Source organism: Aristolochia californica, unplaced genomic scaffold (genome assembly GCF_029961685.1).
Source record: "Aristolochia californica isolate CCGP_79_NKW_82.1479 unplaced genomic scaffold, dmAriCali1.0.hap1 SCAF_16, whole genome shotgun sequence".
Classification (NCBI taxonomy): domain Eukaryota; kingdom Viridiplantae; phylum Streptophyta; class Magnoliopsida; order Piperales; family Aristolochiaceae; genus Aristolochia; species Aristolochia californica.
The window spans coordinates 19,607,676-19,675,730 of NW_027181837.1; the positions used below are offsets into that span (position 1 = coordinate 19,607,676).

General features: G+C 38.7%; 9 protein-coding genes across 19 annotated transcripts in view; 5 read left to right on the forward strand and 4 right to left on the reverse strand.

Moving 5' to 3' along the window:
- Window positions 1–1,109: 1,109 nt before the first annotated feature.
- On the reverse strand, window positions 1,110–3,668 carry LOC137953595 (uncharacterized). The gene is made up of 6 exons (XM_068801032.1): window positions 3,339–3,668; window positions 2,790–2,969; window positions 2,423–2,504; window positions 2,234–2,341; window positions 1,999–2,157; window positions 1,110–1,433 (listed from the first exon to the last, which is right to left on the reverse strand). Exons 1-6 carry the CDS (start codon window positions 3,588–3,590, stop codon window positions 1,237–1,239), a joined length of 978 nt encoding a protein of 325 aa, XP_068657133.1. The 5' UTR covers window positions 3,591–3,668; the 3' UTR covers window positions 1,110–1,236.
- A 1,311-nt stretch (window positions 3,669–4,979) lies between these two features.
- On the forward strand, window positions 4,980–11,352 carry LOC137953986 (pentatricopeptide repeat-containing protein At1g09900-like). Its single transcript, XM_068801566.1, has 4 exons — window positions 4,980–5,627; window positions 5,838–7,914; window positions 10,956–11,057; window positions 11,274–11,352. The coding sequence occupies exon 2, from the start codon at window positions 6,037–6,039 to the stop codon at window positions 7,426–7,428; it is 1,392 nt and encodes a 463-aa protein (XP_068657667.1). The 5' UTR covers window positions 4,980–5,627; window positions 5,838–6,036; the 3' UTR covers window positions 7,429–7,914; window positions 10,956–11,057; window positions 11,274–11,352.
- On the reverse strand, window positions 11,330–26,459 carry LOC137953985 (uncharacterized). Of its 5 annotated transcripts, XM_068801561.1 has the most exons (9): window positions 26,371–26,459; window positions 25,725–25,834; window positions 24,317–25,609; window positions 21,105–21,245; window positions 16,847–17,567; window positions 13,970–16,748; window positions 12,984–13,047; window positions 12,436–12,676; window positions 11,330–11,676 (listed from the first exon to the last, which is right to left on the reverse strand). In XM_068801561.1, exons 3-7 carry the CDS (start codon window positions 25,575–25,577, stop codon window positions 13,018–13,020), a joined length of 4,932 nt encoding a protein of 1,643 aa, XP_068657662.1. In that variant the 5' UTR covers window positions 25,578–25,609; window positions 25,725–25,834; window positions 26,371–26,459; the 3' UTR covers window positions 11,330–11,676; window positions 12,436–12,676; window positions 12,984–13,017. The 5 variants fall into 5 exon arrangements, with proteins under 5 accessions (XP_068657662.1, XP_068657663.1, XP_068657665.1 ...); XM_068801562.1 differs by having other exon boundaries at window positions 24,317–25,763; XM_068801564.1 differs by having other exon boundaries at window positions 12,601–12,676; window positions 24,317–25,834.
- A 335-nt stretch (window positions 26,460–26,794) lies between these two features.
- LOC137953863 (uncharacterized) lies at window positions 26,795–32,085 on the forward strand. Of its 4 annotated transcripts, XM_068801399.1 has the most exons (6): window positions 26,795–26,983; window positions 27,991–28,055; window positions 28,137–28,208; window positions 29,283–29,595; window positions 30,867–31,023; window positions 31,637–32,085. In XM_068801399.1, the coding sequence occupies exons 4-6, from the start codon at window positions 29,422–29,424 to the stop codon at window positions 31,771–31,773; spliced, it is 468 nt and encodes a 155-aa protein (XP_068657500.1). In that variant the 5' UTR covers window positions 26,795–26,983; window positions 27,991–28,055; window positions 28,137–28,208; window positions 29,283–29,421; the 3' UTR covers window positions 31,774–32,085. The 4 variants fall into 4 exon arrangements, with proteins under 4 accessions (XP_068657500.1, XP_068657499.1, XP_068657501.1 ...); XM_068801398.1 differs by lacking the exon at window positions 27,991–28,055; XM_068801400.1 differs by lacking the exon at window positions 27,991–28,055 and having other exon boundaries at window positions 28,137–28,180.
- Window positions 32,086–35,634: 3,549 nt separating this feature from the next.
- Window positions 35,635–41,242, forward strand: LOC137953205 (nuclear transport factor 2-like). 3 transcript variants are annotated; one of them, XM_068800481.1, is made up of 10 exons: window positions 35,635–35,767; window positions 37,097–37,178; window positions 37,480–37,617; window positions 37,765–38,068; window positions 38,199–38,428; window positions 38,898–39,171; window positions 39,370–39,491; window positions 39,632–39,697; window positions 40,312–40,378; window positions 40,462–41,242. In XM_068800481.1, the coding sequence occupies exons 2-10, from the start codon at window positions 37,131–37,133 to the stop codon at window positions 40,722–40,724; spliced, it is 1,512 nt and encodes a 503-aa protein (XP_068656582.1). In that variant the 5' UTR covers window positions 35,635–35,767; window positions 37,097–37,130; the 3' UTR covers window positions 40,725–41,242. The 3 variants fall into 3 exon arrangements, with proteins under 3 accessions (XP_068656582.1, XP_068656583.1, XP_068656584.1); XM_068800482.1 differs by having other exon boundaries at window positions 35,635–35,760; XM_068800483.1 differs by having other exon boundaries at window positions 39,635–39,697; window positions 40,462–41,194.
- A 6,843-nt stretch (window positions 41,243–48,085) lies between these two features.
- LOC137953086 (ninja-family protein AFP3-like) lies at window positions 48,086–52,294 on the forward strand. The gene is made up of 3 exons (XM_068800298.1): window positions 48,086–49,685; window positions 50,700–51,738; window positions 52,211–52,294. The coding sequence occupies exons 1-2, from the start codon at window positions 48,953–48,955 to the stop codon at window positions 51,125–51,127; spliced, it is 1,161 nt and encodes a 386-aa protein (XP_068656399.1). The 5' UTR covers window positions 48,086–48,952; the 3' UTR covers window positions 51,128–51,738; window positions 52,211–52,294.
- LOC137953085 (glycerophosphodiester phosphodiesterase GDPD6-like) lies at window positions 52,233–60,888 on the forward strand. The gene is made up of 8 exons (XM_068800297.1): window positions 52,233–52,315; window positions 52,812–52,990; window positions 58,778–58,961; window positions 59,254–59,328; window positions 59,437–59,546; window positions 59,759–59,977; window positions 60,254–60,409; window positions 60,542–60,888. Exons 1-8 carry the CDS (start codon window positions 52,303–52,305, stop codon window positions 60,776–60,778), a joined length of 1,173 nt encoding a protein of 390 aa, XP_068656398.1. The 5' UTR covers window positions 52,233–52,302; the 3' UTR covers window positions 60,779–60,888.
- Window positions 60,889–61,199: 311 nt separating this feature from the next.
- LOC137953083 (LRR receptor-like serine/threonine-protein kinase RPK2) lies at window positions 61,200–65,366 on the reverse strand. The gene has a single exon (XM_068800294.1). It carries the CDS (start codon window positions 64,967–64,969, stop codon window positions 61,577–61,579), a length of 3,393 nt encoding a protein of 1,130 aa, XP_068656395.1. The 5' UTR covers window positions 64,970–65,366; the 3' UTR covers window positions 61,200–61,576.
- A 965-nt stretch (window positions 65,367–66,331) lies between these two features.
- Window positions 66,332–68,055, reverse strand: part of LOC137953084 (replication protein A 70 kDa DNA-binding subunit B-like) — a 5,138-nt gene continuing 3,414 nt past the window's right edge. For both annotated transcript variants that reach the window (XM_068800295.1, XM_068800296.1), the window contains exons 6-12: window positions 68,049–68,055; window positions 67,779–67,903; window positions 67,614–67,692; window positions 67,394–67,538; window positions 67,087–67,247; window positions 66,889–67,009; window positions 66,332–66,798 (exon numbers count right to left, since the gene is read on the reverse strand). The exon at window positions 68,049–68,055 is cut by the window's right edge and continues 96 nt beyond it. In XM_068800295.1, coding sequence (XP_068656396.1) covers window positions 66,601–66,798; window positions 66,889–67,009; window positions 67,087–67,247; window positions 67,394–67,538; window positions 67,614–67,692; window positions 67,779–67,903; window positions 68,049–68,055 — 836 coding nt within the window. In that variant the 3' untranslated portion in view covers window positions 66,332–66,600. The remainder of the gene's footprint in view (window positions 66,799–66,888; window positions 67,010–67,086; window positions 67,248–67,393; window positions 67,539–67,613; window positions 67,693–67,778; window positions 67,904–68,048) is intronic.

Genomic DNA, 68,055 nt, shown 5'->3' on the forward strand with positions numbered 1-68,055 from the left:
ACACATGATTTTGTTTTGAGATATCTTCAAAACCTGGGTATTTTGTAGTATATACTTCTTCTATTATACCATTAACGTGGTACCAGAAAAGCTCTGGAAGGCCTTGGGTGTGTCTATACATTTGTAGGTTTGAACACATGATTTTATTTTTTAAGTTGTGGAGCCTAATTAACGATTTTGCGGTAAAGTCGTCATGAGGGTTGGAAGGAGGGCAGGGTGCTCCCACCAAGTTCATGATATATTAACCGTTGTTTCATTAAGGATAGTTTGGAGATTTCATACTTGTATTACGGTTGCCCTAATTTTCTTTTTATATTTGGGGGCACCGTTGTTAGTGTCATCATTGAGCGAAGAATCATCAATTGTAGCTTAGAGAGGTTAGAGAAAAAAACACTTGAGTGTGTGTGATTTCTCTTATAAGCTATTTCATCTTCATAGTGAATTACTACAACGGTGGAAAACAGGACGTAATCTCACTTCGAGGCGAACCTGTATAAATCTTGTGTTTTTCCGTGTTTGTTTTTTTTTCTTGTGCGATTATTATAGCTTTCGTTAGTTTTGAATTAGGGCGTCTGATTCATAACATTATTAATGTTATAATCAATTAATAATAATATAAATTTTACAAAAACTTGATATTTTCTCCATGGACCCTAACTTATTATGGTTATTCTCATTATTAATTGTTATTCTAATAACTTAGGAAGAGGTACGATGCCACATTTTCTTTCCTAGTTTTCATTTTAGGAACTGTATACTCCAACAAAATAGTGACACAAATGTCATGAGACACTCATGGTCTTGTTTGTTGCACACATGGTGTTGCTTGAGGCACTCATGGTTCCCCCTTGCTCCACCCATTGTGTCACTTAAGTCCCTTGTGGTGCTACCTATAGAACATGTGGTGCCATGGCAGCTCATATGGTGCTGCCAATTGCACTCTTTGCATTGTAGTGGCTCATGTGGTGCTGGTGAAATAAGGTTTCACTCAAATGGTTCTTACTTTTTTCATGTGACTTTTCATCTGTTCAAAGGACTTGTTAGAGTTCCGGCCCTGTTAGTGCATAGGGAAAGTGGAGCTTGAAGGTGCTTTCACTAGTCAAAGTGACTTGAAACCCGTTTATGAGCAAGGAAAGTTAAGGGTGAAGGTGAATTATGTAGTAGATTCACTTTTGCTTTCACTCGTTTCTTCTTTTAATACACGGCATTATTTCTTCATAGATCCTAGATACGAAGTCATGGAATAAGTAGAATCTTGCCGATATGCTTGCTCGTCTCCATGAGCTTGTGTGCTTCTCCAGCCTCTGAGAATGGGAAAGATTTATATACAACAGGCTTTACCTTACCCGCTGCAATAGCCGGCCAGACATTTTTCTCCACCTCATTCACTATCTCTGCCTTGTTCTCGAGGCTTCGTGTCCGCAGGCCAGCAGCTTCATACACAGATAAGATTAGCATTTAGTAAGTTTACAGAAGTGTCAGAAACAGGTCATGTGCTTGCTCGTAACAAAATGACTCTTTTTCCTAAGAAAAGAAAGCATAAGGTGACTGGACATCGAAGAAGGTAATGACCACCTCTTTCATTGGTGAGGATACTGAACATGCTTCTTACACTTCTCTCACTAGATATAATGCATTTTACAGCTTCAGTGCCCTTCACTTGTTATGTCTAAACCCTCAATGGTTAATTAGCTGTTTAACTTCCCTCAGATAGGAATTTAGGTAGCTGTTGACAGAATTCACTTGGAGGTGGATTCTATCTCACTGAGAGTAGTGTCCAAAATCAATAAGCTATGGAGAAATATGTTTTTTTAATGAGTTGAAATATTGTCGAATGTATGCTCTAGATTGAAATAATAAGATGCTTAAACTGTAGCAGAAAATGAGGATGAGCAAACTAAACAAGTGATTTGTTGGTTCATAGAGGTAGATACTACAAAGCACCTGTTTGGGTGCTTTGCCACAGTTTCTATCACATGTTTCTGCTATACGTGATACCTTGCACAGTGAGCCGCTTTGCAAGTAGAGGAGCAAGGTTAACTTCTGCAGTTGATCCACCCTGGAAGCCAATGATAAAGAGCCTTCCCCCAACAATTAAACTGTCAAGGTTCCGCTGGAAATAGGGTCCACCAATGTTGTCCAGAATAACGTCAACACCTGTGATTAGCGAAGTAAAGAATCACCTGCTAATGACATGAGTGTGTGTGAAAGAGAGACAGAGAGACAGAGAAACCTTTCCCTCCTGTTTCCTCCTTAACCCGTGCAACAAAGTCTTCAGTATTATAATTTATGCAGATGTCTGCACCAAGATGTTTGCAAAAAGCCAGCTTCTCTTCACTTCCTGTTACGCAGATGGATTTAGACTATAAATAATTAAACGGACCATTACATAGAGGATGAGAATAATGTTAAGCTGACAGACCTGCAGTTACAAATACCCGAACTCCTAGATGCCTAGCAATCTGAATTGCAAAAGTCCCTATGCCGCTTGATCCACCATGAACCTGCAATTTAAAGGGTACAGCTCAAACCCAGTAACACTTAAGTTGGAACAAATTTGACAAAGTTTTCAGTCAGACACAAGTGTTAATATGTTAAGATGGCAATATTTTTGGCAAATAAATGTACAGCAATGGGAAACCCTTTGCAAAAGCTGCACTACTGCTACTAGCCATAATATAAACCTTAGACATAACAAGTAGATGTTTCTCTTTACATTGCAGAACTATTTGTCCAGTATAAGTTTCCGTTGATTATAGATACTAAAGGGCAGCTGGTAGGATTATTACCAAGAAAGTTTCTCCTCCAGATAGCTTGCTCATCATAAAGACCGTCGACCACACTGTCCAAGCTACCTCTGGAAAACTTGCAGCATCAACCAGAGATAAACCATCTGGAACAGGAAGGACTTGTCCAGCTGGAACAGCTACTTTTTCAGCATATCCACCGCCACCAAGAAGAGCACACACCTGTAGAAGACAAATCAGTCATCCACTGTGAACTGAACTATACTATCGGCTATCGTCAGCACAACTCTTACGCTCCCCCCGTATATCACAAAGAAATAAACAGAAAGTACAGAAACAACAACAGGAATATTACATCCTTATGATAAATTTGTATAATTTCTATCAAATTAAACATTGACGCAAACGCATATGTTAGGATCACATTTCCAAGGAGACGTGGGATAAAATTTCTTCATAAGAAAGATCCAGGACTTAAAAATTTATGTCAATAATATTACATAAGCACAAAGAAAAACCTTTTGAAATCATCCCTACGTTACGGCAAAGGAACTTTGGAAAAATTAGTTTCAGGAATTCTCAAGCCAGTACCTGGTCGCCCACTTTCCAGCGATGGACATCTTTCCCAACCATTTCGACTGTGCCGGAGCATTCCAGTCCAGGATAAGTGCTAGCTCCCTTGGGAGGCGGATATAATCCCTTCCTCTGCAATGTATCAGCTCGATTTAACGCCGTGGCCGCAATCTTTATCAGCACTTCGTCATCTCCGATTACAGGGTCTTCAACTTCTCGGACCTGAAGAACTTCCGGCCCGCCAGGGCTCGTAATCACGACGGCTTTCATTGGATCAGGCGGAGCTTCTCAAAGAAGATTTTGATGAAAATGTTTCAGCTACGGGATTTCAGAGGGGGCCGTAAGCCAAGAAGGAGAGAACTCTACGCGACAAGCGGTCCTGCCTCCGGAGCGGAGAGGGAGCGAAGTCAAGAGGCCCATATGAAATCTGGACTGATCTTTATGGGCCTCTTTTTTGTCCTGTTTTTACATACAATGACTCTTGGGCTTTATTCTTTTAATGGGTTGATATCATAATTACGGCCCATGGTTAATCAGGTAGGAACAGGGCTCTCCCGAGTCGCCCCCCACCCCCCTTTTAAAAATAATTTTATAAAATGTAAATAAATACAAGTTAGATTTTTTAATTTTTTTCTTTATCCGATTCATAAAAATAAATAAATAAATTTAAACACATGAATATTTTAAATATTATTAGTTTTTTTCTGTTTAATAAATAAGAAAAAGGAAAATAGATATATTTTTTAAAAAAATATTTATGAAATTAAATAACTCACAAACTTAATTTTAAAAATACAGATACATGTCAAAGTAGTTTCGTCTACTCTTGTAGGCGGTAATTTTCCACACCTAACATATCGGTTTTTTGGGTGTATTAGCTAGTAACTGTCATCGTATCAGAGTTGGGCACACCACCTGAGACGCAGTCAAGAATAGGCAAAATGGGTGTTACTCTTTGGCTAGCAGCTGTAAATATGCCTGTAACTCGAAATAAACTATAAGGTAGAAAAAGGGCGGTGAAACCTAGTGTCGACGATACGAGCAACCCTGCTTCGTAGAACTTATTTTCTTATTTATATCATATTTTTTATTTGGGGACACTAATACTGGAATCTGTTTTTCAATGCATTTGAACTTGTCTACACTAACACCCAAAGATGAGTTGAAGTTGAATCAATTCATTTAAAATGAATTAAAAATCTTCACTTCATTTCAAGTTCATACTGGACTAACCCCGTGGACTAGTTCAAGTGCAATAAAAATAGTTTATAATGATAGTGCTCCAAAATGAAAAATATAATATAAACAAGAGAAAATTCATAACGAAAATGATTATTATTTTATTTTCTAACGAATCAAAAGCTTATTAATAGGAAGAATTTGTACTGAGATATGTGAGATAATTGTGCAACCACCTCCTATTGAAATAAGATCATTCTTAACATACAGCAAACCATTTCTGTTTAGCTCACAATTAGCCAACAATGTTGAAGTTAATGATGACAAGCATTAAAATAAAATTGGAGTACCCTAAACCCTAAATACCATAAACCATTTACCCAAAACCCTAAATACCATAAACCATTTACCCAAAACCCTAAATACCATTAACCAGGCTCCTTTTTATAAAGTTGAAGGGTAAAGAGAACATGAGAAAATCAGGCTCCTTGTTCTCGCTAAGCCCAGGCCTTTGCACCCAAAACCTCTACATTCGAAGTCTGCCGTCGTCCTCCTCCTTTGTGAGTAAGATTCTCTCTTTGTTTCAACTGTTTCCATACACCGCCGGAGGAAAGTCTGTCGGGGGGTTTCTCGTCCCCTGGCTCCATTTCTGTTATACAGAAGGTTTCTTCACAAAAATGACTCCCCCTAAACTTTCCCGGTCTTCTCTCTGGGCAGGGCTTCCCCACCTCTCCCTTTCTTGTCTTTAACTAAATGGAACTCTGGGAACAGAGGGAGTAAGAAACAACTTGTTTGCTATTTTTATCAGTTTGTTGTGTAACTTATCTTTCCGAACTTTCATAAATGTTTCAGAATAGAGACTGAAAATTGTTGGAATGTTTAAGTACCCTTGTGTTTGGTCACAAGGATTTTGTATTCTCTTGCCAACAGGGGGGGAGGAAAGTAGAATCGCCTCCCTCTGTTTTATTTGCTTTGCTGAGAGGAGGCTCCTCTTGTTTGTACGAGCAGCTCTGTCCCCTCTTTTTCTGACGCCGGGTAGAGAGAAGGGAGGGAGGGGGGAAAGGTGAGCCCTCACATTTACATACCAAATGATGTCTCCAAGTCAAAGAGCACGTCTCATCTGGATAGGTCAAACTCTTCTTGCATCATAAGTTTCTTTTTAAAAGTATTCTGAAAATGGTTCATTTCTTTGTCACTTGTGACTTTTTTTCTTTTTTTCTTGTTCCCATACATATTGTCATTATTTATTGTTGAGTAATCTGCAAGAATCCTTTCTGAGCAAACCTGAGGAGCTCCTTTATCTTGACTTGTATCTACATTTTTTTTTGTGGTTTGCAGGCTTAAGGAAGATTTATTCAATATCAAAAGTCTTCAACCATGATTGCTGTGGGTTTTCCTCTCACTAGTTGGAGGGTGAATTTGAATTTTTGTGGAAAGAAAAGGAATCTGCTTAAAGATTACATTTGGAGACTTATAAGTTATGAGGATAATCAAATAACAAGGACAACTGTTGAGCATTTCATATTGGCAAAATTCCATGTCTGTGTCCGTAAGTTTTGGAAAATGTATTTCTGCTAGAATTTGCAGGAAAGAACAGTTTTTCTGTCCAATATTGAGCTTCTCTGCCTTATCCACAGAAAGGATAGATGATTCTGAAGAATCATTCGTCTTTGATGGAAGTCGAAATTCATCCCAAAGTGATCATCTTTGCAACTCCACTCTACTGCATGATACAAGGAAAGTTGCAGCTTCTGACTTCCTCCGAACAGCCGTGAGTACACTGAATCTGGTCGGTGATATATTTGGCAAACCTACGATCTATGACTATAATGCAATCCTCTATAACTATTTGAATTCAAAAGATGCCTGTGCTGGGGAGGCACTTAAACTTTTTGATGACATGAAGAATTTTGGAATATGCCCAAATGCTTTGACATTCAACATTCTTCTGAATGGATTACTGAAGTTAGACAAATTGGAAGACACTCTATTTTTTGCAGAAGCTATGTGCAGAAGTGGGTTTCGGCCATCTTTTAGTTCTCTGATGAAACTCTTCAAAAAGTCACTGGGATCAAGTACTTTATTACATTCCTTCAATGTGATGGAATTCATGTTGAGATTGGATTACGTTCCGACCGAAAGGTCTTCAAATCTGTTAATATCTGATCTTTGTGGAGTAGGGAAGGTCTCTGAGGCGTATTTTGTGTTTTCAATTCTCACAGATAAGGGTTTCTTCCCTACTGTGTACACGTACAATCCAATTCTGTTGGGACTCTGCAAGGCTGGACAAAGCTTTGTGGCTTTGGCCGTTTTGACATCCTTGAAAAAGAAGGGTTTCCCTCTCAATGTCTATTCATTCACAGCTCTAGTGTATGGGTTCAGTAGAGAAGGTTTGTATGATGAAGCTTATCGAATTTTAAATCAAATGCAGGCTGAAGCTTGTAAACCTAATGTTGTCACTTTTACTACTGTTATTAAGTTTCTTTGTGATGACGGGAAAGTGGAAGAGGCTTTGTGTGTTTTAGATATGATGGAAGGAGGAGAATGTCATGCAGACTTGATCACATATAATATAGTTCTTCATGCGCTTTTTAGTGAATGCAACATTTTAAAAGCCTGTGACATTGTAGGAATTATGGATAAAAAGGGGTTTTCTCCTGACTGTTTCACTTTTAGTGCTGTGGTGGGTGGTCTACTAAAATCGGGTTATACTGGACCTGCCAATCGCTTTTCACTTGAGTACCTTGCGCAAGGCTATGGAATGGATGTTGTAGCTTGGAATGTTTTCATTCATGCTCTGTGTCGTGGTATAGGGTCAAGCAATGCTTTGTGCATTTTGAAGAAATTGATGAAAGAGGGCTTTGTTCCGACTAATGTGACATATAACACAATATTGAATGGTTTTTGCAAGGAGACGATACCAGGATGAAGCAACTTCAATTGACCATGCTGATGGGATTCCAAGCATGCATGATTTTATTTTTTTTCAATCTGTTGACTGAAATGGCTTTTGCTGCAGTTGTTGTCAAGTTGAGATGAATCATTTCATGTGGGAGCTTCAAAAGTGTTGGAAGATCTTATCTAATCATGTTAGCCTTCAAGAAGCATTCATGTAGGGATTTGGGAAGTGGAGGCATGTGTAACCCAGTTTTTGACAGTATTGAGCCAACTTGTTGGATTTGACCTTGCTAACAATGAGCAGAAATTTGAAAGGAGATTAGTGCCAGGCATAAACCTCCAAGTTTAGAGGAAACTAGCAAACACAAAATATTATGACCCTTCTATAATTAAGCTGAAGGGAGAAGCAGGCGTTTCTATTTAAGGCGAATGGAAAAGCACATGCTTTTGGAGAAAGGATAAGCATGCCTTTTGAGAAGTGCACGTAATTCAGTAATTCCAGAGCTGAATTCCACAGGTACAACCACATTGATTATATTGTTTTTGACTTTGTATTTCCTTGATGTGTTGGGTTCTTCTATCCCCTTATTTTTCCCTGTGCACCCTTAAATGTTGCTACTTAATCTGTGTTGAGTTCAGTTCAAAACAAATTCGGTATTGGAAATCTTGCAAATTATTATTGAAATTTTTTGACACACATTCATTCCTACAACATTTATACTTCTCAGAATGCCTAGTTAGTATTTACAAAGGCTCTTTTGGTTTTATTGTACCTTTGAGATATTATTGAACTCATTTTTTCATGTGGACTACTAGGACTAAGGTTTCAAAGATGAAAACAAACTGTTCTTATTACTGGATACATGTCATTTCTGTGTGATTCATTATTGGGATTTTGATTTAGCTCTTTTTCAAGAAGAATATTTTGAGATAAGTGAGAACAAAAAGTCTCATATTGGTTTGTCAAATCATTATTCTAAAAAAAAAAAAGTGTGTCAAGTGGATGATTCTGTCAAATATTTTGATATTTGCATGGCCCATTCTGAATTATACAATTATTGTCTTTTCATTGTCTGTTATTGTTAGAAAATCCATTGAAGGGCAATATCGTCATTTTGCACTATCTGTAATGTCCAGCTGCTGCGTTATCTAATTCTGTATTTAGTTTTGTCTCTATTCCTATTTTCATGTAATTTGAACAAATATGTAGGGAGAAGTGATTTTTACGTGATAGGGGCAGTTCTGTAATTTGTAAGATTTATTATAAAATGGGCTGGGGGTCAAGCTCGACCCCAAGGAAAATTTTTCCAGAACTCGTTGCCCACTCCTCTTTCTCCTATTTTCTCCTTCTCAGTTTCTCTCTCTAAACTCATAAAATTTAACACTTTTTCAGTTATTTTTATTTACTTTTTTCTTGCGGACCATATGTGGAGCTATGGTGACAAATATTTCAAGGCTTAGTCTACAAATTGACACATATACTTGGAGACTTTCTGGTAAGTATCATAGTAGTAGTTTTTATGCTACTTTACAACGGGGAGAACATGACCATGGATGAAGAAGCTTCCATCGATTAGTGAAACATAAGATTTGTCCTGAGTTTTCTCTTTGCTAAACAGAGTTCTCTTTGATGGGTGGGCTCCATATAGGTCAGTCAACAGGTTCAGATTTTTTATTTTTTTTAGGGAAATGTGTTAATTTAATTCTAAAGAAGAGGAAGAAGATACAACTTAGCGCGGCGGCCCATCCTCCACAATGCGAGGTATTGGAGGGAAGAGCCCCTTTTAGCATGAAAGTCCGCCAAATGATCGGTGGATCTGGGCATGTGAGCCCATATACAATTTGAGATGATACCAATCCAAATTGATGAGAAGTGGATCTGTTTCTCAATTGATCATGTTTCCGTTTAATCCCATGGGTTGGTGGATATCCATGTGAATTATCTCTAAACTCTCGTTCCACCAAAATAATCCATAGACAGGCATTTAATTGCTTTCCACCTCCTGTCTCCATGCTTCCCTCAGCCTTAATCCACTGTGGCTCCTAGCTTCAGACTGCAAAGAAACTCTTCTAGCTTCAAATTGTGATGGATAATTGGGGAATCAAGTTGTTATCTACTAGGGTTTGTCCAATGCTTTGGGATAGTAGAAAAAGGCGACTAATAGTTCTTTGGTTTCTCTTTCTATTTTTCTTTTTAGGTTTGATCTCTCTTTCTATTTTTCTTTTTAGGTTTGATCTCTCTTTCTCTTCTAGGTTATATATCTCTTTTCTCCCTGATTTCTACTTCTATTACATTCGTTCCTGCTGTTTGAGTTTTGAGTTTTAAGTAACCCTTTCTATCAAATCTGTGGCTTCTAGACTTGATACTCTGTAGCTTAACTTTGCTCTTCTTTGGCATCTGTCTAATCTGATTCCTGTTGTATATGGAGTTCTTTTAAAGTTTTTTTGGGTGGGGAAAATATATTTTAAGTTCTTATTCTGATTTTAAAGAACTACTCACAGAAAGGGCTGATTTATTCCTTTCCTTTTCTTTTCTTTTTTTTGTCTTCTTTGTTTTTTTTTTTTTTTATGTTTTGTAATTGCTAGTAGTGAAGTTCTAAATTGCAGGTCGTTTTATGTATTTTTTTATTATTGTTATTCTTTTGTGCTATTCAGGGTAACTTTATTTTCTAAACTTTAAAAGATCCTCTAGTCGAGCAATTTGTCCATGTCATCATTTTTTTTTTTTTTGGTTGATTGACAAACCAAGACATTTAATAATAAGTTCATAGTTTCTTCCTTGGCAGACACTTAGGCTAAGTAGGGTGTTTCACTTCAACACCTTGTTGTAGAGGAAGGTCCGCTTAGTTAGGTTTGTATATTTTTCTCCCTCTTTTATATAAGTTTTTACATCCTTCAAAAAAAAAATAATAATAATAATAATAATAAGTTCGAAGTTTCTTCCTTTGATCCTTTTTCCTGTTAATAACACATGTAGATGACAAACCATATGGAACTATTTGGCGTGCAGAATCACTCTGTTTTGGTAGTTTTGTTGCTGTGTTTCATATGCCTTCAAAAAACCTCTTTAGCATCATTTCAAATGAAAAAAGAGAACTCTTTACTATTCTAACTCTGGGGGAGGGGAGACTCAGCTTGTAATCTTCTTCTTGCAATTCCAGTTCATTAATATTCATAATGGTTATTTATGTGAATGTTTATTCACTTTCAGGTGAGGAAAGTGAAGTTTTCTCACAATCTTTTCAAGGGTTTGTGGATATCAAGTATTGGGCTGATATCCTTCCCTCTGGTCCTTCAGTAGCCAATATAAGCTACTGACTTAGTTTTACATGTTAAGCAGTAGTTATACACAGCAAATTTCACTGTATGAGCAAAGAATCTTTTAGAAATGGGATAGATAGAAAATGCCTCTTATTTCAAGTGTATTGTCAATTATTTGTTGAAGTCGTCTCTTTTGTATTGGCTCTGTTTTTGCTTTCATTTTGCTTTATAAATTGATTTTTTACCAGACTGAAAATAGACCGACGATTTTTGTGTTTTTGTGGATTTTACAAACAGGAAGTGGAAATGATGTTTATGTTCCAATTTACTTTGTTGTCGGAGGTAAGAGCATAACTCCATCAGAGGGAAGGGAAAATTTAGAGGATGATCCCATAGAAGGTAAATTATTATTAGGAGATTTTTTTATTTTTTTTTGTTTCCTGGCTCTAATAAGAACTGAATAATTGTGTTTGTCCCAATTAAATTATTTCAGTTATACCTCTTATACTAGGCATTTCCTTCTAGTTAAAAAGTTGATATGCGTTTGGTTTTTCATCGGAAGACTTCATCAGACATGGTGGGTCATTGATTCTTTATTGCTATATTTAATTCCAGGTGCTTGAAAAGCTGCAAGAGAAATACCACTGGTTCAGAAGCATTTGTATCCAGCAATGTTTTCCATTATTTTTTGTGGAATAACTCTTGAGTTCTGCTGTGATAAGATATTCCAATTGATGGTCATATGGTTCGGAGGTTAAGCTTTCTGTGGTTAGGCAATGGTGTAGCCCTGTTTATTGGATATGACATAAAACTGCTTTACACAAATATTGTTGAATTGTGGCGCCACTTCATATACTCTTGGTAGCAAGATAATTTATCTTTATTTTTTCTCTCTTATTTGAACTCTTCTCCATCAGCAGCCTCGTTTCTAATGAATCATGAAATCTGTTCGTCAAGCCTTGGCCTCAACTACTCTCCATATCCTCAAATCTTGCAACAGATCATTCTTGCTCATGCACTGCAGTCAACAGATGAGGTCTGTTATCAGTATCGAGGACCATGAATCACTTGCATCTATCAACATTCAACAACACCTTTATAAATAAAATTTTGGTAGCAAAGAAAAAGTTTATCATTAGAATTACATTGCAAGAGTCAAAATAAGAAAAAGTTCAAATTGTTCTTACAAAAGTACAAAAACTCATTTTGATATAAACAATAGTACAATAGGTTAGTCTGATGCAATGCTGGTAAGTAGGTAAAACAAGATCCACAAGCTCAATAGTAAGACAGCCAGTAAAATTTGGCGAGATTTTAAAGGCCTTCGACTCTTTCCACTTATTTTTACAGTCAATAAAGAAACTCGAGATTAGACTGAATAACTCGCAAATATACAGAGATTTTTCTTATTTGTTACAATTGTTAGCGGGAAATCACTGCAAGGAACGGTAAAAGCTTATTTTCCTGACTTGAGTTAGAGAAAGAGTAGACAGGATCCAGCAGGTACATGAGAGGTCCACTCAAGACTTGAGATTATGCTGTCACCTAATATGCCCAAAACCGCGTGAAATGTTGCTTCACAAGTAGCCAAATCTAGGAATAGTGATATGACCAGGTATTGTCAAAAAATGATTATTAGAGCTTTACAAAAATAGGTGAACTGCGATCTTGACCAGAAAAAAAAACAGACTGCAGAGTTACAAAAGGAACTGAAAACTACTACTAGAATATGTTTTTTCTTATGAAAAGATTGCACAATGGGAGTAGAACGATGTACCTGCCAAAGATGAATCCATTTCAGCAAAGATGGTAGAGAACCAAGCAGAAAACCCAATTTTACAAATGGTACATTTCCCATTATGCAGAAATAGAAGTGTATATGGTTACATATATATGATCAAACTCCATAATATCAACAAGAACAGCATTGTCAGATAATCACCCAGAGAGCTCATCATCCAAGTCCTCATCTGCATAACCTTGTTTCTTGAGAAACTCCTCCCCTCAAAACCTTCCATCTGCAGGCAAAAATGGGTGAGCAAAATAGAGAAATAATATTAAGAATGAATAAAGAATAGGGAGGTGAGCTACTCAGCAATGATTTAGTCACTAGGTTATTATGCATTTTAACTGAATGTAACTAACAAAAAAATGGAGTCAAAGCCATCCCAAAGAGTTTTGCACCTCCGCTAAATTTAGCAGAGAGAAAACTGAGGACAGATATATGTTTTATGGATAGGGGGAAAATTCTGCTCCACATGGATATTCTTCCCCCTTCCTAAAGTAGTATTGAATCTAGATACATAACACATGATATTGTCGTACCAAAATCTCTAGGCAAATGTCACAATCTGTAGTCTTAAACCTTGACATACTTGTCGACATAACCCTGCAAAAGGTCAATGGCACAAATTGAAAAAAAAAAAAAAAAGATTAGAAACAATAAGAAGACTAACAATATAATCCAGCATGGATCAAGCTAATAATTGGACACAAGTATCAAAGTGACCAAATATTTTTTTTTCCACATATACTTTGGCAAACAAATAAACCACTTTGTGCTCCTACTCTCCTTGAAATCTCTCTGACAAGGAATCTCAAGCACAAAAAGAACACATCCAATAAATCAACCAGTTTGCTTTTGTCTCAAACACCATGGTCATACAAGCCCATTGGAAAAAAAAAAAGTATTAAAATAAGGCAGAATAATGCCAAAAAATCCAAAGAGATAACATAGAGATCAAAGTCACAGTATATGAACATGTATAGAAAAACATAAGGAGATAAAGGTCCCAAAAAATAAAGGAAATATAAAGTCAAAATAACTAATATAATCAACATTGTTCTATTTATGAAAGTCAGCTTTTGAATTATCAAGTAACAAGCAGCTTGTCTTCCCAAATTTCACATCTTTCACTCGCTTAAAATGAAACAGACAAGAAGAACAATTTCAGAAAAAAATAAAATAAAAAAACAAAGTACTAACATTATCTTACATTTAATATTTGAAAAGCAGTTTATTCTTCCATAACCCATCAGAAATTCGTATGACAGTTTGGTCTCCCATATAACAATGAGAAAGAGATTTTATTAAAAGGGAAACTGATATAAACCTATCAAAGAAGAGAATAAAGATATAGCTGATGCAAAGAACAAAAAGGTAAAGGATAATGAAATAGGAAAAGGCAGTTGATAAAATATTTCAAAACAAGGCATTAAGTTGCCGTTGAATTTAATTCGGGAAATATGTCAGTGAGAATACACAAAAAGCAAACAATTGCACATAATAAGCACATATACAAAGTGCGTACCATAATTAGCTTGGTGAGCTTCCGTTGTGAAGATTCTACATACTGATCAATCTTTGCTTGTGTTTTTGGTATACGCCGACCTTGCATTGCTCCAGATACCTTATCTACAGTTTTCTTAACAATGGTCTTGAAAGCCTCCTTACTCATGTTCCCCTGCCGCCATGATGGTTTAAGAACCTCCTTCACAAAATTTGCAAGAGCTACCTTGAAGAGCTTCATTGACCTCGAGTCTTTGCTCTTCTTTTTATTCTTCTCAGGGGGAAACTGAACCTGATCGATCTCAATCTCACCACCATTATCAACAGGATTTCCAGTGCTCATATTATCCAGATCACCTACCTCCTCAGTATCTGTTTCATCAAAAGCTTCCTTTTCTGAAGGATTAATTATAGCTGGGCCATCATCTTTCTGCTTGTTTGTTTCCTCCACATCGGGAGGTCTATGCCTAGCACTCAATCTCCTTTTGGGTTTTGGGTCATCATGAACCGATGTTGAACCCAATTTCTTCAGTGAGTTTGAAGATGGCTCAATACTGTCAAAAATTGGGTCATACTGATCTCCAGTTTCCAAATCCCTAGACTGTTTCTGTGCTGAAGACTCCCGCACATAGGCACGATCTTCTAACTCTCTCAAAGCTCCCACAGGAAATGATTCACCAGATTTTGCTAACAACTTTTCCCCCAGCCTGCTGGAATCTGATGTTGCAGTTGTGGATCTCGATACTAGCCCAACAGTCTTTTCCTGTTCAGTCACTGAGACATGGCTCAGATTGAAAGGAGAGTCATACTTCCCACTGAAGTTTAAATCAGTTTCCCACCGGAAAATACTAGAACCGAACTTTGAGCTTGTAGGTGTTTGCTCAAAAGTGGATGCAAATGGATTGTAGTGCGCTGAAGTAGAACGTTTTGGAGCCAAATTCTCCAGTAAACTGGATGAGAACATAAAAGAAGATGATTCAGAAGTGCCAGGATCTCCTATATGTGAAGAATAAGAGAAACCCCTGGAAGGAATTTCTCTTGAAAACGACCTGTGAGATAAATTGTCTCCTGAAAAAGAGTGCACCTGAGAAGATTCTCTGGAAAAATGGGGAATTAAGGCATTGGAAGGAGTAACTTGTGGATCTGGAAGCTGTGGATGGAATGAATGATATTCTTGAGCTTCAAATGAATGTGTGAATTGCTCCCCCTTTTTAAAACTTTGTACGCCATATGGTGGCCCCCTCAGGTTATCAAAAGGTGCAAATTTAGGCCTGAAAGCTTCCACATGAACAGGATGAAGTTCACTGGTTTGAGAATGCATAAGCTCCTCAGGTGGGTGTACCCTGATCAGAGGCTGAGTGAAAGTGTCACCTCTTGGTGGTAGAGGTGGCGGAGGGGGTAGATTGGTCCACATTGGCTTAGGTGGAACATGATGATAATGGTAGTCTGGAAGCTGAGGCGGATAAGAAGCAACTCTCCCAGATGGGAAAGGTTGGGGCTGAGAGTGTTCAGCTGAAGACTGCAAGTGGGCTTCTCTTGGTGGTGACTGAGATTGAAATTCTCCTGGGGGCCGAGAGGGCAGCTGAGAAGACTGAAAAAGAGGTGGTGCAGCAGAAAAACTGGATGTCTGGAACTCTGTCAGCGGGAAAGGTTGAGTTCTGAGACTCTCTGAATGATATGCGGAGTTAAAAGGTAACTGATTTGGAAATGGTAAAATTGTAGGTGCAGGGACTGGATTTGGTGGGGATGAAAATGTCTGAACAGGCAATGGATGACATATTGATGAGCTAACAGGCAATGGGTGAGATGCTGATGGACTAATAGGCAATGGGTGAGATGCTGATGAACTAATAGGCAATGGGTGAGATGCTGGCGAGCTGACAGGCAATGGGTGAGATGCTGGCGAGCTGACAGGAAATGGGTGAATTGCTGGCGAGCTGACAGGCAATGAGTGAGTTGCTGGTGAGCTGACAGGCAAATGGTGAGATGCTGACGAGCTAACTGGTAATGGATGAGAAGCTAGCGAGCGAACAGGCAATGGATGAGACACTGGCGAGCTAACAGGCAATGGGTGAGACACTGGCGAGCTAACAGGCAATGGATGAGACACTGACGAGCTAAATGGCAATGAAGGTGACACTGACAAGCTTCGCACAGGGAAAACATTGGGTTCTTGGGGACAGAGAGCATCTGAAATTTCTTGAGGAGAACATAGAGTGGTCTCAGTGTGCAGCTTTTGGAATTCACAAACAGGTATAGATGTGGATGAAGTAATGACTGGCGCATGAGGAACCTGCAATTGCTCATTTCCCTCTACTTCTTGCAGTTGATCAGCTGCCACCTGGGAAGAGACAAGCACATCACTCATAGTAGTGTGTTTCAATTCATCTCTTGCGAGCGTTACATCTGTTTTCTCATCCATATGTTTGACAGAAAAATCCTCTCTGGTCCGCATTGATGAGCCTTTTTCTCCCTCTTCTGAAAGATAGTGCTCCTCAATTACCATTCTTTCTGATATTCTCTTTGACCTCTTACATGCACCCATAGTGTCTTGACTAGCAGAATTCCCATAATCTTGTTGGCTCCTCTGAAACTGCTTTTCCCTGCTGTTGTAGTGCCAAGTGGCATCCTCCGTGGAGTGAACAGAGTGCAAAAATCGGCAGGAGGACCCACGATAGCACCTCCCCTTAAGAAAGTTAAAACATTCCTGACTCTGACCCCTAATATCTCGCCTTGCTTTCTTGCCACCAAACTCAACCATGGACTTCAAGTCCGGAGATTTGTTTCTTCTTGGGGACCAGCTGAAACATAAAAAAGTGGCGAACTTTTAAAACTTCAAAAAGTTGCACACATTCTTAAGAAAGAGATGGACCCCAGAAAGAAAAGACAGGAGATGTACCTGCGAGATTGGCTCCTTCTGTCCCTTCTTCTCCGTGGACTGGGGCTTCTCCTCCGTGGACTGGGGCTTCTCCTCCGTGAACTGGGGCTTCTCCTCCGTGGGCTGAGACTCCTCCTTCTCCATCTACTTCTTTTGGGTGATCGACTTCGGGTTCCCTTCCTGCCTCCTTTTCTATGCCTTTCTCGACTGTAGTAAGAAATATCATCTGGGTCACTGTCAGTTGCATCTTCTCTTAATAATCTCCCAAATTCATCCACCTTTGGCTCCACAGATGCATGATTTCCACCCTCTTCCTGCTTGAACTTCCCAAACTCACTACGGACTTCATCTTCATTGGTACTATAAAGATCACCATTTCCTGTAATTGCCTCCGAAGGACAAGATTTTGGCAGATCTGCTGCATCTCCCCCATCTGAATGTTGAACCACAACTTCAACCTCAGCAGCCAACATTGAGGATCCTTTTTTATCAACTAGGACATTAGTGGCATCTAAATTTGAATTTGAGATGCCTGTATCCTCAAGTGGATAAGATGAGGGTGAAACCCATGCAGGGGCATCATCATTAGATGCCTTCTCCTCTGAACTGTCATCAGAAGCATAACCTTGTATATGTCTTAAAGGACTTCCAACTTGTACACTGGGCCCCCCATCTTCTGGAGAACTCCTGGAAGGGCTGTGACCATCAGCATTTGGCCACATGGATATATGGTCATTGTCTTCTGAAAAGTGTTATCTAGTGTTAGAATTTTATCATTTAGAACAAGTTGTAAAAGGTATTTCAGCTAGGGAACAAAAATTCATTACAAAATGTCAATGGGAAAAAGTAGAAGTCCTCACAAAAAGAAATGTGCATCATTAGTAAAGTAACAAGAAAGTAATTTCAACCAAATCTTAGACAATACAGAATAAAGAGTGGTTGAGACAGCACCGACAAGACCATAAGATTCAAGACTACTCGAAACCAAAGGCAATGAGAACTGCAGGAAAGGGAATTAATAGCTGCTCCTTACAAACAGACTCACCATTTGAAAAAATAAGAAAAAAATAAAGATTTTATAGTAGGTAATCTTTGAGAAAAATGTTCTAGCCTTAATTGGCCATTTATTTGCTATTAGTAGATCGGCCTTTTGTCCACATAGGGGGTTTCTTAATGTAAGATTTTGGGTTCAAATCTCACTCTTTTTCTTTTTCTTGTTCTTTTTGTTGATGTGAGAGAGGGGGAAGCTAATCTGCATTTTGAATGTGATGCAAAATCTGGCAAAATATAAAGAAAACTAAAATAATTTTATAAAATAAAAAGATTGCATGAAAAAAGCATTTCAACAATGTATTGACGAACCATTTAATGCTATATTTCTAATAAAAAAAAGAAGTCGGCAATGAGGCTTTTGGTATCAGAGTTGAATCAGGAACAACAAAGGCCAATCCAGAAGACAGATCATGCCATAACAGCACCAAGTGGCTTGTGAAAAGGTCACCAAACATCAAAATAACAGGAATAGTATTGCAGAAGGTTATGAAAGAATCTTAAGTCAATATACAACAGTTTTTGTACCCATCCCTATGCACATAGCAATAAACTTGGATGACCTCAAAAACCTTAATTTGCAGTTCTCCGTTTTGATGCCACAGATATATGCAAGATCCTCAGCACTGTTGTTTGAAACCAAATGTTGCAAGAGTACAGACACTAGGTCTCTAATCAGCATAATGCACTAATAAAAGCAGACATCTACCAAGACAGAAAAACACAGGCAAAAAAATTAAAATAGCAGGACAGGTGTTTTCATAGACTTGAAATATCCCTCTGCTTTAGTAAGCAGAAACAAAATGATTCCTACTTGAGAAAGTTCATACTTTAAAGAGAGAGAAGTACTCACAACTGCACCTGGAGATAGAGGAGTACCTGCACCTAGTTCAAGGGATTATAACTTACAATGAACTGAATAATTAGGAAATGAAACCTCAGTCACTTTACAAAAAACAGCTGAATACAGTAATACTTCATTTCTCAAAAGAAAATTGCAACGAAATGGACATATCATGTCCTGACTCTCCTCAACTTTATTCACAGGGACCATAAGCTTCAGTCATCTACAATCTCGTACTGCTTCACGTCATCTTCATGAAACTATTTCAGACTTTGTATGCAAAGACTCCTTGTCCGAACTACTCGCAGAAAAATATACAACATAAAAGAGGTCCATTTTTATGAAGCATCAACAAGGTGCTTAAAAAAAATTATCAAATATCTCTTCTCAAATTGTGTTTTGACTTAATCCCAAGCAATTACTTAGATTGGGATCATAGCTGTGGGTTCGGCTGGTGGACTTTATATGGCTTGGAATGAGAATCTTTTTTCAATCTTCGATATTAAGTACTCTCTCAGCTTAAAGATTACTACTTCTACCCAGAATGATCCCTCTGCTTTCTGTGGTGCATATGGCCCAACCAGATACCTGTTTCAAGCTGATTTTTGGGAAGAGCTAGCCTCTGTAATTGATTTGTGGGATGGTCCATGGCTTGTTGGAGGTGACTTTAAATGTGATTCATTTGTCATGAAAAGCAGCCTTCTGCCCAGTCTACTCTTCTTCTACAATGGGTATTGCTGATTTTATCGATAGATGCAGCTTAATGGAAATTCCCTCCCCCAACCCATTTTACCGAAAAATAATCAATCTCCCCCAGCTCTCCCAAAGTTGGATCAAGTGGTAGCAGGTCCAGCCATTTCCACAAGGTCACTTGTAATGCCCTCCCCTGTCCAATCTCTGACCATATTCACTCTTGTTGTTGACTGCAATGACCTCAAATGGGGCCTATGCCCCTTTAGATTTGAAGTGGTGTGGCTTCTTGATAAATCTTTCAAGCTCCTCAAAGTTTGGTGGAAGGGAACCCATCCAGAGTTTTTGATAAAAAATTGAAAACTTTAAAGGATAAGATCAAGGACTAGGCTAAGCAGAATTTCGGGCAGATCAGTATCAGGCAGAACAAACTCCTTGATTGCTCTTTTGTATCAAGGCTAGGCAAATCTCTGTGAAACATTGTTGGTGCGGCTGTAATTTGCAGCATTTGACAGGAGAGAAATGAACAAGTATTCTCTAATCACTCCCTTTCCATATATTGGGTTGTCATTGAAAAATTTATCCACCTCACTGTCCCGTGGGCCCAATTATCTAAGCACTTTCATGAATACTCTGGTGTTAGCATCAGTCAGAATTGGAAGATCATAGCCAGCAGTTGCCCCGCTCGTCCTATCTGCTTGGAAGAATGAATCCTGCCCCCAACCCTTGTGGCTCCCTAAAGCTGAATTGTGATGGGAGCTCAAGAGCCAAACTGGGGGAGGGAGGTATTGGTGGAGGTATTAGATATCATGTAGGGCAGATTATCCTTTCTTTTCCAGGCCCTATTGGCAAATTGGATTCACGATGGCTAAAGTGAGGGCTGCTCTCAAAGGTATTCAACTTTATGAAGTTTACTTCTCTCTTCCATTGATTGCTGAAGGTGACTCCTCGTCAATGGTTTCTTCCGGTAGGGGCTCTTCAGATCCCCCTTGGGGGTTTAACCAGTACTTCATCCAGATTTTTTACCTGAACTCTTCATTAGATACTTCTTGGGTGCACATTCCTAGATTGGTCAATGTGCTAGCTGATTCTCTTGCAAAGGAGGGTATATCTCATCAACACCTTGTTGTAACTCAGAGCTCTCCTTCCTTAGTTCTTTTATTTTTCTCTTTGGCTTTTTGCTGTCTTGATCCTTTCCTGCCTGAGGGCTATTCTTGTACTGTTGCTCTTCTTGTCCTCTTTTAATAAATTGTAAGCTATACAAAAAATAATAATAATTTTTTTTTTAAATGTCACAATTTTCTTTGCCAAAAAACAATAATAAATCAAGAGTGTAACTGAGGTGACCAAGTGAAACATTATTTTCCAATCAAAATTAAATGCCAAAAACAAGAGAAAAATAAATATTAAAGATAAAACATCAAGATTCATGTTTCTCTCTGCCAAAAATATGCCCTAAACCTGGATACTTCACAACATTGCAAAACAGGAATCGCATATAAAAGACATGAGTAATACTCTCAGAGTAGATTCAAACAGAAATTTAATGGCTTCATCATCAACGTCTATAATAGGATTTATGCAATAGAAATGGTTACTTGTTCCAGGGTGAGAGCAAATCAATTCCAAGCTGGCAAATGTAAAACCAATACATTGACAACTGGAAACAATAACATAGAAAAAGTAATCTGAAACCTTCTCTTGGATCAGGAAGCATAGTTGCAGGTGATTGCTCATTCGATCTGAAACAATTCTCGAATGATGAAGGTGACTCCTTGTTTAAATCTTCATTTGAAGGAGGAGCAACCTTGTCTTGTTCGGCCTGGTTGAAATCATCTAATCCATAAATGAACAAAAACATCAATTTCAATATATGGGACACATGCAATGTGCATTTTTTATCAGAAAATTTCAAAGTTCAGATCACTAAGACTGAGAGGTTAAGAAGAAATGGATAGAATGAAGATTTCTGAGAGTTGGTGCCAAAAGGAAGAAAGGAAGATCGGCGTCCAACCCTCACTCTTGTACTTCACTAACTTTAAAAAACAAAAAGTCCTGTGTGGGCATATTTATCCCTCACTTCCTCAGTACATAAAATAAGGTATTAAAAAGACTAAAATACCCCTACAACTACCAGCACACACCATTTTAATAGACATGGAGTGCTAAAAATGACAGTAAATAAACCAAAATGTTCATGCTTAAATATCTAATTCAACACTAGTAATGTCCGAACATGATTTTTTGTTTTCTAGAAGCTGGAATGACATATTATCAGTATGTAACACAATTAAAAACAGTCCACTCAGTTTCCTACTCTAAAAAAAATAATGACATTCACACTTTGAAGCAAACTGGAAGTAGAGGAGTTATTTTTCAAAGAAGAGCATGATCATCATAAAATCAATGAGTTTGAAGGTGACATCAAACTTTTAGGTAGAAACCAGAAGCTTTAAGAAGCGTTTTATTTGAGAACCAACTCAAACACATCTCTCAAGCCATCAGTGCAATCTTTTCATATTTCATGAATGTGGTTGCCTCAAACTTTTGATATGCTCACGCATACAAATCCTATTTACTGCAACAGGCCTGTTGATGTGTAATAGATGTTAGCCACTCCAACCCTATACAAACTCCTGTTTTCACTGTTTTCTTTAACAACAGGTCCACCACATTTCACTGTTTGTTCAGCTAAAACTAATATGCCAAGCTTTCAGTGATGGGTCGCATGAAAAAAAAACTAGTGAAACTGATCAGGCTGTTAAGGGGGGACCCTCCTAGATCTTTTGGTTAATAATGGCATAGTATAAGCTGTCATGTGGAAAAAATAATTAAAGCAGATAGGTGAAGTAGCTAATGTGTAAATGCAGAGTAATGCTCCTCAGAGTTTTATAAATAAATAGATAAAATATACACACAAATATACATATTTATTCTGTTTAATAATGAGAAATTTTATAAGAGTAAAAGAATATAAAGAGAGAGGATGAGGTTAATAATAGCCATTCTAGATAGATAGATAGATATAGATAAATATATACACAAATGTACATTGTTTTATAATGAAAAGTTTTATTCGAGGGGGAAAAAAGAGAGAAGATGAGGTCCAGACTCAAGCCTCAGGTGACAAGAGGAGAGACTGGCCCATGGCCAAACACAGCTGGAAGACTCCCTCTTCCACCTAAATATCAGTAATAAAATTGGTACTTCAACTATTGTGCTGCCAGAAGATGGAAAAAGAGCTAAAAAAGTTAAGAATCTCTTCATACACATGCTCCAGACTCAAGGGTGAGCAGTGCCCATTCATCCAACTGATTGACAATGGAGAAGTTCCTTCACTAAATAAAGAGGAAAAGAAAAGCAGCAAATACACCTTCACTCCACTGAGAATGCTCAGTTTTCCGTTTCAGCAGAAACACACCAACCAGCAGGACTGAAAAAATAGACTAACACTTCTCCATCAATGTCCCTAGTAACACTGCCTTATTCTAACAGGCCCAAGATACCGCATGGAACTACTGTAGAAGTTTAACTTCAGCCAGCAATTAGGAGAAGTCCAAGAGCAGAGAGGAGGACGAGATGCTAAGAATTAGCAATTTGCCTCCAATGCAAGAAGACAGGACTGGCAAAAGGAGGAAGCCATTATAAGTGCTAGCCCACTAAAGGGAGTGGAAATTGATTTCTGTAAGGCCCCAAGGGAGCTGGAAGATCTATTGAAGTTTTTTGTTCTTTTTTCTTTCCCGCTTGTTCATTCATTAGTGTTCTTTCAAAAGCTACAGGTGTCATAGCCATTTGCCAAAGTGTTCTTCTCAATTTAAGCAAAGGCCAGGAATCACACTGAATAACCAGGGAATGAAGCTGGGAAGCATAATTTTATTCCAAATTTTCTGAAATAAGACCCAAAAAGAGAAGCTTAAGGTGCAGAGCAGGAAAAGATGATTGATCCTCTCTCCCTCCAAATTACAGAATTTGTACAAGGGGTAATCCACCTGAAATCTTCGTTACCAAGCAGTTCACAAGTGAACTTGTCCCTATAAGTACCATGATTGAAGTGAAGAACCTCACGAGGTACAAGGAGCTTCCACGACAAGGCAGCCAAGGTGCTATCATTGCTCTTGATACTTCCCACAGGAGAGAGCAAAAGAAGTAACAGAATACTAACCAGAGAATTCTACACCCAAAAGTATTTTACCATCCCTCAAAACCTGTGATATAAAAAGGTTCAAGTGCAGTAAGCCAGTCGGTAACCTCAGCCTCTTCACTATCTAAGATGGCTGTTATCAATTGACATGAAAGGGCCAGCTCACGTCACAAATTCCACAGGTAAAGTTTTTGGAATGCTTGTTCACTTATTTCGTAACTGCCATGATGCAGATCACTTTACCTTGTTACTCATGGCACCAGAGCCCACTTGCCCAATCATCCTCGGCAGAAAAAAGTAAAGTATGCTGAAGAGGGTTCATTTGGGTGAGTTGAAGCTAAGAATATAAATTGCCTCTGGAGGATGGGTAAGAAAAAGTCATAGCTCATCCACATGCATGCAGGTTCCGCATACACACGCAAAGGTTTGGTCACGTGACCTGTCCTCACTGATTGGAGCGAATTGCATGAGAAAGACAAGCCTTCCTGAGATCAATAGCCAATTACATATGCAGAATTCATACAACCAACAATATGTGAAAATTTGTAAACATTAAGCAACTCAAAACTGTCCACAGCATAAAACACATAAATAGTAAATATTGGATGTGAATAGTTCTGTTCTGGAAAATATTATTTAATTTTTTAATGGATTGTGTAAGAATAAAAAATCCAAAATCTGCAACAAAAAAGAAAATCCAGCATATATACGTACATACGTGTAGAGATATGTCTAGAGACAGAGTTACACTGCTAATTGCACTAACCTTCCATATCCATGTCTGACGACACTACAGGTGACCTGGTTGCACCTTTATCCACTGAACCAACATTGTGCAAAGAAGATTCCAACTCTAAATGCATCAATGTTTGATCGGTTTTCCCTGAATTGCTGAGAGATTTTAACTCCAAGTGACATTTTCTCTTCATCCACTGGAAATATTCATGTCCAATTGCAGCTGTACTCCCAGGATCACCACCAAACAAGAATGCAAACTTCGGATTCCCAGCTTCCCTGCTGCGAGCTAAGTCCTCAAAATCAGGCCCCACCTTAGCAATAAATTGGCACAAAACCGCAATATTCCGTACTACTTCTTCATCCACAGGCTTCACTGGTGGTGGAGAAAGACTCTTCAGATTTTCTACCTTTGATGAAACCCCATCTTCCTCAGTTGTATCCAGATCACAGTCATGTGCGGTATCAGTAGTAGACAGAGACAGGTTCTGCACCTTGTTGATGTTATCTGTATTTGTTTCCGCCAATTCCGAAGGTTTTCCAGAAGGATCTGATGCATTGTCATGTGAAGGAAGAAGCAGGACAGGAGATGGAGGGGATGGTGGAAGGGGCGGAGGAGAAGATGGTGGAGGTGGAGGTGGTGGTGGAGGGGGAGGAGGTGGTGGGGGTGGTGCAAAAGGTGGATATGTACCACCAACAGAAACAGTTGCAAATGACGGAGAAGGGGTTGCTGCTGAAGGGTCAAAACCAACAAGAGGTGGGGGTGGCAATGTGTGGCAATGACCAAGACTCTGCATACCATGAGACTGGGACGGTCGAGGTGGCGCCCTATACAGCATTTGTGATTGTGAAGGCGGTGGTGGTGGTATTACTCTTGGTGGAAGAGGCAAAGGTAGACCCACCTGATTAAGGTTTTGAGTAGCTACAGGGAGAGAGTATGAGGGATTGTGTTGAATGGTCGCATATGAAGGAATCCTTGGGGCACTTCCATGAGAGGGGTAAGCTTGGCCTACCACTCGAGGTGGCTGAACATGAACCGTCTGAGTTGGAACTGTGCAGACAGGTAGAGTTGAAGGTAAAGAAGTGGATTGGCCATGTGGAAGAGTGGAGGCTGGGGCAGAAAGCCCTTGCTGGATAACAAGAGGAGGAGGTATTGGACCTTGTTGGTAAATGGCTGGAGGGCCTCGCTGGTATTGCAGGGGTGGTGGGGGATGACCTGTTTGGTAAGGAGGAGTTGGCGGGGCAGGAGGACCTTGACAGTGTTGAGGTGCAAAGTTCCCTTGATTGTACATTCTCTGCAATGCAACTTACAGAGCTACACTTCCTAAAACGCAGTACACAAAAAAGTAATTCTTGATTCAAGATCTCTCTTCCAGCAACGCACTCTAAATTAACTATCAGAACTCGCCTTCATACTTTACATACTACAATGTCCGTACCTCAAGCTTTGCAGACAGTATAAGATCAGATCACTGCACCTGTTAAATTTAACATTTCGTCACTTGCATACTGAAGCTTTGAAGACAGAAATCAGGTCCCCCATAATTTCCTACAAATCAAGTTTTTTTTATTATTCAACTTTTCTTGACCAAGGTTAGCAACAAAGGCGCAAATATGTTTACCAGTTTAAAAAGACATTGCCGTTTATAATTTCTGCTAGTGTTAATAACTATGAAGCCACTTTACGACCCTCCTGACGTTCAAAAAAGAATTACGACCTTTCTCAAAAACATGATGAAAAAAAAAAAACTTTCAAAATCATTTAAGGAACAAAAAGGAATAAAATCGCCCTCTAATACATAACTAGAGACATAATAACCCCCAAGAGATTCCTCTAAAGTATAAAAACTTAACAAATGGAAAAGACATTCCACAAACCCTGCCGCCGTACAAAATGAAATTTGATTTCAAAAGCACGAGGTGCAAACATAAAACCGCGAAAGAAAATACCAGCTGTCTGGAATCGAAATAAGAAAGTAATCGGAGATGAAAACAAAATTGAAAAATAAGAAAGCTCATCATTAATACATTTTGCGAATTGAATAATAGAAGCGATATGAGAACAATTACCAATTGTATATTTACCTTTCTTGGGATAAACCCTAGAGCTCTTCTTCGAGTCGGAGATAGCGATTGAGGTGCTCTCGACGACTGTGACGCAGAGTGTGTCCCGTTTCGTGGTTTTGTTTCCTGATTCGAGAGTGGGATAATCGGAAGCCTAAAAGAACGAAAACACGAGGCGAGTCTTGACGGATGGACCACAAGTAAAAAACGACCTGGTAACCGACCCGGAGTGACCAGGCCCGGTTCAACTCGATTCAACTTGGATTCTGAAGTACACCGGGTCGGTTTCTGACTAGAAGACGGGTCGGCCTGATTTTGGGTCGAAAAAGCCCTGGAATAATTTCTTTTTGTTTTTAATTTTTATATCGCCGTTTTTGCTGGGACCAAGGAAGAATAAGTTAATGAGGCAACAACTCCCGCTTTCCTCACTAATTACAAAGTTACCACTACGGAGAAAAAAACGATCCGTCTCGCTAATCCAGTTGACTACTTTCTCTCCGATTCGGACGTGTTCCTCGATTGGTCATCTTCTTGTCTATTGTCCGGATTCCAGACGATTTTCTCCAGTTGATTTCTGATTGTAGGGGTGAATTACTAGAAGAAATCAAAGTTTCTCAGACGGATTATTCGCACCGTAAGTTTTTTTTTTTTGGCTTTTGAGGACCTGATTTTTTTGTTTGGGAATTATCTTTGAACGAGATAACTGACAGTGGCCGCATCAGTAATTCATTTCTGGATGTATATGGATGCTTAGGACCGTTGCCTATATTCATGTTCTTTGTTGGATTTTCGATATGAGTCGTCCGTTTTCGTTCTCTGAAGATACCCAATGGAAGATGATTTTTGTAGAGAGCTGTATTTATTTCCAATTTTTCCTTTCAGATGTTGTTTTTCTCTTACAGGTCTTTCATTGGAATGGTTAAAAGGTTTGCCGTCATGGAAGGCTGTAAACCTTTTTTCTAATTGATTACTTAGATCTTTTATAAGAGGTGGAAGCTTTTCACTTATTTTGATGTTGTGGAGACAGTTGTATATTTATCTTAGTACCTAAGCATCAAGTAATTAAGTATTGGGTCGTGGAGAGCATCTATCAGACATGCTGTTTCACTACAATCAAGTTTCTTTACCAATTTGTTTGTCATGCTTTTCTTTTCCTATGCTTCTAACATAACCTGCAACATGTTTTGCTTGTGAATTCAACTTGTAGTATCATATATTATGAAGTAGAGGACATTCCTTTGAAAGAATTGGAAGGACATATACTGTTATTTTCAAGGGTGATTGTCTTTGATATCTTTTCAATCTCTGAAAGAGAGTAATGAAATGTTGAGCAATGAAATTGGTATAAGTAATTTTATGATTGTTCTCCAATTTGGTTTATTCAAGGTTTCCTTCTCAAATGAAACACTTATAGTGGTTCCTTAGCTTGGAGATTGAAGGTAGGGATGATATTCAGAACATCGTTCTGTCTGTTTGCATGCTAACTGTTTAGGGATGACTTTGGGTAGCAGATGTTTATGCTCCTAGAAGATTGAAGTTTTTCTTCTCAAGTGAAACATTTTTTAGTGGTTTCTTAGCTTGTACATTGATGGTGAGTATAGTATTCTGGAAATTCAATTTAATTTTCTGTATCTTGACTAGTTGGAGCTGATCTCGGACAGCTGATATTTTTGCTACTAGTAGCTTGAAGTTTTCTTCCTTCAGTGGTAATGCATCTCCGATTTGTACTGTTAGGAAGCTTTACAAATATTCTTAGTTTTATTTGATGTTCCTTTTCTATTTTCTAGGGGATTAGGAACTGGACGTGGACCTCATATGGGCTGAGCTGAAGGTGTACTGTATCTAACTTTCTGATTGGAGTAAGAGTTCAAATATTAGATGCTGCTGTTACTCTCTTGATCAATCTACATGCCACTTACCTCTACATGTAGCAGAACACTAGTCTTGCTTTGTGTCGTAACAGATAGGGGAATGTCACCTTTTAGTTGTCACGGCCAGGACCCAACAATAATTTTTAAGGAGTCTTGCTATGATAAACTGGTCATTTTTTCTATATATGAGCCTTAAGCCTTTTCAGTTCTATCATTTAGTTAAATGCCTATAATGAGTTTCTCCTTTAAATGTGCTCATTAATATGATCTTCAATTATATTCTATTGAGTGTCACTGGATCTTCTTTTGCTGTCTGTTGGTAGAAATGGCTGGTGCTATTGTTCTAAAGAGGTACTGGAAAGTCTTGGTCAGTGGGAGTGATTTTTCTGCAGTTCAAATAATGATTGTGGGTTTGTTGTGAACCTTGATATTTAACTTTAGGGACTCTTAAAATGACCTTGTTAAATCAAGCAGATGAACCTGAGTATATTCTGAATATGAGCTTCATCATTTTCATAAAAAAAAAAAAAAGAAACAAGTATGGTGTATGTTATTAGTGCATATATGGCAACAGGCGCAAGTCTCAAAAGATGTAGGCATAGTCCTTACCCTGGGAGTGTAATTATGTTGGTTTTATTGGGTGCAGAGCCATACATGATGTTTCTTATGCCTGTATTTTTAACAGCTTGGGTGATTGCATCTAAATCCTTTGCTCATGAGTTTTTCGTCAAAGTTATTAGGTATTATATTATTATTATTATTTATAAACGTTACAATTGCACTTTATGCATTGCTGATAGTTTATCAGTTATAACTTGTAGCTGAGGGAAGTCTTGGTTTCTTTCTTTTTCTTTTCTTTTTTTTTGTTTTTTGTTTTTTTTATCTCTCTCGGAATGTCTGACAGCAAATTTGATGTTTCAAATGTCTACTATTTCATTTCAAATACCTTTACCTTCACTTTTTTTCTGGGTATATCAGTCATATAGAGCTGCCACCGAAGTCTGAACTCTGATATATGACTTTTGTTTTTATTTTTAACGTTTACATCACTTTGGTTTGCAGCAACCCCTGATAGAGGGACAGCTTTGGAGAGGGAATGCATTGTAGACAGAGTCAATTTTGAATATCCTTACTCGTATCTATCAAATCTTGTGGATGTAACGTGTCACAAATTGTCAACTCTAGAAAGTACACTGAAGATATGGAGGAAAGTGGAAAAGGCAGTGAGAGATGGGGAGCAGCCATTGCAAATTTAACAGAGATGGGAAGCAATCTTGAATCTCTTCAGAAGCTACTGTTGAAAAAAGCAGTTTTTGTGGATGAGGAGACATTTACAAAGGCATCTCTCACCTCTGAACAGGCAAAAACCATCAAGGTACTCATCATCAGAGCCTTGCCCGTCTTTTTCGTTTTTGAACAGGAAGAGAAAAAAATTTGAACATCACCAGAGCCTTGTCCCAACTATGTTGGTTTGGTTGCATAAGCTCTCATGCATTTTGCTTTATCATTTTGGATCCATACTATAAAACCCTGACAAAATTGGCCGGTTGATCTGGATTCAGTTGGATCCGATCCCTCTTATGGGTCAAAGTTTTACAAGACTCTGAAATGGTTCAAATGCTTACAGGCCTGGTCAACCCGGTATTTGTTGTGCAATGGAATTCACACACAGCATAGACAGTTGCCCCCTTCCTCTCTTTTTCACCATTAGTGAGGAGCGTGGGGGGCTCCTCCTCCTATGGTGCTAGAAAAGTAGGAGGAGAGGGAGTGGTGGCAGTTCCTCTCCCCCTCTTTGTGTTTTTTTTTTTTTTTTTTTGGGAGGAGGCAGGGAAGGTTGCAGTAAGGCTGCCGCTGCAGGGCCAGTGGCCCAAGATGACCTATTTTGAATTTGTGAGAGAAGATTCTCTCAAAATTTGTTGAGATAACATTTTTTGAAAGGAGTGATTAACGTGTCTTAGTCCAAAAAATTATTAAATAAATAGAAAAGGGGAGTAGCATTGAAATGGAATGCTGTTGTATATCCAATGTTAATAGTGTTAAGGAATAGTCCCACATGGATTAGTGAGTACAAGGATCTTGAGTTTATTAGTTGGGAAAGAGGTTTCCTAAGTTGGCTAGTCATTTTGGGATGGGCAATGGACATTGTTGAAATGCTTGCATTATACCCAATGTTCCCAAAGAAAAGAAGAATTTGCTTTCCACATGTTAGAAAAGGTCAACGATATTAAAAAAGCATTCCATGCTATAGATGGATTCAGCAGAACTCTTGTTTTTGATGTCTTATAATGTTTTTAATTATGACTTTCCCAATACGTTAAGCATGGGCAGGGGGTCTGTTTTACTTGGCCATTCTTTCCCAGGTATTGCTTCCAGATTTCAATCATATCTTATGATTGTGTGAATTGAGCTGGAATAGTGCAGAACTTATTATAACTTTTTGAATAGTTTGAATTTCATTCATATTTGAGTATCTGGAAATTCATAGATAGAAGTTGGTCTGGACCACTGCATGGTTGGTTTTTTTTTTTTTTTCAGTTTCCATTGAAACAGAACAGGAAAAAAAAACACTAGATATTGACGACATTTTGCTACTGTAATAGTAAATAACATTTCATGAACTTGTTTGAACAATTTGGATTTGCTCAGGCACTTGAACAGAGAGTAGCAACTTTAGAACGAGAGCTTGATGCAGCAATTACAGCTGCAGCCCGTGCTCGATCTGAAAAAAGGCAAGCTGAGGCTGCACAAAAAACTGCTGAGTTGCATGCACTTGAAGTAACTAGAGAGCTCAATAACACCACAAGTATGTGCCCTGCTTAACTTTTTATTAAAATCTGGTTGTATTTTGTAATCTAGCATATTTGTGCATTGATGTGCGGTCAGAAAACAAGAAAAATGACAAAAACAAAGAGGTAGTGAATGAGAATATACTGTAATTTGTATTAGTCAACATGAGAATAACCATTTTTGAAGAAAGGGAGATCTCCAAGTTGGTGATGAACTGAGTTTAGTTTTGGATGCATGCTTCTGCTTAGCATCTTGTACTTCATACTTGATGTGCATTTAAAAAAGCTGAAACTACTGAGTATTTTACTCAGATACGCTTTAATGAGTCTAGTCAAGATGTACAAACCCTAGTTTCTGAAAGACAAAAAAGGACAAACCAAGGCAGTAGTGATGAAACGAGGTCAGTTTCAGAAGCTTGGATTGGCTTGACCAAGATCTATTGAGATGGTTCAAGACAGTCTGCAGTTAATTGTGATTGACAAGTTCCATAACTTATTGCACAAGTAGTTTTGAAGTGTTCATATTCAATAAAAATGGAAAATTAGTTGTAGAGGTTTTTTTTTGTGTGTGTGTGTGTTGCAGCATAGATTTCTAAGAAAAAGAAAATTTCATGTATTAACTCCTAGCAGATGTTTTCAAGCTTCACATGGAAGAGTTGCGCATGAAACAAGAGGAAATAGCAAAAAGAGACAGTGATATCAAGGTGCTGGAAGCTATAATCCAGACGCTAAGCGGAAGGAATTCAACACCGGCGGGGGATAATTAAGACCCGTCTGTATGCATCTGTAACACTGGTTTATTTGTATGATTGTTGCTTTTACCCGGTCCTTTTTTGCTTGTATATACAATAAGAGTTAGACTTCTTAATATATCCATTCCCACGAGGAATGAATGGTAGATTATATAAAGACAAAGAGGGTTAGTGCATTTGGAAAGTAGATCACCTAAAGAAAGAGAAAGTGAATGTGAATTCTAAGGTGATTTTCCTTTGAAAATGTAGTTTTTTGGTATTAACATGTCCCATAGCAAGACAATGATGTGACAAGCTTATTGCACAAGATTGTAACAAAGATATCCTCTTATGGCAGTAGAGTGTGAGCTTTTCATCGTATGTTATCCTTTTATCTTGAAAGTGAAAAGGTTGAAATTTGTACGTTTAAAGATTATAGGTAATAAGGTATATGCTTGAGCACACAAACTTCCTGCCTGAATAGGCAACTTGGCCTACAAGTTCGCCTTGGTTGTAAAACACTAAATTAGTGCAACAATGAGATGCAAAAGTTACATCAAGGGGCAGTGTTTGAACATAGCATTTTCGTACATGATCGAAATAGTAGAGAGTGCCTAAAAACCCGAGGCTACAAACCTATTGTTCTAAAGTAAAAGCATTAAAGTTAAAACACAACACTTCTAGTCATTTATTTCTCGGTTTTGGTACTGTAATCCTCATTAACTTAATTTTGGTGATAACAAATATTTAAACTATGATTATTTGAGTTAATAAAAATTTTATAGTATTTAAAGGTTTGTTCAAGAATTGGCTCAACAACCCATTCAAAATTCCAATTGAAAAAAAATGAAAAACATATCAAGATAAAAGACACTTTGTCTAAACAATTGGCAACACCAATGCAAATGACTGATTCAAAAAAGCAGAAATGCTCTTCCAAAGCAATTGTTCAAGTATGCGTTCGAACTACCAGAAGATTCCTCAGTTTAACATAGTATGTGATATAGGACGCTTTGTTTAAATGGATAGACACCAATCATTTGAAAGACTAGAAAAAAAAATGTCTCTATGAGAATTTGTTTAGCCCATTACTCAAACAACTAAAAGATAATGAATAGGTGATTATTGAAGACTGTTTGAATTGACCATCAGTAGATAATTGCATATGAAGATTCAAATCTTCCATTTGGCCTTGCAGTTCTCTAAAATTTTATAATATTAAGCATTTTGTTATAATTTCTTACCTTTGATATGGTTGGATTTTACTAGAGGAAAAATGCCAATTTTTTTTATAAAAACCTTTAGTTATCCGAATGTTGATCCTTACCTATTTAAGGTATTTCTCTCCCAAAATCATTTATCCAAGGTTGGTTATGGAGGGTAAGTGTGCACTCATGCTCCCTCGAGCCTTTAAACATATTTGTGGCATTCAATTTGAAGAAAAGAAGCCAAAACTAGAGGTTTTCAAATAAGTTTTTTTTTTTTTTTAAAACTAAGTACTTCTGCTCTCTAGTTTGAAATCATTTGACTATGCCTAAGGTTTTCTTTGTTGAAATCTAATATTACACTTTGAAGTCATTGCTTTTAAGTTCAACTTATGTTTTAGTTGTGAGTGTTTCAATGTTGACTTTTAATTAGGCATATCATAACAGTATTTAGAAAAAACTTTGATAATGAGCTTTAATCTCATTGAGTATTGAATTTGAAATCATATTTGAGTTTAATTATTGAGGTGCTACTACTTTAGTAGAATCGCCTAGGATTGTGTATACTCATTATTGCTCTCTTAATTGTAGAATCAACCTAATTAGAGGCATACTTGTACTACTACTGTAAAGCAAGCGATCCTTGCATTGAAAATTAAATCAATTAACTTGTGTGACCTAATTTAGAGTTCAAAATCCCTTTCAAGGGTATGGCGAGTGTATCTAGTTGCAGATAATAAGTCCCAAGTGTGGGTAGGTATTATAATTTAGATTGAAGAAGAGTTTTTTTACTATAAATGCTATTTGGATACTGAACATAGTAATTTAACTCAAACGTGAAAAAACTGAAAATAGATGAGCTACTTGAATTTGGGTCGTAAACTACTATAAATCCTTAAGCATTTGTAATTTGATTGTTTTGTTACAAATTTGTGCATTGTTAGTGTGCTTAGCTAATAGAGTATGAGTTAAAGTTTAAAATTACTCATAAATCTTGATAAAACCTATGCCCTACTCCCCCCATTTATAGGTTAATTCTTATAGGACCTAACATATAGTTTCATGTCTCTTAGTGTTGCATCTGGTCCTTGTAATAGGTAAAAGAAAGAGTGTAAATACTATTTAAAGGTATAAAAAGGGAGAGATCGAGGACTTAAACCAATGAACCTGCCCTTGTTGGCCTAGATAACACTCGGGAGGCAAATAAATGAGTGTCTAAAAGTTACAAAAACAAAATTTCTTAATTCAAAGGCATAGTGAACAGAATGAAGATAATAACACTATTTGAAACAACAGAATGTTATCGAAGTGTACCCTAGTGTGCTTATCTTTGCTTGAAAAGTCTTGTTTGAGAAATCCATTAAAACTTGTGGGGTTTTGAAATGTGTTGTCACAAACACCTACAAAGTGCACAAAGCACTTTCCAAATTAGAAAAAGGCTCATCAAGAACCTCAACAGAATCCCAAAGGAAGACCCATTTGTTATCATGGCACATGCTAACCAACCATTTGAATATTAAAGAATTACAAAATGAAGAGCACAACTCCAATAGCCACTTACTAATATTTAATGTGGAGAGAAAGCAAACAATGATCTTCATAAGAATTACAATGAGAATGTACAGAAAAAACACAGTCGAAGCTCTATTAAATGATATATAAGTTTTACAAGTGGGGTTTCATGAATTTTTTTATGTCTAAAGTGATTTCCATCAAGAGCTACTTACCCATTCTAGAAATGGGTGAATCGATAGTTAAAAATGGCAACTAGCCATTTTTTTTTTTTACCATTGGAGGTAGAGGTCCCTCTCTCCCACTACAATCAACTCTAGGTTACCCAAAATTCCCATGATAACTAGAATATACTCTAGATAAACCGACTCCACTCAATTTATTCCAACAAACAATGTCTATTTTCACAACAGGGTAGAGTCGACTCTTGGTATCTAGAGTCAACTCTGCTCTACCTTGAAAAACGAATGGTGTCAACTCTAATTACCTTATTCTAGAAAGCAAAATAGAAGAAATAAGGGGACTACAAATAACTCCAGGTATCTAGACTCGACTCTACCCGTACTAAAAACTATTCTTACTTTTTTTTTTTTTTTCAAAAACTTGCACTCATGGCTCTTGAGCTAATCTACTTCATATAAATTGTTTCCGACTTAAATACTCCCCTATGATTTTCTCACTCATCCATATAAAACATGCTTTGATAGTCTTGAAAACAAAAAATCATACCTAGACTTACATGCATTGGACATCTTCTTAGCAAGCATACTTCCTTGTCCTTTGGTAGTTTATGTCAACTCAGTGAGTTGACTCGTTACCTCCAAACTTGGCCGAGTTTCCCCAGCATTGTAGGGATCACGGCGGTTGCTTTTGATTTTTAATCGGGTGGTGAGACCCGATTAAAGAGGTGGCGGCTCCATTGCGGAAAGCGAACCACTGGGGCCCACCGAAAGAAACACTAGCCGTCGATCGGAAAATTAAAAAAAAGTACACCGAGAGCAATTGAGTCAGACTAATACCTTTACTTCCACGTGAAACAAACTACCGGGCCCACCTGCAAAGAACGGTCGATAAAGGATCATTTCGAAAAGTGGGCCCACCATCACGATCTCTCCAACAGTTCCACTGTGCAACTACAAATTTCTAGTTTCCGAAAAATTGGAATTTCCTTTCGCTTGTCCGCTTCTGTCTTCCAAGTCTCCCATTAATATTTCAGGGCGCTCCCCGAAAGAGTGTGCCCGTCACTCTCTGCGCCTCTCTTTCGCCGTGGGAGATCGATCTTTGCGGAGATCCGCAGCCGTCGTCGGTACAAGGTTTTCCCGTTCTTTCGGTTTCTTGCTTGCATTTATGCAGTTAGATTCGCTAGTGTTGGTCGATTGGTCAATCACCGGAGTCGTGTTTGTTTTGCCGCTTAATATTTGATCCCGCGTAGTTTATTTGATTCGTTTGGGGATAGGGAGTTTTGGGTTTCTGATTTTCTATGGGCTTTTGTTCGGCTATTTTTAGTTTATGCTTGGGTTGGAGTGTGTTTTTTGGCTAGAAGGAAGTGAGCGGAGGGTGGTTTTTTTTATGTTGTCGCGCTTGATTTCTAAAATTGCTAATTTTATAAGATCTGCGAATTCATAATAACGTTATGGATTTGGCGTGAAGTGGTTTCCAAGTTCTAATTGATTACACTTACTTTTTTGTGTTTTGAGCGACTTTTGAGTTGTGATTCTAACCGGTGTTTCTGGTACTTTCTGATATGTCTAGATCTGCACTCTATTTTTTTCCCTTCATTTTTAAGGTTTAGATTTTGTTCGATTCTCGAACGACTTATTTGGCTTGGGCTCTTTTTTACCAGCTTGCGGGGAAACCCGTGATTGGGGATTTTTGGCGTGTTTTCTTTGACCAGGGTTTTGAGTTTGGTTTTGTCTCTATTATTTTTGGAATCGTGTTTAGATACTTTTTTTTTTTTTTTTTTTTTTAAAGTAAAATTTATTTCAAAGCCGTTTGTTTTTAAAACATTTTACCCCTCTTAGATATCTCAGGTTGGGGAATAATCCGAGTGTCATGCCCTTCTTCTCTGTTTTGTAGCATTACAGGACTCACTATACTTCCTTTTCATGTCTACACTTCTACTTTCTAAGGACACTCTCGCTTGAGCTTCTTTGCTTCCTTTTCCCCCTCTGTATTTTCTTTTTGCTTGCTTTTACTCTTTATCTTTGGCATCCAATTTGTTATGGTTTTATTCTGGTCATGTGTAGTTTTGGACTGTTAATGCTCTTTTCTAACCCATTATTGGAACTAATTTCACTTCAATGGCTCCATTAGAACTCCTCCTTTGGCTATTTATTTTGGAACAGACCCTGTTTGCTTTGTTTTTGTCCAAATTCCATAGAAATTATTGACTTTCTTATGCGTTGGTTTTGTTGAATTTTTGGTTCTAGTTTCTACTAGGTTGATAGAGTATTCTTGTAATTCTTGCTCCTTCGTGATTTTTTTTTTTTAGCTCGTATTCCTGCATGCGCTAGCTCTATATTCAACTTTCTGAATTGTGTTTGGATGTTCAAGTTGCATATATTTCCATGTTACATTTCTCCTTCCCGATGTTTGAAAAGGTGCATGTAATTCATGTTCCTCTTCTTATTGTAAAAATTCAGGTTTGGAAACGCATAGTGGCAGTTTTACTGCAAGATGGCATCACAGACTGGGTCTTCTGTTCCAGCGCCTACTGCTCAAGTGGTACGTTGTCTTTAGATTTGTTTGGGGGCATTTGTTAGTCTCCTGCCATAAACATTATAACTGTAGGTTTTTGAATGGGGATGATGATGTTGATTACAATATAAGTAATATTAACAGTAGTTTGAATATTTAATATTTTATAACAGAAATGGTTATTTAATTAACAATTAGTATTTATTATTAAAATAATTATTATTATTATTATTATTGAAACCGTACTTTGTTTATCATCACTTTAATAAGTATAGTTTTGGGGGGGGGGGGGGGGGGGGTATCTGATTGCTCTTTTACTGATTTTCAGGTTGCAAGTGCATTTGTCGAGCAGTACTATACCATTCTTCATGAATCACCTGAGTCGGTGTACAGGTTCTATCAGGAACAGAGTGTGCTGAGCCATCCTGGACCAAATGGCGATATGACTTCTGTAACAACCACAGAAGTACGTCTCTGTGATTAGAGAACATTAGTAAATTTGAAATTTTATTACTGCATAGTACTTCGGTTATTCATAAGGTGTCGATTCAAGTTGAATAAACAAATAAGATGTGCTGAATAAATTATATTTTGGGTGTCATCTTGGTTGCAGGCCATCAATGACAAGATTTTATCCTTAAATTTTAAGGATTTTAAGGTTGAGTTAAGGACTGTTGATGCCCAGGATTCCCACCAAGGTGGAGTAATTGTCCTAGTAACTGGTTGGCATATGGCAATTGATGAAGTGAGAAGAAAATTTATCCAGTCTTTTTTTTTAGCCCCACAAGATACAGGTTATTTTGTCCTGAATGACATTTTTAGATATGTGGATGAGGATGAGCTGTTGGAGAACAGCTCTTTGATAGCTAATAATGTCAGTGTGGATGGTCCTGGAGCTCCCATTACTCCCGATCAAGGTAAAAGTTTTTTATATCCTTGTTTCTTGTTTGGACTTGAACTATTTCCAAATTTGATCTCTTTGTAAAGAAAAAAGAGTGCTTTATTTCTTTACCAAAAGTTTCAAATTTATTGTTCTGTCATTTTCAGAGACTGCGCCGCCTCCAGATCACCATGTACCTGTGGTGGAGGCCACCCCTTCTGTTTCTGAGGAAGAAGTCAAAAATGGAGAGGTATGTGGGAACCAGTCAGAAGAAACTTCAGCTGTTGAAGAGGACTTAGAGCCTGCTGCTCCTTCAAGTCCACATGAAGTTCACCCAGTTGTGGAGACAACAGCTTTGGCCCCAGAGGATGCTCCAAAGAAGTCATATGCATCAATTGTGAGTGATTTATTAATTGAGGTTTCTGTTTTACATTCTAGGTATTCTAAGAAAGCAGACCTGAGTTTATTTAACATGGGATACAATTTCCCCGCCTGCATGTTGCTGTTGCAAAAATGTTTTGAGCCATAACAAGGTGATGTTTAGACTGCCTTTCAAATGTGTTGGCGAATCTAGAAGTTGTCAATGGCTTAATTTTCTTGAGGAATTCTATTGGATGCTGGACAACTATAAGAATTCAGTTGGCATTGTTTGTGTGTCAAGGCTGGGTATATTTTGTGCGTTTCCAATGATTAAAGACTTGTCTCTGGCCATTCCACTGCTTATTCTAGATTGTGGCTTATGCGTGATTTCCATGGCAGTCCATGTTGTTCATGTTGTTCATGTGGATTCTCTTCTATTAAATGCTCTACCATTGTTTGTGTATGCATTTCTCACTGTGCCTACTGAAGAAATTTTATGGGAATAGGTGAAAGTCATGAAGGAGAGTAAAGCTTACACCCCAGTGAATATTTCTACTAGTACAGTAAGGGCTGCTCCTGCCACTGTAGAAAAGCAACCCCTTGCAACTCCTGCTCCTGCTCCAGCTCCTGCTCCAGCTCCAGCTCCAGCTCCAGCTCCTGCTCCGGCTCCGGCTCCGGCTCCAGCTCCAGCTCCAGCTCCAGCTCTGGTTCCTACTCCGGCTCCTTCTCTGGCTCCCACTGCTAATAATATTCCTGAAAGCAGTACTCATCTTGAGGAAGGTTTGTGGCTTTGGGTTTTCTGTTATCTTGTATGCAAACCATATGGGCTCACCATATGTTGTAGTGGGTCCTCCTGCTTATTATAAACAGGAGCATCTGATCCAATTTTTTTAACAAAACATTGCATGGATCTTGTTGTGATGTGTGAGATTGGTTTTTTTACCTTTGACCTGTGTGACTTTATTTTTTGTCTTACAGCTGAGTCCCACTCTATTTACATACGGAGTTTGCCATTGAACATACTAGATTCCCAACTAGAAGAGGAATTCAAGAAATTTGGGCGTATTAAGCTTGGTGGTGTTCAAGTCAGAAGTAATAAGGTTGGTTTGGTGCTTTGCTAAATTTTCTTGGCCGTATTTTTTGTCATTTATTTATTAGTTTTTTATGTTGTTTGCAAGTATCTCTTTGACTTCTTATCCATCCTGCTTATGTTTCTGTCTACTTTCTCTGGCATGTGAAGCAGCAAGGTTTCTGTTTTGGCTTTGTTGAGTTTGAGTCATCAAGTTCTGTGCGTAGTGCGATTGAGGTACTGGATCTTTCTGAAGTCTCTTGCTTTTTCATATTTTGTTTGGCTAACTGAAATCTATTTGCTGCAAATCCTCATCTAATAAGGACTGGCTAAAGAATTGCAAATAAATAGTCATCTAGTATTCCTCAACAATTGTTGCTTTTGGCAGTCAATGGGAGTTTGGAGATAAATGTCGTACTCAAGTAGAAAAGTAGATGATTCTGTTTTTATTTTCATTTTGGGATTTGTTGCGCTATGAATTTTGGAAACAACAAAATGATACAAGTGGGTGAGCTTTGAATATGAAAAGATTTGAGAAGCTGCTTACATCCGAATTGCTTATTTAGTTTGAAAAAAAATAGCTTATCTTGTGGGTTTTTTTAATCCCCTGAGATTTACCAAAATGCGAGTGTAACATTTAATGTCTAATTAAGTAGGAAGTTTTTTTTTTCTTGGGTTTCCTGAGGTTGGAGATGCTCTGTCGCTTGCTAATAGCTAATCTGTGCTGTTTTCTATCTCCTCACCGTGTAGATTTCCAAATACTTATTTCCATTAATCTTTTGGGAGCTGGTGACTATCTTATGAATCTTTGCCTCATTTCAATTATGGTGTATTTTTTTCCCATAATTCAGGCTTCGCCTATCATTATTGGGGGAAAACAAGCTTATGTCGAAGAAAAAAGAGCTACTTCTCGAGGAGGTAAGTAAAATGTTTCAGTGTCATGTTTTTAACTGCTTCCATTTTGTTTACAATTACTTTAAACCAGATTTCTTTCATTACAGGTAGTGGTGGTGGAAGAGGGCCGTTCTCCTCGGGAAGAGGAGCTAGTAGCGGTGGTTTCCGAAGTGACAGTTTTAGAGGCCGCACCATCTTCAGTGGACGTGGGTCTTTCGGTCGCAGTGATTACGGGACACGAGGAAGTGATTATGGAAGCCGTGGGAGGGGGCCGTCTCACCGTGAGGGATATCAACGTGTTGACCAAAATGGCAGAGGTGGTGCAGCTCGCTCTAGTGGGGGTTCAAACAATAACACTGGTCCTGCATGAGGCAGAGATCGTCAATGTCGGATTCATTTTTTTGACTGGTTTGAAGTTAGGAAGCGAGAGAGGTTCATAGTAATTTTGGATTTTCTTTTCACTCTTCTTTTTTTGTCTTCAAATTTTCTGCTAAGTTGAATGTCTCATATATGGTAATGTTATTAACTCTGGGATTTAGGATGGGATATGCCAAACCTTGAAGAGGATGATTAAAGAACACCTGCGAGATCTTTGATGTAATTTTTTAGAGAATCAATAGTTCTTACTTACAGAAAAGAACATCCATTATTTTTCATACTTCACCGAGTGTTTCTGCCACAGATTGGCTTCTTTTTAATCATCTCCAATGGCTGCTTTGGAAGCAACAACACTATTGAGGTCTGGCAGGTGTAATATGTGAAGCTGGAGCTATTGGCAGTCACCATTGGTACATTTCCATTATGTTGAGAGATCCACCTTTCAAACTAATGGAGCTATATTACTGGGATTTTTGAAATTTGATAATCCTTGTGTCAGCTTATGATTTGAAGTAATAGAGATAAAGATAAGAAGAGTATAGAGAATTTGAGACGATCTCAAATTGTAACTTTAAAAGCATTGTAAATTCGATCTTAGTGATAATATTGACTACAACCTTTAGTTCAACCGAGAAAAGCGAAGGGATGCGGCACAGAACCGCAGGAGCCAAAACCCAAAACCCTAGCAGCGAGTCGCGTCAGTGTTGAGGCTACGAAACCATGGCGAATTCGGTTACGGCGTCTTGGCAGAAATTGAAGGAAACTTACTCATCTATAGATGACGAGCAATGGAACCAGTATATGGTAAGCTCCCAATCTTCTTAGAGTTGCAGATACCTTTTTGGCGGGTTTTTTTTTCTCTTATTAAGCTTCCCTTCTTTCGATTTTGATGGGTTCCTTTCTATGTCTAGATTTGATTTAAGTTACCGATATTTGCCTCATTATGTTTTTCATCTGGACTGCTTGTTTTGAAATTGATACACTTGTCTGTCGCACTGCTGTTATGATCGTTTTATCTATTGTGTTAACGTTGCTTTAGAGGAGATGTGAAAAATCTACTTTGTTTTGTTTACCTTTTTTTTGTTGGTTTTAGACTTGTAGCTTCGAAGCGAAAGAGCATTTCTCTAAAGTGAAGAAATGGTGTCTGTTCGTCAAATCACTAAATAATCTTTAAACCTTGAGTGTTACCAGGATATAGAAGACTGGACTCGCATGGTATTTGAATGCCCTATATCATCAGGATTATTTTAGGTCTTCTGTGCTTTTGCTTGACATGGAAGTTAATTTTAGACGAAAATGACTTTGAAGATATGTTCACCAGAACCATATGGTGTAATTTGGTAGCTATCTCTGTTCAGGGCTCAGCTTTTCGTATATGTGGATGGTTTTTCAAGACATTGCATATTTAACTCATTTGACAGAGAAATCATACCGAAGTTAGAAATGATTTTAGAAAAACAGACCATGTGATTTACCTACATCAAACGTTGGGCACAATGTCATGATTTTGATTTTTTCATGTGAAAATGATGAAATTTCTTTCAATAGAAAATCAATGCAACAAGATAACCCCTGTGCAGGCATCAGTCATATAGAAATGTGCAATTAGGAGGAATTGAGGGACCATGCACAAAGAAGTTTTGATGATTTGCTCCTCTGCTAATTTGTCTAAAATGTGATTTGTGAATTGAGGAGTATGCTAGCACTTAACTGTCCATTACCATGTCATCAATTGCCACCTGATTTTAATCAAATCTCACCCAGCTTATCACTAAAAGACTATTACTGTTAATAACAAAAGGACCAGAAAACTAAGTTTATGGAGTTTTATGCCAGCAGTAGAGATATTAATTCTGCCTCATTCGAGTCAATTACACTAAGTGAGTCAAAATATAAAAGGAGTATACAAGCCTTCTGAATTTTTATATACTTCATGTCCATGGTGTTGAGGGTGATGATGCCAATTACTACCACCAGCTGTAGCTCCAGTTCTTCTGTCATAGTTGACAAAAAAGCTTCATCTGATCTACCACGCTCTCCCTTCCTGTCCCTGTCCCTGTCCCTACAATTGAAGTGAATAAACTTTAAATGTTACATTACCATATATGGGAGAGACCATAATCAACTGTCAAAGCATTGATTAATGGCGATCATCTAATGCGCCTAAACACATTTTACATAGCAGGTGAAGTGCAGAGTCTGGAGATTGAGTTCGACAACATTGTCACATTGTTATGATGGTAGTTGAATTGGATTATTGAAATGATAGTAATTGTTTGTTAGCTTGTCAGGATTTCAGGATTAATAATCATTTTTTTATTTCATTTACCATGTTATTGAGTATCATGATATTCTTCCAAGGAATGTAACGTCCGAGTTTGTCATTCTATCGATCATGATTCTATTTGGAAATACAAAGGTTTGGTCAAATCTTGCACATTTTGTCTTGCTAGTAGCTAGAGGCAAAAAGGTTGCATGTGGGATTTTTTTGTCAGCTTTGTTCTACGGAGAGAATAATTTTTTTCTATTCTCTTGCAGTGCAATGATTGTATTTTAATTTAGAACATTGGATATGGAGATTATGAGTTAGTCAATATGTTGTCAATAGCTCTGTTGTTTGCAACTCAGAACTCAAAAGATGGTAATTGGGATCTGTGAATCTGTCTGGATTTTTTATGTTCATGATTTTTAGAACTTTAGAAAGGTTTGATTTCAACGAGTTAGTTTTTTCCATAACATAGTTTTTATCTTTTTTGCATGGTATTGTGAACTCTTGATAATATCCAAAAAGAAAAGTGTACTCTATAGTAGCTGTAATTTTGATTCTTATGTCTTGCCCTTTCCAGTTGTGAACTATGTGATCCATATAAAAGTAGATTGTGTCAGTAGGAGTTTTTGAGATTGAGGATTGACAACAAACTCTCATGTATATATTCCACACTTCCAATGCTCAGTAAATAAATTATCTTCAATCAGTCCTTGGGTGTTAACTATTGAAAAGCATGTGATAGGGATAGAAGCTGCATCTTCTTCCTTCTCTGGTCTCTATAATCTTCCATTATTTCCACTTCAGTGTGACTGACTCTAGAAGCCGCTGTTGTCTTTTTCAGAAGTTGATCCGTGCTTTTGGATTCTTTTCAACCTCCATAGTAGTAATGCGCAACTTTGGGGATCTCATGGCTATTTGAGGAGAGTGATTAATCGTCATGTACCTCCCAGTTTTTTTTTTTTTTTTTTTGCTGCGGTTGTCCACACCTGCATTCGTGGTGATTGCACTCTTGAGTTTTCCCCTTTATGGAATGAACCAGTAAGTCTGAATGGAATTGTTTTGAGCTCACTGATTAATATGATTATGTATGTTTTAGATCGAAATGGCCTGGAGGATGGCTTATGGTTTCATTTGCATGGTGCGAGAATTTCAATTGTGATAGATTGAGTTAATATCAATGGCTAGTATGTGCATGAGCATGTATCCGGACTGAGCTGAAAAGAGGTGAAGCCCTCCTGCTGCTGCTTCAGACAGGGTGACTTTTCCAATCCCCCATTTGTGACGCACACAAGCTGTCTTTTTCCTGCAAAGGTGACGGAGGGGCCTCCCGTTTACGTAGAGGATGAGGGGCTTCCCCTACTTTTTGTTGCCCATTTATGACCCAGACAGATTATTACCCTCTAAAGAAATTGAAACGATAAGAGAGACAAAAAAGAAGAAGCGCCATTATCAAGAATGATAGCAGCAGCTAAAGGAGAAGAAAACAAGAAGAAAGCACCGGGAAAAGAGACGAAAGAAAGATACAGAGAGAGCTGATCTCCTCTGTAATAGCTGAGAAGCATCCTCTGAAACAACTTCAGATGCCAATGAAGAAAATGTTTTAGCATTGAAAAATAAATTCCAGGAAATCAACAAACTCCAGTGTCAGCCTACGAAACTTTAATTCACAATAGCTAAATGGATTAAAGGTAAAACTATTTATGAATGGTATTCTGCTACTGTTTGTGAATAACATGCAAGTACCATAAGCTAATTGCTTCTTTCTTTAGTTTAGGTCATACAGGAGAATTTTAGGAACTGATGAAGTGTTTGAAAGATTCAAAGACCCTGAAGCCGCAAACCCCATCTCCACCATAAACCCACTTGATCTAGCTCCACAAAAAGCTGTCTGTCAAGTACTTCCCCCAACCCTTACCCGTTTTCTGCAAATTTAAATAAAAAAATATCAGTAAATTTCTTGGTTTGACTTTTTCAATAGCTGGTGCAGGTTGGAGCTTGGAAAGGTGTCAAAAGGCTTCTGAAATCAGTCAGCAAAAAGAAAAAGCCTACTTGCTACTGTTTATGAAAAGCATTTCTGGGGACAAAAGGCCTGCAACTTGCTCAGTTATTTTCTTTTGTTCCCAAGCGTGCAGATTGGGAGTGAGATGCTTCACGTTTGAGTAGTCCTGTCCAATTTATATGTAGGTTACGGAAATTACTTTCCAGAATGCCTCTACTGGCATTGTTTGAAATTGAAGCGACTTCCAGGACAAGAAAAGCTTCACCGACCAGAAGCTGCTCACGGCAATGGTGCCAAAATGTACCGTAAGGGTCCCTAAGGTTGCAACTTGTCACATGAAAGTGAGATTCGTCAACAATTGTCCTCTCAAATTCAAGATAAAATGCCTTTCGTATTAGCTGTTTGATGAAAAGCCTCACCCAGAAACCAACCAAAGTTTTCTTCTTCTTTTTTCCCTTTTCTTTGGATTTAATCTCGATGTAGGATTTATCTTTAAATGGGTCCGAGAAGAGTGACATGGGTCATTTATTTCAGCCTGGTTTCAGTCGGAGTTTTGATCAGATAAACATGCCAAGCAGGAAGTAATGTCTCTGGATAGCACGGTCGGAGGGCCTGGCTGCAGCTATTCCTCATCGTGTTGCTTTTTCAGGGTGTTGGTTCAAGTTGCGAGAGCCTGGGCAAGTTAGCATTTACTGGTCACAGAAACTTTTACATTTCTGTGGTTTTTAAAATTTTGTGATCGTTTAGTGCAGTGAAGCTACTTCATATGAACAAAAAGGCACATGAATCAAGGACAAGAAAATTGGAAGTACTGGCAAGTAGATATCAACTTGGGATTTATTAACAGGTATGAATTTATGTATTTGGAAGTGGGCAAGATTCCTCTACTCATAGAAGACAAGAGAGACTGCCCAGTCATAAATCTCATTTCTTTTTCCCCTTTTTATTTTTATTTTTTATGTACAAGTTGTTTAGACAGAAGAAAGCAGAATTCTCTTGGGAGGGTTTGATGATGACTCATGCTTCAGCTACAAGAGTCAAGTATGGAAACTGTTGATGAGAACTGCTGTGGCTGTATACTTGGGTAAGTGACTTTTGTAGTCAATCACCATGATCTGCATCTATTTGCTACTCTCTGTCATTAAATCAAACAACATCTGGGGTCAGGCCATGAAATCATTTGATATTTGGGTTCATTACTGGATCTAACTTTTCTTAGAGGAATCACTGATAAAAGATCCAAGAAGCTGACTGTGAAAACTGTAGACAAAAATCCATGAGAGCTGTGGATTTCTCACAATCAGAAGGGTTATTCAACCCTGTTTCAGTGGGACCTGTTTGTTCCCTGCTTTTGCCATCTATTGCCAGCACATAGGATGCAAACCCACCTGTAAACAAACACTCCATTAAAAATAAAAAAGAAACAGTAAAAATTCCAAGCGTTCTGACATCAGATATTTGCACATACTTTGAGAAAGCAAATGGGATTTATTGCGGACTTGATGAAATTTCACCAAAACTTGGTGAAAGACACAAGTATTCTAATTGTTCTTTCCAGGTAAGTATGTCGACCCGGCTGTTATGAGGAGCAGAACACTGTTTGTAGAATTGAAAAACAGAGCCTGATAAATCATATCCTGCATGCATTCGAGGTTTCATGATTCAAAAAGATCGTAGGGACAAAAATCACCGAAGAATGCTCAGAGAACCATATGAAAATGTTGTTTCTTCCATCTTTTTTAACATGCATAGCTCTCCTTTCATCTTTTCCCTCTCTGTAAACTGTTATTCTTGCCTGGACATAGTTACAGAGAAAGAGGGAGGAAATGGGTTCTCTTACGCTTAATCTTTTCTTGACTACCAAGAACAGGATCGTTCTTACTTACCACTGACAGCAATGCCGTAGCAGGCAACAGCACAAGTCTGAATAACTTTATTTTCTTGTCTGTAAATTTCCTCCATGTTTTGATGAGGAAGAAGCCAACAAGACCAGCAGTGACGTTTACAGGAGTAACTCCTGCAATGAGATTCAGCTTGTGGGTTATGATGCAGAAGAGGCCACCCATCACAACACTTACCACAATTGCTCTCACTGTAATCTGCTCCTTCCATGGAGGAACTTTATCCTCTGTTTCGTCTTGTGTAGATTCAAACCCATTTTGTGAAGCAGGATGGTGTCTTTTGAAGGGAAGAGAACTCTACGTAAGAGGACGGCTTCACAAAATGGGTTGGGATACTGTTGATCGGACGGCTGAGATAAGTATTGATCGAATGATTGAGATATTGTTTTCAATTTTTTTTTTAAATTATAAAAAAACTGTCTGATAAGTGTTCATGTTCTTTATGGTTTATGAATGTGCAACGTCAACATGCACCAAAGCCATCAGCTCCTCAGGAAGACCCACGTGCTCCACGTCATCGTCGACTGGATCACGTCAAGCCAGTACGGTCGCCTCGTGCGCCCCCAGCCACAAAGGCCAGGAAACCGCACGTCGCGACACGTTCTTCATCCTTCCCAATCTCTGCGCCACGTCATACTCCGATTGTCAATCTTAGCGAGCGTGCTACAGTCGGTGACGTCACTAAAAGCGGAGGCAGCAAGACACGTAGCGCGCGCAAGTTGCAGACCGAATGAGTGGTCGCGGGGCCCACGTGTCTAACAAGTGTGCTTTTTCAGCGGTCAGAGAAACGTGGCTGGTTATACGTCAAACGAGGGATCAACTTGGCCGTTTGGGTCCCACCTGGATGACGCTCGTGAGCGTCGAGCATGGGGACCAGTCTTATCGCTTTTCACGACTTTTATTATCTTCTTTGTGAACTAATCGTCGTAATCGCCGCGTCAATGAAGTTCCTCGGCTGCGCTTATCAATAATTGGGATTGAGTAGCGGTGTTACTGAATCTCGCGCTTACCCAAGGTAGAAATTCCCATGACACTGTTCGCGCTGATTCCGTTCGGTCTGCAGCTTGCGCGCGCTTTCAGCGGTCAGAAAAACGTGGCTGGTGATACGTCAAAAGCGGGATCAACTTGGCCGTTGGGGTCCCACCTGGATGACCCTCCACTTTTATTATCCTCTTATGAACTAATCGTCCTAATCGCCGCGTCAATGGAACTCCTCGGCTGCGCTTTTCAATAATTGGGATTGACGGCTGGGGTCAATGCGTAGAGGTGCTACCGAAGTTCGCACATGAGGCAGAGTAGCATGCCCATTGATATTCCTCGGTCTTGCCCTTGCTGAAAAGGGCGGGAAAATTTAAAAAACAGCAAAATAAGGAGAAAAAAAAGATTATTAATTAAAAAGACGAGGCTGTTCGCCACGTGTCCATCTCGGGCCTGAAACGCCAGCAGTTCTGGAGAACAGCTCACGAGAGCGAAAGCGACGTCGCGGCTTTACGAGGACGACAGCGACTCACACCGTTACGTGTCAGTCTCTCAGGGCCGGCTCTGCGAATATGACACGTTTCCGCTCGACAAAACCAGCAACACCCAGCGGTGGAGACTTCTGTTTGGCGACGCCGTTGTATCTGCCACGAGGGACACGTGTTAGGCTCTCTTCCTTTGATTGCCACGTGGAGCCTCCGGAAGCGTTGGAGGTTATATTGGGGATTTGATCTTGTTTCGATAGCTAAGTGCTTTCGTCTGGTTTCCTTTCGTCTTCCCCTTCTTCTGCTGCCGTCTCTGTCGTTCTTCAATGGCGTTTTGTCCTGTTTTCGTTTCTTTTTGTTTCGATTTCTGGAGAAGATTTGGTTTGATGCTTTGAATTGCGGGAGCTGGTTGCTGTCGGAGCGATCTGGATAGTCAGTTTCATGAGAGTTTGTACTACTGCTCCTGCGAGTGTTTTCTGGAGGTTTGCTACGGATAACTAGGGTTTATCTTCTGAGTCTTCAAAGCCCTTTTGTACGGGCTGAAGAAAGCTTAAGAGAAAAGAGTATACTCTATCAATTAACTTTTTGATGGGGGAAGCATCGGCAGACGGAGGCACGATGGGAGAAATAGATCACCTCTCGCCGCATAATAGTGGCCGCCCGCGAGATCTGCTCCGTCAATTTTCAGGTGAGATTCATGACCACCATCAGTGTCGAACGGAAGAATCCGACGACATCGAATTAAGCCTCGGCCTGTCACTGGGCGGTCGGTTCGGCGTCGACCCCATCCAGAAGACGCGGCTTGTGAGGTCTTCTTCAACCGCGGCGTTTGCGAGAATTCAAAGCTACGAGGATTTGGGAACGTCGGGTATCCCTGTGAGCCCGGTGATTACCAGGACAGTGTCTCTCCCGACAGAGACCGAGGAAGATCGGCGCAAGAGAAAAGAGATACAGTGTCTGCGACGCATGGAGGCCAAGAGGAAAAGAACGGAGAAGCAAAAGAATTTGAGCTACAGATCTGCCGGGAAGGATGAAGATAAACGAGGGGAAGAAGAGGGTATAGTTGGGATTCCATTGAAAGGGAAGGCTATTCCAGTAAACGGGTTTTCACCGTCCGTGAGCTCTGCTTACGGGATAGCCGCAGGATGGGGTAGTGGGTCCGCGCGGGGGACGGCTGCAGTCGATCCCATGAGCGGAAAGAGTGGTGTATTGACGGCAAGTGTAGGGTTGATGGGCTTCGTCCCATCTTCTCAAGGATCGCTCGGATCGCAAGGAAGTAGCTCTTCAGGTGTTACCGACTTCGAGAGCAGAGTAAATCAAGGTATATTAACTGTTATTACGTTATTATTCCGATGGCGTGAGTGGTTGTAATTTTTCAGGAAGATTCGATATTTATTCCTGACTATTATTCTACTTCTGTAGAAGCTCTTTTTGCTTTTACTGAATATGTAGATAGTTTCTGTATTTTTCAGTTTATGCTTTCAACTGTGTTTTCACATGGTGGGGTTTAGCTTCCAACTCAGGTTTTTGTCTTCTAGGGTGGTCTTAGGTTACTAGGGTTTATCTACTCACCCTAATTTTCTTCTTTTTCTGTCTTAAAGTTGATTTTGTGGAACCTCAAGTTTCTCTATGAAAGATTTGCTCTTAACTCGTTAGGTACTGTAGGATTTTTCAGTTTATTTTTTTTTCTTTTTAGGTGGATTTGCTACTCGGCAACCCTTCTTCACATTGTGTTTGGCTGTGGATATGTCAAATGATTTTTCTTTGATTCAAGTCCATGGAAACCAGGAGTTCTTGGTGCACCCAGAATTACGTCTGGATGTCGTTTCTTGTACATTGGGAATTATTAGATTGCATTCGCTTGGGTGGACTTGCTGATAGAGTTCGTGGGTTGTTTGGAGCTGGATCCCACTCCATTAAAATATTATCTCCTGAACCTACCTTAAATTCAAGTTTTGGGTGTTTCATCATTTATCGAATTGGATAAGGCCAAGGGATTGAGTGCTTGATCGAAAACCCTCTGCAAAGAATTCAATGTGGCTTGCAACTACTGGCAACTACTTGTGAACTGATTCAACTACTGAACCCTCCAAATATGATTGTTGTCCATCAAAGCATGCCAGAGTGAATTACCCCAGCATTTGCTTGTTAGGCTTCTCTGTGGTTTCTTCAAACTATTTTACCTAAAACTGAGTTTAAACTTGGTGTTTAGCCATTTCTAGCTTACTGGGCAGAGTAAATTATCCACAGCTATAAGTGAGCATCGCTCTGTTAAATCCTTGAATGTTGTTCTGTTTCATTGAATGTGAACGACTCTTTATGTACTTCATTTCAGGATTGAATGCTAACGAGGCAAGAAGCCCCACGAGTGTCCAGTCATTGCCGGAGCGAGCTTATCGGAAGTTGGCAGGGTCTGGAACAGAGAAACCAGCCAAACCAGTGAAAGAAGAGGCGGTGCATAACATGAGTAAATGTACCCCGGGCTTGAAGAAACCGAAAGTGGAAGTAAAAGGGGTGGTGAGGGAGATGGGAAAGAACGTGATGGAGGAGATGCCTTGCGTCACCACAAGAGGATGCGGTCCCAACGGGAGGAAGGTCGAAGGGTTTCTCTACAGATATAGAAAAGGGGAAGAAGTTAGGATAGTGTGCGTGTGCCATGGCAACTTCCTCTCTCCTGCAGAGTTTGTGAAGCATGCCGGTGGCGGGGATGTCCAATATCCCCTGAAGCATATAGTGGTCAGCCCATCTTCTTCCTTTTTGTAAACGGGTGATTCGACCAGTCACCCACCTGAGAAAAACAACAATACCAACAAGAACAGCAATCAACACCAACTACAAGAGAAGGAACAGAAGTTTCAGGAGTTTCATTTTTTTTCTTCTCCTTTTTCCCTTTTTCCTTGTTATAGAGTTATTTCTTTTTTAGTCTTTTCCGATGCTGAAGCAGCTCTTCTTCTTTCTCAGAAGTGAAAATGAAAACGAGTAAAAGAAGAGATTTTTCGATTTACCCCCACTCTCTTTCTTTCAGACACTGGGGGCCACCCCATGTGGTATTTAAGCAGGAATTGGGCAGCAACTTGCAGAGAAGGAAGAAAAGTTGTTGAAGATATGCCAGCCCCTAGTGGGTGAATGCAGAGGGCAAGTGGGCGATGAAGGAGAAAAGAGGGGAATGTTGATGGGTGATTGATGAAAGGTGTAGGGGAAAGAACAACCGGGCATGGCCGTCACCACCCTTGCTTTTCTCCCCGGCATTCTGCAATGGACCGACGTAAGCAGATCGGCCATTAAAGACATAATTCAAGCTATCCGATGTGATTGGGTCAGGGACCTATTGATTTTAAATTGCTCTTGTGGGGCGGGGACGATGACTGCTTAAGGTTAATTAATGAAGACATTTTCGTGTAACTTCAATTTTTTCTTTTTTTATCTTACTTTAAATTAAAAATAAGAAAGTCTCAACATATCTGAATTCCTTCAAAATCGGAGAGTTAGTTTAATGGTGGCCCTCGGGCTATGGTAACGGACCTTTTGAAGTCTTTCATCGGTTTTGACTCTCGAGTCCCCCCAAACAGAGAAACCGCGCGTTTGACAGCAAAGCCACCCGAATCTTTCCCCGCGAACCCTACTACTCTTACTTGCACAACCATTGGCTCTATTTACTGGAGCCTGCTTATTTACGAATAGCATGAAGCCACGTACGATTTCCTTTTTTTTTCTTTTCTCTCGCTCACTCTCTGCTTGCAGTTTGTTTCCTCGATCCTGATTTCCTTCAGTGGCTTATCCTTCAAAAGTAAACCAAAATCGGAATATTCTAACTAATTCCCCCTTTTTATTTTATAAACACGTAAGAATTTCCGTGAGGAGAGCATGTCGAGTTGAGATTTCAGATTGGGAGCGACAGGAGACTGAGGAGTGCAAGGAGACGCCGTGAAGCCAAAACAATGGCCGGCCGGTGTAAGTCTCTGCGATTTTTTTTTTTTTTTGTCTATGATCAATTTCATTGTTTTTAGTTTTTTGTGACTTCTGATGATTTCTAGGACTGCCGTGGTGTTGGTTTCGATGAGAGTTCGTTAGCTTTTGGAGTCGTATCTGTGGTTGATCTGAAGCTTTTAGATCTTATTTCTCTTTGAAAATTCCTTTTAGATTCTGAGATGTTGTATTTTGTTTTGTTGTTTAGGTTGTTGATGTTATAAGTTTCGTACAGCTCTTTTTATCTGATTAACGGTTCAGGATTTTTTTATTTTTTCTTTGCAGTTATTGTCCTGATAGTTGTTGATTACAAATGTTGATATTGCTGTCGATGTGATTAATGTTATTGCCATAGTCATCTAGTTCATGTCGAGTTATGCTGGATGCTGGATGATGTGGTTATGAGTGCGGTTGCGGGTTCAGTTTTATGTTTGGTTACGGAACTCATGAGGTGTATCTATGTGTTTATTGTTTTTGGCAGGGTTCATTCTCTTTCTGTTTTTGTCTCTTGTTGGGGGAAGCTTGGCGAGGCCTTTTAATCCCCTTCCAAGTAAAGTAAGTAAGGGAAAAAGACAACCTATACAGACATTCCGGCCATATAATATTGCTCATAGAGGTTCAAATGGAGAAATCCCTGAAGAGACCTCTACTGCATATCTGGTAATTGTCCTTCCCTTGGTTCAGCTTTCTGTTTTGCTTTTATTCACCTCAACAAAATCTTCAAACTATAATTGATCGCGTTAATGTTGGTGAAGCAATTCAATAGATTTTACCGGTACCTTATATGCTTATTCCTATTGACAAGGGATTGAGTTGGAGATCATAATCTCCTATTTTGTCTTAGATTATATTCCAATCGAGGTACAAATAGGGTTCAAATTTTAGAGCTCTTTTTGGAGGATGATTTGCTTTAGCAAATTATTCATGTAACCTTCTTTAGTAAAAAGTTACAAGAGATGATAAACTATTGATGTTTAAATGATTTTGTAAAAATGGAAAATATGAAGGGCAAAATGATGAAATTGAAGAAGAGAAGAGGAGAGAAGCAAAGTAAAAGAGACTCTTGTGAGAAGTCTCGTTCGGGTCGAGCTTGACCCCCTCACTATTAAATAAGTGATTTTTGTAAAAAATGACAAATATGCCCCTTGCACACTTAAACGACTTAAAATCTTTATATCCCCCATTCTACATAACCAAACTACATGAAATTTAGTCTACATACATAATAAAAAAAAAGTAGAGCAAGATGGTAATGAAATTAGAAACATCTACATATGTAAAATGACCAAAATGCCCTTTAGTAGCTTTTCTAATACCCCCCCTTAAGCTGGAACATATATGTCCATAAGGCCAGTTTGTCAAAAAATGTCATAAATTCACATTTTTCCAAGATCTTAGTGAACACATCTCCAATCTGATCTCTGGACCGAACATAAGGAATAACTACTTCTTTCTTCATTTCAACATCCTGAATAAAATGACAATCTACTTCAATGTGTTTTCTCTTTTCATGAAACACTAGATTAATGACAATAAATTTGCCACTTGATTGTCGCAATAAATAGTCATAGGTTTATTCTAGTGAAACCCCAACTCTTGTGTCACAGACCTTACCCACATCAGTTCATTGACAGTGTGGAGTATTGCCTTATACTTTGCTTCAACGCTGGATCAAGCTATAACATTTTGCTTCTTGATTTTCTAACTTATCAAATTTCCTCTTAAAAACACATAGTATCATGTGATAGATTTCATGTCTAGCTTAGAACTAGCATAGTCAACATCAAAAAAATATTCAAACTTCAGATGATCATGAGGCTTAAAGAAAAGACCCTTTTCAAGTTACCCCTTCAAAGACCACAAGATTCTTTGTGCAACTTGCAGATGAACTTTGCTTCGGCATTTCATGAGTTGACTAACCACATTAACAACAAAGGAAATATTTGGAAAATTGATAGTAGCATATATGAGTTTGCCAACTAATTGTCGATACACCGTCTTATCATTGAGTTCAACACTCTGATCATCATGAAGGTCATGTACATCTTCCATTGGATTTTCAACCGATTTGGCACCCAATAACTCATACTCTTGTAACATATTTGTTACATATTTTCTCTGAGTCAGTTCAAGTCCTGTTTTGTTTCTTGCCACTTCAATGCTCAAGAAGTATTTTAATGAGTCGAGATCTTTAGTCTGAAATCTGTTGTCAGATGTGTTTTCACCTTTTCAATGCTAGCCATATCACTACTAAACAATATAATATCATCCACTTAAACTTATAGCACAACAATACCGGATGATTGCTTTAGAACAAAGAGAGAATGGTCACAGTGACTTCTAGAGACACCCATGGACATCACCACTTGGCTAAAATTTTCTAACTATGCCTGTGGGCTCTGTTTTAGACCATTTATAGCTTTCATGAGTCTGCAAACTTTATCCATCTCCCACTCAACAACATACTCAGGAGGTTGCTCCATATATACTTCATCTTCCAGATCACCATATAAAAATATATTTTTAATGTGAAGTTGGCATAATGACCAACCCTGATTCACAAAAATAAAAACTAAAATCTAGACAAAGGAAGACCTAGCAACAGGGGAAAATGTCTCAATTACATTAACACCATAAGTCTGAGTGTGAGCCTCATATCGTTCAATAGAACCGTTGGCATTATACTTCACCGTATACACCCATCTACAACCAACAATAGTCGCACCTGACCCCTTATTTAACAGTGCCTCTATTTCAACATCCATGGCCTGCTTCCACTAAGGAGAAGAAAGAGTAGCTTGCACTGAAGGAATATTTCTAGTAGACAGGGATAAAGCAAGTCTTTTATACTGGTCAGACAACAAATTAAAAGACACAAAGTTAGACAATGTACCTTTCCTAACACCTTTCCGAAGAGCAATGAAAAGATGTAAGTCACTTACCTTTAGATCTGTAGACGAATTGGGGTTGAGGACTGATGTGAGAGAGGGAACTGTAGGCTGAGAAGAGGGCACTTGTCGTGTATGATATACCTGTAGAGGTTTCTCAATTGTAGCACTACATGAAGGTCCTGGATTCTTCCACAAGTGTAGGAACAACCAACTTTGTATTTGTAGAAGAAGGAAAAACAGTGTCTGGACAAGAAGACTCGAAGAAAGGAGTATCCTCAAAGAAAGGGACATCCGCAAATACAAATGTTTTTCTTGTATATAGACAAAAACATTTATACCCTTATCCTAAGAAAATGTACTTGACTGCACAATGAGACAATTTATCTCTAGATGGACCAAACAAGTGCAAAACAAACACAACCGAAAACACGAAGGGACTCAAAATTTGATGGAACAAAAGGAAATAAAACCTGGATAGAGATTTGACCCCTAAGGACAGCAGAAGGCATTTTGATTGATGAGAAAACATGCAGTAAGAACTACTTCACTCCAATACGACTTGGCTAAATTCATATGAAATAACATCGCATGTGCTACTTCCAATAGGTGACGATTTTTACGTTCAACAACTCCATTTTGTTGTGGTGTAAACACTCACGAAAACTAATGAATAATCCACTGACTTTGATAAAATGCATCAAACCCCTAATTCATGAATTCAAGCTCATTATTAGTACACAGTACACGAATTGAAGTGGCAAATTGATTTTTTATTTCATTGTAGAAAATTTGAAATACATCAAAAACTTTAGTTTTCTCCTTAAGGAGATACACCCAAGTACATTTATTGAAATCATCAATAAATAAAAGAAAATACTTTTAACAAAACAAACTAAATACAAGACTAGGACATCAAAATGAACAATTTCAAATAACTGACTACTCCTATGATGAGAGACAAGAAATGTAGCTCGGCTTGCCCAATTGGCACGATTCACATTAAAACGAAAGATTGGAAGGAAATATAAGAAAAAACTGAATCAGTTTTATCAGAGATGGATGATCTAATCATAAGTGCCACTGTAAAAGAGAGATTGTAGAGTGCAAAACATGTGAATGATTATCTGGCAAGTGGCTCTCCAAATAATATATTTTACCCCTCTCATTCACGGAACCAATTATCCTCTTCTTCTGGAGATCCTGAAACACACAACGAGTAGGATAAAAGGTTAACAAACAATTCATTGATTTGGTTAACTGACTCAAAGATAACAGACAGAGGAAACTTAGGAACTAGTAATAGAGATTGAGGAGACAAGAACGAAGCAGGAGTGATAGTACCAATCCCTTGAACTGATGAAACAAAACCAGCAGCTAAGGTAACATGTTTAACATTAGATGACTTTTAAATCCGAAAATAAAGAAGACATATCTGACATATGAGTAGTAGCTCCTGAGTCAAGAACTCAAGTAGACGATGGGCACACATGGAAAATGGACATACTTGAGCTAGCCAGGGTGGCTATAGGTGTAGAAGTATGAGCCATAGATGTAGAGGAAGAAACAACTGAAAGTTGAGCCATATGGTGAACAATTTGTTATTGTTGTTGTAGTAATTGTTGCATTTCATCAAAGGACCCTGGGGTAACAATGTTTACCACCTCAGTAGGTGCCTCACTGCTATTATGAATGGCTAAGTTGGCCTATGCCGGTTTACCAAATTTGATCCACACTTGTTTAAAAAACTATTTGTCTTGCCACAGTGAATACATTTCCTCTTAGACTTACCATCTCCTCCGCCTCTACTAGTACTACTACGACCTCAAGAAGAGTCTATAAAACTAGAGGTATTAAGTGCAGAGGCATCCACTAGCTTAACTTCTTGACCAGCCCTAGGTACAACTGTAGTTTCAACATGCATAATTCTGTTAAAAGTTATAAACAATGTAGGCACATCATTAGATGCAAGTATTTGTGCTTTTACTCCATCCAATTCAGAACCCAGTCCATCATCAAGAAATTTGCCCAAGTAGTATCTGATTTTGTTGTTTCCTCAACTCTTGTTCATCTGTAGTGAACGGATGACAAACATTTATCCCCCGCCATACCCTTAAAAATTAACTATAGTATTATGTAACCGACCTGTTACCCCTTTTTAAACCAAAGAAGTCTATATATAATTCATACATTGGGGACAGATTGCGCTCTTGATCATACAACGATTCTAGAAACACCTGCATCTCTTTTGATGTTTCACAATTCATCACTTGATTCCTTTGTTTTGAAACAACACTATTTACAATCCAAGTCATTACTTGGTTGTCCTTTGCCTCTCAATTATCTCTCATAGGCACTTGGGGATCATCTCTAATATATCTGGATTTTCTCTTGGCTTTTAAATTCATTCGTACAGATTTAGCCCAGCTAAGATAGTTTTATCTATGCAGTTTTTCTCAGGTATTGGCAATAGTAGTTTTTTCATCAGAATTGCTAATTTCTCTTGGGAATCAGCCATAATCACCATTATACACTCACAATTAAGCAAATATAGCTTCAAGTAACAAGTCTAGTACTCAAGGTAGATGAGCCCCATTTCTTAAAAATTTGGGTTTCTCTTGCAATTTTCACAAATCCCCAAATTGGCACAAATTCCATCAACAACAAGAGAATATGCATGCAGGAATCATAAACGTTCATTGATTAGGACTGCCATCATCATCTAGGGCGATGACACAGTCAAGGATCCTTGTATTGGGATGTGCACCAAGAACGAGGGGATTTTTCCCAAATTAAAAGTCCCACTTGGATTTTTCATCATAGATAACTGCACTTTAAGGCAGTAAAGACCAACAACCCTAAGGTTTTGGTAGAAAGAGAGAAGAAAAATTGACTTTTGTTGAACCAGTAGGGCACAAACCTCAAATCTCTTCTTCAAGGATGACACAAGCTTCAATGGAGGAGAAAAATCTAAATCTAAGGCTTCAAACAATGATTCGCTGCTTTAGCATGTAAAAATGAAAAATATGAAGGGAAGAATGAAGAAATTAAAGAAGAAAAGAGGGCAGGAGCAGAGGAGAGAAAAGAGACACTTGGGAGAAGTCTCGCTTGACCCCTCTCTATCAAATAAGTGATTTTGGTAAAAAATACAAATATACCCCTTTCACACTTAATACTATTTGAATCCTTATATCTCCCATTCTACATAACCAAACTACATGAAATTTAGTCTAAATACATAATAAAAAATGTAGAACAAGATGGTAATGAAGTCAGGAACATTTACGTATATAAAATGAGCAAAATGCTCTTCTGTAGCTTTTCTATCAGAATTCTTTGTCAAACAGAGGAAAAAAACTTATGTTCTATTCCTACATTCAGCATTTGAAAATTTTCCAAAATAAGCTTAGAGCTACTGACAAGTAAACTTTTTCCTTAGTAGGAGGAACATAAATGATTGCGTGTATGGTGATTTTTTTCGATATTTACATTTGATATTTGAAATCATCACTTTTTGTTTGTGAGGAAATAAATCCAACTATATCTTTTGTCCTTGCAGAAAGCAATTGAAGAAGGCACAGACTTTATAGAGGGTGATATTCTTGCGTCAAAAGATGGAGCACTTATATGCTTCCATGATGTAACTCTCGATGATACTACTGATGTTGCAAATCATAAAGAGTTTGCTAATCGTAGAAGAACCTATGAGGTCCAAGGCGAGAATGTAACCGGATGGTTCACAGGTATGTGATAAGCTTTATTGTTGAAGTGACATTTGAGGATTGCTTTACGCAAGCAAAATGTCTAGATTTATGAACTATCACTCAACACAATTTGGAGTGCTGCATTGAGAATGCATTGGGTTGATGAAGGTAAACTCAAAGTGCCAAGTACCAAAAATTCATGGATTTGTAGGTTTATCCATTGTGAGCCTAGTGCGCACTTCATTTCATATAAATATTATTTTCTTTTCAAGTAAAAAAAAAAATTATTTACTAAGTTCTAGATTTTTTAAGATTGTCATGATGTATGCAGTTGATTTCACTCTACATGAGCTAAAATCATTACGAGTTAATCAGAGATTCAAGTTTCGGGATCAACAATATAATGGTCAGTTTTCTTTAAATAATATATGCTTCCTTGTATTATCTTCAGAACGTTATGTTACATGTTGATAGTTTGTTCATGCACTAATTCTACCTTTTAAATGACAAACAGGAAAGTTTTCAATCATTACTTTTGAAGAGTTCATTGCAATTGCACTTGATGCTCCGAGAGTTGTTGGGATCTATCCAGAGATTAAGAACCCTGTTTTCATCAACCAACATGTATGTCTTTTATTTTGTCTTTATTTTTCATTAAGAACCCTGTTAATATAAAGAGATCTTGACTTTAACTTTAATTCAAGTCAGTTGCCACTCCGTGTTGCAAAGTTTGTCTTTATTGTGACTGCATCTGGTCTACTTCTATTGATCTTGTCATGACATTTTAAAATGCTGCTGCTGTAAACCATTTGGCTGAAGTATACTATTTTTGGCAGGTAAAATGGAGTGGTGGTAAGAAGTTTGAAGATGTATTTGTGGAGACGCTCTTGAAGTATGGATATAAGGGTGAATATTTATCAAAGAATTGGCTTAAGCAACCTGTTTTGATCCAGTCATTTGCTCCATCCTCACTCGTATACATTTCAAACTTCACCGACTCACCAAAAATCTTTTTAATTGATGATGTGACAATTCCAACTCAAGATACCAAACAGGTTCTTATCTTTACCCTTAAATTGTTTTATTGTTGAGTTCTGATACTCAAAAGTGCATTAAGGTTTTGATGCTTTAATCTTCATAACTAAAAATATAAAGTTATTCCTAAAGATTTTACATTTTTTATGAGCATAACACAGGCAATTGCGCTTGTCAATTTTTTAGTTTATTTTCTAAACCTCCAATCTATGAAAAGGAACTTGGATTTATCTTTTCCTTTTTTAATACATTTAAACTTACTAATGGAATCCTTTATATGGGATGATTACATTCAGACATATGAAGAAATCACTTCAGACTCGTACTTCAAATACATAAGCAATTACGTGGTTGGCATTGGACCATGGAAGGACACATTAGCACCCCCAGAGCACGACTTTGTGACTGTTCCCACTGATCTTGTTGCCAAGGCACACGCTCATGGCCTACAGGTATCATCACCTCTCTCTCTCCCCCCCTTTGAAATGCAAAAAATGCTAATTTGTTGAACTGTGACATCTGAACTTCATACTAATTATTCATATTGATCTTTTTTAACTATGTTTGCATATTGACGAATTCAGGTGCATCCTTACACTTATCGGAATGAAAACCAATTCTTGCACTTCAATTTCCACCAGGATCCCTATGCTGAATATGATTACTGGATAAATAGAATTGGTATTGATGGACTTTTCACTGATTTCACGGGAAGCCTCCATAATTATCAAGAGTTGACTTCACCTAAGGAAGGTACGGATGTAAGAGATTTATTGCACAAGGTTGCTGCTATGATCTCGTCTTATGGCCATGGAGTATAACTTTTTTATTTTATTGTATATTGTTTTTTTTTTTTAATTTCAAAATAAATTAGAAAGGTTGAAATTTGTAAGCTTTAATATTAGAGGAAATAATAGAGGCTTTTGCACAACTCACTCTCTACAACTTCCTATTGATATCTTTTACCTCTTGACTGTAATGAATTGGTGGGATATCTTTTACCTCCTCACAACCCATTTACAATACAACCATTAGTGACTAAACAAACAGCTCTGGATTGAAACTTCATTGACAATCTTTCACACTTCTGCTCATTAAATATTTTTCAATTAAAGAGTAATTCCTTTCATGTTTGCACATGTAAACAAGATTACTACACGTGATCCAACATCTCGCTTGACCTGGGGATAAGAATAAAGGATTTCACAACCACAACAATCAAAGTACAGTCTGAATCCCTAATACAAAAAAGAAGTTCAAAGTGCACCCACCCAGAAAGAAAAATTTTGAGCTGACAGATCAGCCTCCAAACTCTATTCAAAACATCTGTACTTTATTTACTCCAAAAGGACTATGAAGAGAAGAAAAAGAAAAAAAAGAGAGAAAAATGATATCAACAAAATTCTGCATTGATATACATCTGCACTCTTCTGCAGACAGAATCAATAAGTGCCCTCACAGAAGATGGGGGAAACAGTGGTTGTATATTACAACAGGATAACTACATCTCAGAACCAAATCTGAGGGGAAGCCCAAAAAAATTGGACAAGCATGAATTACATCTCTATCTTACCTCCTACATTTTGAATGAGTTAATCATTGGACAGAATTGTTATTAGCTAGCATGTTGGGGGTTGCAGTTGCTTCAACCTTTGAACAACTTGCTTCATTGTGGGTCTAATCGAGAGAGAATCAACAGTACACATGACAGCCAAGTGCAGCGTCTCAACCAAATCATCGTGTGGACCCACGTCCCACAGACCTGCGGTGAACACCTCGCGGGCACAACCCTGTCGGAGAAGCATGCATGCCCATGCAACAATGTTAAACCCATTCCCATATGAGGAGAATGAAGGATCTAAAGCCTTCTTATCTGAGATCAGTTCCAGAAGAACCACACCATAACTGTACACATCTGCTTTGTCAGAAACCCTACAGGTCATAGCATACTCTGGAGCCACATAACCAAAGGTCCCAGCCACACCTGTAGTGGCATGGGTTTCAGAGGTACCCAAAAGCCTTGCCAACCCAAAATCTGACAAATAGGCATTAAACTCATTATCCAATAAGATATTACTTGGTTTAACATCACGATGGAGAACTCGTGGAACACACTGGTCATGTAAGTAAGCAAGGGCACGAGCTATATCCAATGCAATCTTATGAAGCATCCTCCAGTCTACAGGTCTCTTTGACCTTTCTTGGATAAAATTTTCCAAATTACCACCAGGAAGATAATTATAAATTAGAAACATCTCGGTCTCACTAGCATGGAAACCAATCAGGGTCACCAGATTCTGGTGACGCATTCTTCCAAGGGTCTTGATTTCTGCCTGGAACTGTTGAACCCCCTGAAACCGCCCAACTGAGAGCCTCTTTATTGCCACCAGCACTCCAGGTGAGATCTCAGCTTTGTAGGTGGCTCCAAAGCCTCCACTTCCGATACAATTGCTTGCGTTAAAACTACCTGTAGCCCGCATGACAATCTCAAAAGTCAGTGGTACTCCTACATCGGTGAAAAGGGTCACCTCTCTCCTGCTTAATCCCTGGACTGCAGGTCTGGGTATGCATTTTCTTGTGTATACAAACAGAACCACCAGAGCTATAAGAACAGACACTATAGCTGATGCAGATGTTATTGATGCAATTTCAATGGAATTGAACCCACTCTTTTTGGATACACTTGTGGATGGAGCAGAAGCATATTGCTGAGATGTCTCACTCTGCCCACGAAGATTTGAAGCTGGGACAGAGAGCCCATACCCATCACAAGGAAGTAACGGATTCCCAACAAGGCTGCTGCAGTTTAAAGAAAAAGCATTCAATGGTATAGGTCCAGACAGATTATTAAAGGATGCATTGAACACACGTAGTGACGTCACATTTGCAAAAGAGGGAGGTATTGCACCGGAGAACCTATTGTGGTCAAGCAGGAGAACAGACAGGTTTTTCAAATCAACCAGATTTCCTGGAATCCCACCAGATAAAAAATTTGAAGAAAGCTCCAGTACCTCTAGAGATGGCAACTGACTCAAAGTAGGAGGTATAACACCACTAAGATTATTACCAGCCAATGAAAGATGCTGCAAACCTTTCAACCGACTGAAGCTTGCTGGAATTGGGCCAAACAATTGATTCCTGCTCATATCGAGACTGACAAGAGAGACCAAATCACCAAAATTCTCAGGTATTGAACCAGTAATCTGATTTTCTGAAACATTCAGAAGCTTAATAGATTTGCATTTTGCACCAATCGCCGATGGGACTTGACCTGAGATTCTGTTGTCACTTAAGTTAGCGATCAACCCATTCAAGTTGTCACACTTTTCAAATAAATATCCAGGAATTGTCCCTATCAGATTGTTCCCGTTCACTAGAAAAGCATAAATGGTCTTCTTTCCTAATCTTTCAGGAGCAATTGCCAATGGTGGCACAGGACCTGAGAAATTGTTCTCTCCAAAATTATGAAAAATTGCAAGATTACCTTGTGAACTGAAAGATGGTAATAATGTTCCAATTTTCATATTGTTTCTAAGAAACAGAGAATATGCAGCAAGCACATCCTCGGGTAGGTCAAATGAAACATCAGAGGAAGGCAGAGATAAGCATCTATCGTAAACAAACTTCGGTATTGAGCCAGATAAGAGATTTCCACTCACATCAAACATGACCATGCAAGGAACAGGAAGTCTCACATTCAACCCACCCTTCAACTTGTTCGAATTCAAATCAAGATATTGCAGATTACTGCATTGCTGAAATGCTTTTGGTATTTGACCAGTGAAATAATTGCGACCAAGGTTAACCATTTCCAAGTTCTCACAAGGACCCCATTCATCTGGAATTTGATCTTCTAAACTAGCCCTTGGAACCCACAATATTTTGAGCTTTGGGAGTGCCGTAACATTAACAGGAATGCCACCTTGGAAGTAATTGTAATCATCATTAGCACCAGTTGATGACCTTTGCAATAAGTTTCCAGCAGGTAAGGGATCAAACAAATTTGAGAGAATGAGGACCGATAATTCGACACAGTTCCCGAGCTCAGGTGCGATAGGCCCACTAAGGCTGTTCCTTGACAGGTCTAACACTTGAAGCTTCTGAAGCCGCCCAAGATCTGGAGGGATTACATCGCCCAGCATGTTAGAAAAAAGCCGCAAAGTACGCAAGCCCACACAGCTCCCCAAACTACCAGGGATTTTACCATCGAGCGAGTTCCCCGACAGATCAAGATGCTCGAGGTTCTTACAGTTTTGTCCAATTTCTTCTGGGATCGACTGAGTAAACTGATTAAGAGACAAATAGAGCTCTCGCAACTCGGAAAAATTCCCAAGAAATGCAGGAATGCTCCCGTTAAACCGATTACCGGCCAAGTTCAAAATCTCCAATTTGACACAGCTCATGAGTGAGGTAGGAAGCTCTCCATCCATCTTATTAAAACCTAGGTTAAGTACCTTGAGATTCCTCAGACCTCCGAATTCTGCAGGCAACACTCCCGTAAGTGAATTGCCTTCGAGATCAAGAACTTCCAGCCTCTCCAAACCCCAAATTTCCCGTGGGATACTACCGCCAAAGTCATGAAACGGTAGAGCCAAAACCCTCAGTTCCGTAAATTTCCCAATCGCCGGCGGCACCTGTCCACCCAATTTCCCACTCACACTCGCGCAGCTTCTCCTAAACCCCAGTCGAGCGAAAAGAAATCCATTAAGGTCCGAACAAGAGAAAGCATTCGAGTTACCTCCACTTCCGGCAGAGCCGCCAGTGATGTTGAGGGCGGAAACCCTAAAATTCGAATCACAGGAGACCCCAACCCAAGAACAGTGGTCCGCACTCTCCACCCTCCACCCGGACAGCAAACCGGAAGGATCAGGGAACGCGTTCTTGAGCTGAAGCAGCAGTGACTTTTCGGCATCATCGGCGTCAACAAAAGGGAAGACCAAGAGATGAAAAATGAGAGCTAAAAAAAGGGTTGCATAGAGCCAACGACACCTAGTCGTCGACGACACGAACATGCTGGAGGAAATCGAACACCAGCAGCGGCAAAATATTTCACAAACCCCACCCGCCCAACTCGAAATCACAGGCCTCTAAACTCCAAGCACACGGCGGAGCTCGAGAAGTCACAGACAGCAAGAGTAATCCAAGACAAGAAAATGAATTTTCAGAAACCCTAACCCTAGCTCTACGGAGACAAGGAGAGGGAAGAAAGGGCAAGGTAGAAAGAGGGAGAAGAAACCCAAATCCGGCTCTCCTTGGGAAGACGCGTTTTTCTTCTTCTTTCTGCTGCTGCTGCTGCTGCTTCTTTCATTCTCTTTCCTCCACCTTTTCTCGTTTCCACAACCTTTTTCTCTCTCTCCCACTCGCTGTCCCCTCTTCCCTGTTTCTCTCTCTAGACTAGCGTGGGTCCGGTGTATACAGACTCAGACACGAGGGACCCACCCACTCCCCCCCTCCGCTCCCCTCCGCTCTTCACTCCCTCCGGCGGCCGCCGCTGCTACTGACCCAACGGTCCATTTGAAATCAAAAATCCGAAACACTCTCCGGCCATCTCTCCATGTGGCGACTGGCGACAAATTAAGCCTCCCCTCCAGCGTGTACTTGAGTTTCGGGATTGAAGAAATAAATACGATCTGAGCCGTCGCTTTAGTGGGCCATACACATCCCTTCAATTACAAGTAATTAGCATCTTAATCAAATATTTAACATAATCACTCAAAGCTCAAAAGACAAGCCGCTTAATTAATCAAAGATTAGTCATCATAATTAATTTAAATCATAATTAGTTAATTGAAAAGGAAAATAAAAAATAAAAAAAAGGGAGGATGACAGAGGATGACGCAAGCGTGTGTTGGTATAGGGCGGGTCACGAGGAATTATTTGTGGGGACCAGGCGGGAGTTGGGTGGTCCGCGGACAGCTCAAATGGAAATCTCGGCTATTCTATGATTAACATTAAAATTAATAATATTTAAAAGGAACAGAGACTGAGACGGTAGCTTGATTGAAAGACATGGAAGCAATTAACCTTAGATAATTTAGTGAATAAACCATCATTGAGGGCATCAATTATCAATCTCAATTAAAATAACTCTTTAATGATTCAAGTAGACCCCTAATGAATGAAGAATGTCCTTGTGAAAGGATCTCTATACCAATTTAAATCTGGTATAGGACACCCTTGAAACCCAATACAACATGTGGTTGTGTCTCATATTAGGACCCCTACAACCCATGTGCTTGTGTCTCATATTAGGACCCCCTACAACCCAATAGAATGGATTAAAATGTTTTGAAATATCACATCAATACTAAGTTAGATCAAGCAAATAATCAAAACCATGCTACATCTCAACAACAAGATAACTACTGCCCACATCCAAGTGAAATAACATTCAATTGTTCAAGCTAACTTGATTTGTAAAGGTTTGAACTTACATTTCTGTGTATTTGCAATCTGCATCCAACACCTAGCATTTCATAATTGCAGAAAACAACAGCAGGGGCAATAACTGAGCTCATTTTTAGGTCATTGACCATATATAGACAAGAGCATAACAAAAACAAATTGCAAAAACAATTCATCCAGCCAGGTATTGAAAGGAAGAGCATATAATACATGAATATGATTCTGGTTCCTTGGTTAATCAAGAAATTGTCATCTTGGAAATCTCTTCCAAGAGATATCTTGACTCTGCTGACCAATCAACAGGTCCCACTGCTTTTAATGTGATTCTTTGCCTTGTCTCATTATTGTACTCATGCTGAGCAACACTTACACGAAACAGGTGAGGAACCCACTTTGCTTCCTTAAGCTTTTGCTGGAACAACTTCCCATCCTCATTCTGGTGAGAAAGGTGAGAAAATAATCAGTGAACTATACTGTATAGAAGCCAAAAGCCAGCTGTTGCACTGAAATAGAGAGAGCAGATGACCTCTGATTTCATTCTCTCAAGCTCATCAGCGGTGCAACCAATGATTTTCTCAGCTACCTCATTGAAGACAGAAACCCATGCCTCACTAGTTGGGTCCGAAATCTTTACAACCAATATATATCTGCAAGAAAGAACACACTGCTTAGAACACCGAATCTAATTTCCAAGGGCAATTACAGTTTTATCTCTGCTTTCTACCTCAGACTGCTCTCTGCATCATTTTTCTGGCATCCTTCACACCAATACCCAGATCCGAGGGCTTCAGTAATTTTCTTGTTACAAAGTTTGCATGCGCGGTACCACATTGTCTGGTTAGGCTTGATGAAGCTTACAAAAGCCTTTAAACTGAAGAATGCAGGCTGCAAAAGGAAGCTAAGTTTACTGATTATTTAAAAAAAGAAAAAGGAAAAAAAAAGGCACATGTGTGCATCCAAGTTGGAAAGGAGAAAAGAACATCCAAACTTCTGCATGTTTACATGATCCGAATTGATATGAAATTGCCTACCTTCTCTTGACCCAAGGAAGGATCACTAGTAATGTGGGAGATGGACACTCGATCAGAATAGAAGGATCTTGCCCCACCCTTTGTTACAGAGTTCATGCCAGAGCCAATAGCAGCCATCGAAGTCTCTTTACCTTCATATTCATACCTGACAAATAAGAAAGTATGTAAGAAAACTGAGGCATACTTGGCTCCCTTCTACAAGCATTGAATAGGCAGATACCATGATCTAAGCTTCTTTGCTTCAGGTATTTCTGGATTTATCTGCACAGTGCTTCTGCTTAAAGTAGACAAAGATACTCCTGAAGAAGACGATCTCATATTAGAAAATGAGTAGAGAGCATGCCTCTACCATCAAGTGAAGAACATTACTTAGTAATCAGGTTACCTTGAAAATCTCCCACTTTCAGGGACTTGATAGCCACAATAGGAGCAGTTTCAGCCAAATCCAGTAACTCCTGACCTACAGTAGTTGCAAGATCATTCCACAGAGACACAACAACAGTCTTTTTTCTGCATTTGATTTATACATATTTAGATTGTGAAAACATCTAGGAGAAACGAACTTTAAGCTACTACAGTCATCCGGTACTAAAAACATGTGAAACTAGTTCAGAACCCAGATTAACAAGTCCCAATTATTAAAACTGAAACTTACGAGTCAT

What these genes read in the sequence shown, in the direction of transcription:
- LOC137953205 (XM_068800481.1), top strand. Translation starts at nt 37,131, where the DNA reads ATGGCATCACAGACTGGGTCTTCTGTTCCAGCGCCTACTGCTCAAGTG. An exon ending in CAGCGCCTACTGCTCAAGTG is followed by an intron (nt 37,179 to 37,479) that starts GTACGTTGTCTT and finishes ACTGATTTTCAG; the next exon opens with GTTGCAAGTGCATTTGTCGA. An exon ending in CTTCTGTAACAACCACAGAA is followed by an intron (nt 37,618 to 37,764) that starts GTACGTCTCTGT and finishes TCTTGGTTGCAG; the next exon opens with GCCATCAATGACAAGATTTT.
- LOC137953986 (XM_068801566.1), top strand. Translation starts at nt 6,037, where the DNA reads ATGTCTGTGTCCGTAAGTTTTGGAAAATGTATTTCTGCTAGAATTTGC.
- LOC137953086 (XM_068800298.1), top strand. Translation starts at nt 48,953, where the DNA reads ATGGGGGAAGCATCGGCAGACGGAGGCACGATGGGAGAAATAGATCAC. An exon ending in CGAGAGCAGAGTAAATCAAG is followed by an intron (nt 49,686 to 50,699) that starts GTATATTAACTG and finishes ACTTCATTTCAG; the next exon opens with GATTGAATGCTAACGAGGCA.
- LOC137953985 (XM_068801562.1), bottom strand. Translation starts at nt 25,577, where the DNA reads ATGTACAATCAAGGGAACTTTGCACCTCAACACTGTCAAGGTCCTCCT. An exon ending in AGAAGGAGCCAATCTCGCAG is followed by an intron (nt 16,749 to 16,846) that starts GTACATCTCCTG and finishes TTTATGTTTCAG; the next exon opens with CTGGTCCCCAAGAAGAAACA. An exon ending in AGCTCACCAAGCTAATTATG is followed by an intron (nt 13,048 to 13,969) that starts GTACGCACTTTG and finishes GACCTTTTGCAG; the next exon opens with GGTTATGTCGACAAGTATGT.
- LOC137953083 (XM_068800294.1), bottom strand. Translation starts at nt 64,969, where the DNA reads ATGTTCGTGTCGTCGACGACTAGGTGTCGTTGGCTCTATGCAACCCTT.
- LOC137953595 (XM_068801032.1), bottom strand. Translation starts at nt 3,590, where the DNA reads ATGAAAGCCGTCGTGATTACGAGCCCTGGCGGGCCGGAAGTTCTTCAG. An exon ending in CTGGAGGAGAAACTTTCTTG is followed by an intron (nt 2,505 to 2,789) that starts GTAATAATCCTA and finishes TTTAAATTGCAG; the next exon opens with GTTCATGGTGGATCAAGCGG. An exon ending in GGAGGAAACAGGAGGGAAAG is followed by an intron (nt 2,158 to 2,233) that starts GTTTCTCTGTCT and finishes CGCTAATCACAG; the next exon opens with GTGTTGACGTTATTCTGGAC.
- LOC137953863 (XM_068801399.1), top strand. Translation starts at nt 29,422, where the DNA reads ATGGAGGAAAGTGGAAAAGGCAGTGAGAGATGGGGAGCAGCCATTGCA. An exon ending in AACAGGCAAAAACCATCAAG is followed by an intron (nt 29,596 to 30,866) that starts GTACTCATCATC and finishes GGATTTGCTCAG; the next exon opens with GCACTTGAACAGAGAGTAGC. An exon ending in AGAGCTCAATAACACCACAA is followed by an intron (nt 31,024 to 31,636) that starts GTATGTGCCCTG and finishes AACTCCTAGCAG; the next exon opens with ATGTTTTCAAGCTTCACATG.
- LOC137953085 (XM_068800297.1), top strand. An exon ending in TCGGGATCAACAATATAATG is followed by an intron (nt 59,329 to 59,436) that starts GTCAGTTTTCTT and finishes AATGACAAACAG; the next exon opens with GAAAGTTTTCAATCATTACT. An exon ending in CAACTCAAGATACCAAACAG is followed by an intron (nt 59,978 to 60,253) that starts GTTCTTATCTTT and finishes GATTACATTCAG; the next exon opens with ACATATGAAGAAATCACTTC.